The following is a 72,089-nucleotide window of genomic DNA, read 5'->3' as shown; positions in this document are numbered from 1 at the left end:
TCTGCCTGTGTGCACTGAAAGCAAAACCACAAACCTGGAAGCCCATCGCACCTGACGGGACAGCTCTACACAACTTAAATGCCCTCGGCCAAGTGGAACAAGGGGGACTTGGCTCCAGGAGACCCCAAGTCACTTCTCTAGGATGCTGGGTTGCGTACTGAGACGCAGAGAGTGGTCAGCTGAGGGCAGCGAACGGAAAGAGAAAATGGAAGTGAAAGGAAGCAGCGGCAGCTTCCGGGCGCCAACGTAGATGCCATGAAAGAAACCACCAGATACGGGAGGACGGGATGCAGACCAGCGGGCGTCGGCTTTAGATTCCGACCAGGCTGAGTGAGTCTCAGTTTGTCGGTTTATGAACCTCACCTCTCTCTGGACTGTACCCACCACACTCCTCACAATTCACTACACTGTTGTTCTAGTAAGCACACATCCGACTTGGAACGAGGACTGGATATTAATTGTCTCCCATTCTTCGCAACCCCCCCCCACTCATCCCCTCCTCAACTCATTCAATAATTTGTAGAAAAATAGAAGACATTAGATAAGGCCTTCCTCAAAGCCCACGTCTTCCCAGAGCCACCCTCTCCCCCTCTCACTGTGATGGAAGAGGTGTGTCTAACACTGGGTCTGATTCCCCAGAGGGACTCCTGCTTCTGTCCCCTGCCGTCTCCTTGGGCGTATTTTCCAGAAATGTTGGCAGGATCCTCTTCATCCACTGAGAATCCCCATGGTTCTAAGCAGCGTTGGCAAGGTGATGCTGTACGAGTGTATGCTGTGATGGTCTGTCGCATCTCTGGGCTCTAAACTCATGTCAAATATCAGACTTAGTATCTCAGCTTGGGTGTCTGATGGACACAACTTAACACAACTGCACACTTGCTTTCTGCTCTGCTCTCTGGCTTCCCCACCTCTTTCATCTGCAGAGCTGTTGCTCAGGCAATTAATGAGGGTCACTTGTGACCCTGATGTCTCTCGTAGCCACCTCCTTAACCAGTAGTGCCCTTACTGGGCCCTATACAAACACTTAGATTGATTTATCTGCTATATTGGCAAGTGGAAGCTGGGAAAAAGAAAGAACAGGAAATATGACTCAAAAAATTTGTGAAATGATACCCAATATATATATATATATTTTAATTATGTAGAAATACATGGAAAAATTATGAATGCCTGTATGCTACCCATGTCACATAATAAAATAGCAAAAGTGAATGCTTCTTAAGCCCCTGTCTTCAAAATGGAATGCTTGCCCCTTCCCATGAGAATTAACCCTATTCTGAATTTGCTTTTTTATCATTCCTGTGCATTCCTCTGAACTTTTATTACAAATTAGTATATTACTAATTAGTAATAGAGATTTTTACATGTTGTCAAAGGGTTTATCAATGATACCCTACGTGCTCTTGGGCAATTTGCTTTTTTGGTTTTTCAGCATTTTATTTCTGAGATGCAGTCATGTAACTTCCTCTGACTCTGGTTAATTTTCATGGATGAAAGTACCCTCATCTTTGAACACATCCCATTCTTTCTCATTTTAATCTGCTGCTTGATGTGACATGGTTTTCAAGTTCATGATTTTCTAAGCAATGCTTTTCTGGACATTCGTTTTCATGTTGTCTGGTATATGTGTGTAAGAGTTTCTATAGGATATACGCTGAGGAATGAAATTGCTAGGTGATAAAATACAGGCATCTTTAATTTTACTAGATATTCATCAGTCACTTTTCAAATAGCTTTAATCAAATATCAGCAGCAATGGGTAAGAGTTTCTTCATTTCATATCCTTACCAACACTTGCTATTGTCACACTTAATATTTTCCAATCTGGTGGGGGTAAAGATGTATCTCATAAATTATTTCATTTTATTTCCCTGATTATTAACATGCTTGAAGCTAGTTTCATATATTTATTGTCCATTCATGTTTCCTCCGCTGTGAATTACTTGTTCAAATCTGCTGCCCAATGTATAGAAGGTTTTTGTTTTCTTCCTTAGAATATTTTTCCCAGAGACTGTTCCCAAAGAAGATAGTGGGAAAGATGTCTCTTCCATGAAGAGAACAGAATACATCATGTTAACTTGAACTTGGCCACTAGATATGCTTTTATGCTTTGAAAAGATAAAAACAAAAAAACAAAAAGAAGGTAAACTTCATCACTGGACCATAATGGTATTTGAAATCTCATTCAGTGACAGGTTGGGCACTGAGAATGACCTCTCTTCTGGCAATAATTGTACAGGCGGGGTCGCGTTGACCGTGGTTGTCTTCTGGTCTGGACTGCGCCCCCATATAGTGATGGGGAGTGCCTGCGATATGTCCAGACAATGCACCGTGAAGGGGCTGAGTCCGCCCCCCACTGATGTGGACTCATCTCACTGAGTATAGACTGAGGTTGTGCTCCAGACCCTACTGGCTCTTCCAAGCAGATGTGCGCAGGTGGCCGGCAATTTCAAATGCTTCTCTATAAATAAAGTTTATTAGGGGATTAGGTGATCACTTGTCAGTCCTGAAGGGAGCAGATAGGACCCCTGAGCCTGAGCACGCCAAGATCTGAGGGGTGCCTCTGGCATTTCCTTCTCCAGGGGTGCTCTCTTTTCTGGTTCTGTGTCCTGGACCTCTAGAGATTTCTGACTTTTTATTTATTTTTTTACAAAATACGCAGCCCATAAGCAATGTAATGTATTAGATTATACAGAGCATAATAAAGCATTCATGTTTTCCTCCCTCAACAGATAGAAAACAGATGTGTTTCTGAAGCAGCTCAGAAAGTGAAGGTGTAAGGAAGGAAAAATCCTATTTTGTAGCCAAGAAAATGAAAGAACTATATTTTCAGAGTAGGGTCATGATGTGCATACAGGCTCACCTCCACACCTGGGGAAGGCCATTTTTCAACATAAAAAGTAGAAAAAGTGAGTGATGCGTGTGAGTGTAGTTTAGCGGTGCCTGATTTTCCCAGTTACATTGAGATGAACATACACATTAATGATAATTAGAACGAGACCAAACCTTCTTCAGTAGATTGAAGGTCCGTCCTGTTACGTGAAGCTTAGATGACGGAATTCTCTTCTGTGGATTTTACAGATCACATTACAGTGGGAAACTGAATGAATATATTTGAGTCTCAATTTCCTGCTGTGTCACATGGGGAGTTGACCATACCGTTTTGAGCTCAAATACTAGCCTTAGAACTAAAGGAAAGAAAAAGTATAATTTTATAGCATCACTGTAACAATAAAAATTGTTACTAAGAGCCAGGGTGTTTTTCTTGCCTTTCCCATGGTTATAGAGCCGGTAAGTGAAGTTAGATTTAACTTAGATCCTAAATCCAGTGTTATTTCTGTTAATATACTTTGCCTCTCTTCTTGGTACAGCGAAGTTCAATGGTCAAATTGAGTCAAAGTTTATGAAAGTGTTTTGAAAAACTGAGCATGCATTCAATCGTATGACTTATGGTATTAATTCTTGAGAGAGAGAGGGTGGGAGGGGGAGAGAGAGAGAGAGAGAGAGAGAGAGAGAGAGAGAGAGAGAGAGAGAGTATGGTTCAGCCTCTGTCAATCAATTGAAAATAATTTGCACAGTCAATCATTGTGCTGGGTGTGCAGGGTACAGGACGGGGTTTCCTGGCCTCGCCAGTGTTAACATTTTGAGTTGCACAAATCTCTATTGGGGTTGCCCAATGCATTGCAGGATGTTTACCAACCTCCCTGGCATCTCTGTTTCTCTGAGTTTGTTTCATTAAAGATTCCACACATAAATTAAATCATATGGTATTTGTCTTTCTCTGTCTGACTTTCACTCAGCATAATGCCCTCAAGTTGTAGCCATGTTGCTGCAAATGGCAGGAATTCCTTTTTTTATGGCTGGGTAGTTCTATTATATATGAACATAGCACGATTTCTTTACTCATTCATTCATTGATGGATACTTAGGTTGTTTCCATGTGATGGGTATTATAAATAAAACTGCTGTGAACATGGGGGTACAGATATCTCTTCAAGAGAGTGATATTATTTCTTCTGAATATATACCCATAACTGGAATTGCTGGGTCACCCGGTAGCTCTATGTTTAATTTTTGAGGAACCTCCATATTGTTTTCTGTAGTGGCTGCACCAATTTACAAGCCCACCAACAGTGTATGAGGGTTCCCTTTTCTCCACATCCTCGCCAGCACTGTTATCTCTTGTCTTTCTGATGATAGTAAGTACAGCCTTTAAAAAAAATAATAATAATTCCGTTCAAATGCACTGACAAAATTTTTATCATTCCAAAGTGTAACCTGAACAAGAATAACAACAACTAAACTAAGAACAAATTCAGGTGGTCACTTAAGATTAGTGCTGAGAGGAGTTTCCGACCCATCTGGTCTGACCACCTCTTCTCAATAGACAAGAAACCCAGGCCCACAAAGCAGGAAGGACGAGCTCAAACCAGCCTTCCGAGCTGGGTGTTGTTGAGGGAGATACAATCTTACCAGAGGAAGCCCCTTCTTGGGTAATTTAACATTTTGCCAAATACTGACAATGCTGTTGGACCACAACTCAAGCCGTGGTACGTTACAGGATTCCGTTTTGTTTGCCTGAGTTGACAAAGTTTCTCAGTGAGGAGTGGAAATCAATGTCGCTTCCCCGGTAGGAGGCCTTCTGTCAGAGGGAGGGTGGCAGCCAGGAGCCGCTGGTTATTAGCCTTCAGGTGGTCACTGCCTCCTAAACACAGCCCTGGGGGAGCTGCCATTTTCTGGAAGGGCTGCCAAAAGATTTCCGTACAAATATGGAAGTTTGAGCCTTTTGGAAGAAGCTTGGAGGTTCTGCTGCGGCAAATGCAGCCCACCGCTGTGAAGATACCCACTGTGCCTCGGAATAGATGCAGACAGTTCAGTCAAGGAAGAAAATGTCTGAGGAATCTTCATTCCAGTGGAGAAGTCACCTGTCCCACTACCGCTAGGCCTACTGAGAAACCAAGTCGGGAAAAGCAAGTAGCTGCCTTTCCCTGTGTGTGTGTGTGTGTGTGTAAATGCACATTCAACACACAATTACATTTTTAAAAAATACTCATTTCCTTGATTTAGGAAGGAAAAATCTAAGTGGAATTAGCTTGTCAACGTGAAAGCATTACTGGTTATGATTTATTTCCGAATGTTGAAAGTATTGGGGGTAGGGAGGCACCCTTGGCCGATAATGTGCAGAATTCCGTACCCAGCTAATGACCTTTTACATATGGATTTGAGCACACTCAGTGGGTACAATACAGTCCCAGTGTCCCGGCGGGTCGGGTCTAATTGATATCATTAGAGCTCCGTCCTTTCGCACGTGGCCTTGGAGATGTCGGTGTAACCAAGAAAGCTGCTTTTGATTTATTTTGCTTTTCTTCTTCATTCTTTACCTCTTTTCTTTCTTCCTTTCTCAAGTTCTGCTCAAAGGCCAAACTTGTGAAGGTTAAAAACCCACAATCCAACTGCCGGGTTGGAACATTCTGGCTTGCAAATCTGTCTCTAAAGTTGGGACATCTAACGAGATGCCCTTGGCATGTCTAATGGGTAGTGAGGGAGTCTTTTTTTTTTTTTTTTTTAAGGGGCTAGTCTATGTGTAAGACACTGAAACATTTCAGTCACTTCTCAGATGTTTCTTGTTCTCGTTAGAAGAAAAGTATCTACTAGCCCCAGCTGCAGGGGGAAAAAAAAAGAAAGAAAGAAAAAAAATCCTCGAGGTCTCTAAATGATCTTATAAAACTTTTCTTTGTTCAGGTTCAAGTTCTGTGTTCCCTTAGCTCTGATACAAATTTTCACCTCAGCCTTAAATTCACAATGAAACTTTTATAGTGATTGACTCTTGTAAAATGTCCTTAGGTTTGACTTCTCTTTATTTAAGCTAAAACAATCCAATAAATATGTTGAAATTGATTGTAGTAAGTAAAGCTTATGTGTTTTAGATTATTTTGAAATCTCTCCATCTGTCAAGAAAAGAGATTCTGAAAGCCATCAGCCAGAGATCAGGAATTCCAGTAGATTCTGGCAGGAACCAACGTTCGAGTGTGTCGTCCAATCTCACAGATTCAATTCTGTAGTGTATTTATGTCTATCAATGGGATTGGGTTAAAAATATTAAACGCATTATTCTTTGACGTTTCATTAAAATGAAAATGTGAAAAGAATACCATTCAGGGAATTTTATTCTTGAGATTTTTTTTTTAATTAAATTTATTGGGGTGACAATTGTTAGTAAAATTACATAGATTTCAGGTGTACAATTCTGTTATTACATCATCTATAAATCCCATTGTGTGTTCATCACCCAGAGTCAGTTCTCCTTCCATCACCATATATTCGATCCCCCTTACCCTCATCTCCCACCCCCCACCCCCCACCCCCCTTACCGTCTGGCAACCACCAAACCATTGTCTGTGTCTATGAGTTTCTGTTTCTCATTTGTTTGTCTTGTTCTTTTGTTGCTTTTGGTTTATATACCACATATCAGTGAAATCACATGGTTCTCTGCTTTTTCTGTCTGACTTATTTCGCTCAGCATTACACTCTCAAGATCCATCCATGTTGTCACAAATGTTCCTATATCATCTTTTCTTACCGCCGAATAGTATTCCATTGCAGAGGACTTGAAGAGACATTTCTCCAAAGAGGACATACAAATGGCAAATAGACATATGAAAAAATGCTCAACATCACTAATCATCAGAGAAATGCAAATCAAAACCACAATGAGATATCACCTCACCCCAGTCAGAATGGCGATCATCAACAAGACAAATAGTAACAAATGTTGGAGAGGCTGTGGAGCAAAAGGAACCCTCATACACTGTTGGTGGGAATGCAGACTGGTGCAGCCATGATGGAAGGCAGTGTGGAGGTTCCTCAAAAAATTACGAATAGAATTGCCATATGACCCAGCAATCCCTCTCCTGGGTATCTACCCAAAAATCTGAAAACATTTAGAGATAAAGACACGTGTGCTCCAATGTTCATTGCAGCTGTGTTTACGGTGGCCAAGACATGGAAACAACCAAAATGTCCTTCGGTATTCTTGAGATTTTTGTGTGTGTGTTGGTAGCTTCTCATATTTATTGAGTTCAGGGTAGATTAGGGAACACTTTCACAAGCTCTTGCTTAGTTGATGTTCAAAAACCATGTAAGGTATGTAGAGATAGGTGTAAAGACTGATAAATAGTTTGCTGATGTCCATATAGTTGAGGTCGAACGCAGACAAGTGCCCAGCCCCTATTTTCTAGTTCACGGCTATGTCCAGTAGCAATAGCTGTCTGTTTTTGGAGATGTACCAAACTCTTGGCGCGACTTGCAAAGCTTTGCAAAGTTTGCGTTACTAAGTCAGCTTCTTCTGCCCAGGCTTTATGTCATTTCATGTTCTGTTTAAATCAAACTTACTATGTCAAGTTTTATTTGTTTGTTTGTTGCCATAGACCTTCTCTAATATTTTCCTTCTGTTTGGAATATTCTTCTTAGAATATTGACATTTGTGCTAGGGGGGGAAAGTTACATTCCCCAAATGGTAAACAGTGTTCTCATATTGTTGGATTTCTCAGGGCCTTGGATATGCTAGGCAGTGCGGCCAGTTTCCCAGAGGCAGACAGACTAATAGAATCTGCCTAACTAAATAATCGTGGGCCGTTAAGTGATTTGCCCAAGCTCATGGAACGTCCTACGCACTCCACTGTCTGGGCCTCCGGGTTCTCAGCCAGGGCCCAGGCCCTCATGCCACACTGACTCTGCTTTCTGTAGCAGGCATTCATCTGTTCGCTCTGGTCCCAATATAGAACTGGTGGGGACCAAGGAAGTCATCAAAAGAAGCTGACATTGCAAAGGAACTGAGGATGTATAAAGAAATACAGTCTCTTCCCAGCATGCTTTTCCAGCTGGTAATTGAAAGAGAGAGCCTTCCAAAGCAGAGAGAGTTTAAGGACATATCTTCAACATGGTAGAAACTTCCTCAGATGCAGGGTTCCTCCAAATCAGTAGCAATGACCAGCATTAACTTTACCAATGGATGGTTCCACACAAACTACCCAGGTGCCAAAAAAATGTATACACACGACTTGTAGTCATCTTTTGTTATTGGTATATATTGAGTATTACAATTTTAATACAGTTTTTTTTTCTTTCTTAAAACGTATATACATTTTTTTGGCACCTTCTGTACTATAGTCAATAAGATTAAAATAGAAATAGATAAGCCCACACAAACATCCTGCTTGAGCCAACTGTTAGGGAACGTTTTCCCTCTATGACACACATTTTAAAGAACATTAGTACCTCCTAAGTCTTATAAATAGACAGAGTCTGACCATTGCTGAATTTCAGGCAGAGAAAATAAACGGGAAAAAAATCAGACACAGCAAGAGATCACAGGGAAGAGAAACTGTATCTTCAAACCCAATATTCTTGACACTTCTGGGCTCCTTGCCTGCAGACAGGGCAGACCTTAGTCCACACTACACCTTTATGCAAATTAGAAAAAGTTGCACCCCCACCCCCACCCCCCCGTTGGGCAGAAACAGCCCCATAGCGAAGGCACCCCTTCTTCCAGGAAAGCCCAGCCCTCTCCAGGGCTCACAGCTTGGTGAGCAGAAGTCAGACTGCCTTGCGGCCCCCACCTGCCCCCTTAGCTGGTGTCCTAGTGCAGTGAACCCTCTAACAAGTGCTCAGGATGCAGAGAAGCCCGTACTTCCCTTCTCTCTCCTGCCTCCATCAAAATATGATGTGTCGTGCTCAGGTAGAGAGAGAACACAGCGCTTCAGGGACCATTACCACCTAATCCATTCTTAGGGGCAAGATGTGTTCTTCTACAGACGTCCCCCTGGGGTGCAGCTCATATGACTATAAATTTCCCCAGGAGCTTCCAATTTCCTTGTGAGGGTGCTACATCCCCTCTCCACCCCATCGATCCCATTCTGTGGAATTCTCTTCCCTATTCATCCGGCTTCCCTCTACCCTACCTCTCTTTCGGCACATGCCGTCTGACCTTCACAACCCTGCACATATGTAAGGTACAAAGACTTCCTCAGCCCCATCCACGATAAATCAATCCCAGAGGCTGCATTGAATTACAACCGTCTTATTTCCACCGCCATGCTCCCCTGCCTTTACCCTTCCCTACCCCAGTGGAAAGAACCTTCATTTTCTGGGGAAACCGGATAAATGGGTTCAGTTAGCAGACACAGAAGCCTCGTGCTGTTTCTTTGGGAAATCGGGGGGCTAAAGTGCAAAGGAGCCCGTCTTGTAGGTCAAGGAGGGGCAATTCGCTTTAAAAAGGTATAGTTGAGAATAGATCAAAATGAAACACAGGTTTTCATATTCTTGGGCAAAGGACAGATTGTGCAGTGAGGTCGACCTGAGACTAAATCTTGGTTTGGTTAGAACTCAGGCTGTAGATAATTCCTGAGGCGCACAATGGGATGGACAGCGCCCCCTACTGGCCTTGCTGTGGGAAAAGAAATGGACACGTTTGTTCTGAGGATGCTAGACGCGGCCCCTGCTCTGCCCCCGGCGCCTAGCCATTCTCTGTTCCTATTTCTTCCCCTCTGCCTCCCGTCTTTCGCAATGGCGCCTCTCTTCCTTCCTTCTCTTCCTCTTCTCCCAAAAGAAAGGGGTACCTTTTTTCCACCTTGCTCTTAAGAGCATTTTCTTTGGCTGGATGATGTGACAGCCCTTCCCCTCCTGTGAAGAGAACTATTTTGATCAAGACAAAACCATCATGGGCCCCGACAGGAGGTCACATGGAGCCGCTGTGTGTAGAACCAGCCCCACAAAGAGATTGCCCTTCGTGAAGAACTTCTGAATTGAAAAGACTATTTCTATTCACCACGATATCTTTCCAACTTAACAAGGGGAAGTTAAAAGACTTGCACCTGAACTCAAGGAGCATCAAACTTTACATATTTTGCTTCATGGTAACCCTAAAACAGTGACCTATTCCTGGGAAAAAAGTCTTTCATGGCCATTTCAAGAGAAATATCCTGCAACTGATTAAGGACTTGACCCAGCCATAAAGCACGGGAGGGACCTTTTTTGGGTGATTTTCCCCCCCTCTGAGGTTATCATCTTTGGGTCAGTAAGAAGGCATTTATGTCTAATAGATTTATACTGATGAAAAGAAAATAGAATTCTACCTCTCTACAGGGTCTCCATTCAGGACCCTTTTGGGGGCCAACTCAAACCTTGCAGGTGAACAAATTTAGTACTTTTCACAGCATTTTAAAGAAGTACTCTTTTGCTTGCAATTAAGGAAATATATATATATATATATATATATACACACACATATATATATATATATATATGTATATACATATATATATATGTATATATATATTTGGTATCTGAACATTTTTATGGAGGTCTCCATGAGAAATGAGATTGCGCCAGGGTTCAGCTGGGAGTGAACATTTATCATGTCTGTTTCTCCGTCTCCTGGTTTCTTTTCTTTTTCTGCCCCCACTCCTCTTTGGCCTTACTAGATACTCTGAACTGTGGAAAGCACTTCTGACAAAACTCCAGCAAAACACAACTGCCTATCCATGAACCAACCCCTTCCTACGCACTGACATGGCAATCCAGTTAACTTGTTAAGTTCCCACCACTTTCCTGAAAAGCCATTTGTTCAAATGGAGTATAAAGTGGAAACCTCAACAGCCTGTGCTGACCTGACAGTGGGCGTGGCTGCCATATTTTCCATTTTTCGAAATGCAATGATTAGTGCCTGTTAAAAGGGGAAAAAACATCACTACCTTGCAACCAATTACTGGAACCAGTATGTCCAATTTTTCAAGACTCGGTGCCGAAAGGAAGTCCCTGCTTTGAGTGAATATGACGTGACTATCACGATGACACTTGCCAACGCTAGGATATCATCAAGAAATGGTTTTTAGTCTTTGTATAACAGGGAGACCTCTTCATTGAAATTCCTGGAGGGAGGAGAGCTCAGAAGTTTTTGATTTTAATCAATTACATCCTAGGTTTTGAGCTTTGCATTTTCTATTCTAGTTGAATTTACTTGTTTGTTTTTAATGTTGAATGCAGGTAAAAATGCACTCATCTGTCAGGATTAAGCCACCTTCTTTCTCCTTCTGTGTGGTTGTTCATCTCTGTCCATCTCTGTCGACTGTGCAAATTTTAATTCTGTAACATGTCCACTGTGATGTAAGTATCATACTCTCATTTTCACTTGGAGGAAACAGCATTCAAAGTGGGTGACATTTCCAAATACAGACAATGATTTAACGGACAGGGCAGGCTTGGTTCCCTGGCCTCCACTTAAATTCTCCCTTTGGGTTCACCATGTGGTTTTATAAAAATACAACTGTATTAAAATAATATACTCTAAGCAGAAAGTGAACCCAATCCTGGAGTCCTAGCTACGCAATTTAGATTGATAGCAGTGGGAATTCTTTATACACAAGAGTCAATTAAAATTACGAAATTGGGCCCAGGGTAGGATCAGGGACATTAACGTTCAGAAAACACTGACATTTGCAGCAGAAACGGGCCAGGCACTCCCTTTAGGAAAGACATCTTACTACATCTAAACGTGCCTCTCTTCTCTCCTGATTTCAAAGTAAGGAGCTCAGTGCCTTCGTTTCTCCTCACAGGGTTGACTGATGGCTAATGGACCATCTTTCCACGGTTTCCGTTTTCTCATATTTCATTAAACGCACAAGACTCTTGCATCGCCAGTCACTCTTCAGGGAACACCTGTTTCTGAGTTTTTTTTCTTTTTTCTTTTGAAAACACAAAATTTATGTCTCTTCTCCGTTTTCCAGAAGTTGCACGATGCCTGTAGTCCCCTAGATGGACAAGTGTCTCGTCCACCAACACTGATCCTGCACTTTGCCTGTGTCCTCAGCCGGCACGAAGTTCAGTGTCACAGGCCAGTGGGACATCATGTCCCCGAAGCCACAGGTCTCCCTGGTCCCAGCCTCGGTGTCTGCTTCCTTGCCAAGGAAAGGGGCGTCGTCTAACCTTCTGAAGGGAAACCTTCCCCTGGTGCTGCTGTCAGTCTCCTCAGAGCTTTGCAGCTGGTTTCTCAGTCATTCCACCATGGACTGCGTCTTGGAAGCAAGGAGCAGGAGAGACACAGCAGCTTCCTTTCTCTTGATACTCCTGGAGCTAACTGATTTAATTGTGATGTTTCACACATGGGGAATTGGAGTGTTTTGAGTTGTCAGAAAGTTGGTAAAAATAAAAACGTTAAGACCAATCGAAAACCGGTGTGCGCACGCGTGTGTGGTTTCCTCAGCAGCAGCTACTTACGGAGCATGAATGATTTTGCTCAGGCGCCCTGGTAAGGATCATTTATTTAAAAACATGTAAAGCATGGCCCTTGACCTCCAGGACTTCAGAATTAGTTTGCAGTTAGGAATCCCACCTACAAGGGGCTATTTTTCTGGTTGCCAGGCAATGAGTAATCTATCGTCTAAATTTAGCAAAACTTGGTTTCATTATAAATAAAAAAGAATGTATGGCTATTCCTTGGAAAATGACTCACGGCCCTCTCAAGGGCCAAAATTGGAAAAAAGGATGGAGAAAAAATAACTCCACTCTTTTTAAAGGCATCGAAATTGTGTGACGGTTACTGAGTCAGTACAGATTTTAATCCCTTCCTGCCATTTGAGGAGTTACATGTATTCCAGTGAGGAACAGAGGAGTGTCTCTCTCTCTCTCTCTCTCTCTCTCTCTCTCTCGACATATATATATGTAAATTTATGTGTAAATTATGTAGTTATAATGTATAATTATAAAATTATCTATACATTAGTTATAATACATAATTATATATAACATCTAATTATAAGAGTAATACCTATTAGTAGAAATTTTGATTGCTAAAAATACCTATGAAGAAAACTACCAAATGACCTAGTCTTTTCACTACATATTGTTAAACAAAGAAACCAACTAAGTGGCCCTGGCAAGTAGTAGCTAACAGCTAGACTGTCATGTACCCTCCTGAACATAAACGTTCCACAGAATACCAATAATAAAGTAGACAAGGGCACTATGAGACTGGGGTGAAATTTCACAAAAACAAGGCCATCCTGTAACCACGCTTCGCTATACAACAAAAACAAGGACATCACACAGCCGCCAATAACCACAGTCTTTTGTGGTTGGCTAATATCGGTGAGGAGGGCAGCGACGACCGTTTTAGCTCTGCTTCATTTCTTCCATCTCCTACTATAAAACATTGAAATATCCACTCCCCAATGTCCCTGTTTCCAGACAGAGCCCAAGATCAGAAGCAGCGTCTCACTTCCTCATGCCCTCCCCAAACTACCCAGCAGGAGCCCAAACCTTATCCCAACACCTAAGCCCCTCCCAGCACCTTCTTATAAAGAAATACGTTATGCACCCTTGCCCATGTTACAGCAAGTCCATAAACCTAAACATTTGACTGTGGGTATATTCCTGGTATCGTTGGCTGGAGCCTTCCAAAACAATACACGGTGTATGTAACTTTTTTATAGAAAATGAGGATCAGACGTAAGCTTTATTTTTTTTTTTAGCTTAACAACTCTTACTTTATTCATCTTTGTAAAGATGATTTTTAATGTCTACTTGGTATGCTATTTTATGGCTGCAATTCTCTTTTAAAATATATCAAATGTAAGAATGAAACAAAAATCTTATGTTTGACAAAGTATGCCATGAAATGCTTCTCAGCTTCATTGAGATATTGTTGATACACAATATGTAATTTTAAAGCATACAGTGTGGTGATTTGATACACACACACACACACACACACACACAGTGAAATGATTATGAAAATAACACGTCCCTCACATAATTACCTTTTTGTGTGTGTCGTGATAACATTTAAGGTCTATTGTCTCAATAATTTTCAAGTATATAAGACAGTACCGTGAATTAGTCACCCTACTGAACTTTCGATTTCCAAAACTTACTCATCTTATAGCTGGAAGGTTGTTTCCTTTGACCAACATCTCTCCATGTGCCCCAGCCCGAGACCCTGGCAGCCACCGTTTTACTCTCTATTTCTACAAGTTCAGCTTTTTCAGATTCCATATGTAAGTGAGAACCGACAGTATCACCACATTTTTAAATTATGATTTTTATCCACGCAAGAACTCTGTCAAGTAAGCTATATATAGTATTTGCTCAGTTTAAAGATGAGCGAATTCAAATTCAGTAAGAAATGACAATGCAGCAGTAGTTGACAAGACATGGACTTCATTCTGTGTGATTTAGTATTGGTTATGTTCTAATGTCACACATGCTAATCTCTTCTAACTTTAAACCTTTTCAGGTTCTAGCTTGCCCTTTTTGTGCATCGTATGGTATTAAGACCCAGTTTTTATATTATTATGATTTTGCTGATGGATTTATCTATGCTTCATAAATCTGATATCAGGTTTAAAATTCCTTTAAAACAGTTTATGACCTCCAGTGTGGCGAGATAATTGATTGCATTACGTGAACAGTCTAGAAGTTAAGAAACTAGACTTGGATGCCAAACAGCTGGGTGAAAATCCTGCCTCCAGCACTTACTTACTGGGCTGGTCTTGGGCATTTTCAATAATGTATTTGTGCCTCAGTTTCTCAGATATAACAATAAAGATAGCAGTATTTTTCACAAAATTCTTGATAGTCATTTTTACAAATTCACACCTGCTTTATAGCTAAAACTTCCCAGTTTTAAAGACAATGCAAATTGTTTCATGTGTAATGGACAGTCCAGCGTAATTGTTCAAACACTGTAACTGGGCTGACACGTCCAGCCGATATTATCCATGACCTTTAGCCAGTGGGCTACCCCTCAGGGTCATTTCTCCATCCACAGAAGGACAATAAATGTCCACTTGCCACGGGACAGGAATTACACTGTTTTGGGGACCTCAGATCTTATACAGCCACTGAATGGAACTATCTAAATAAGGGACTCCAAGGTGAGTCCCAGAGTTCTTCCACTATGGGGACAGTACAGGGATACACGCACAACTCTGGATAAATACAGAAAGGTAATGACAGTGAATAGTTGCATAGGCTCAGGTAGTATTCCAGTGCTTGCTGGAAAATTACATGGGTGCAAACATCAGGCTTCCTCTTGATTTCAGAATTTATTTTTTTTTAACTCAATGAATTTTAAACATATAAGAACAATTGCTAAGGCCCAGCTAATGCATACCCTACCTTCAATGTCACATTAAAAGAAGTATATGAGGAATGTGAGCCTTGGGGAATAATAACAGAGTAACACCTATGTGTTTACCTAATAGCAAATCCTCCCGCAGAGATAGATAGGCCCATTAAACACAGTTCAGGGAACTAAAGAAAATTCAGTGTTATCTGTGCCATGTAAAACTGACCTCGATTTGAGTGGAGCAAGAGAGTTGGGGTTTTTACATTTGTTACTCCCTGTAAAACACCCTTTGTGGGATTTTGAAATAATCTATTAAAGGGAAAGTCAAGGAAAAATGTAAAGATAAGTTCATTTAAGTTGACAGTGACACTGTACAATTGTGATGGTACAATTAGTTGATTTTGTTACCAACAAGATTTTGCCTCTGGCCCCCAAAGCCTACAAAACCCCCACCTCCAATCTCCATTCCAGGACTGAGAGTCTGTGAGTTATGTGCACCCCCAGGTCTGATGGGGGGGTGCACAGGACACTGTAGATGCTATTGTGGCATTTCTATCATCAACATGCCCACACTCCAAATACATTATAGTCATATGATATACATATATATGTACACATACACATACATAAAGGGAAATGATTATGTATACATAATCACCACGTCATACTCTAAATATAATCTATAATGTATGATATATATATACATATATATACATACATATATAAAGGCAGATAATTATGCATATATATATAAATCAGCATACCCATACTGATATATATACATATATGCATACATACACATATATAAATGGAACCGATTATATATATATAAAAACACCATGTCCACACTCTAAATGCAGTATAGTACAATATATATAACATAGATATACATATACATATATACCTATATAAAAGGAAATGATTATGTATATATAATTGCCATGCCCACATTCTAAATATATAACATATATGATATATATACATATACACACATACATATGTAAAGGGAGATAATTATGCATATATATGCATGTGTATGTGTATATACACATATATATGTATGTAAAATCACCATGCCCATACCCTAAATATATATTATAATAAAATGATACATATATAAAGGGTAATAATTCCAGTGAGTAAACTATTTCAATAAATCCTTCTCTATTTAAAAATGTTTTTCCTTTATCAGGTCTCTGTAAGGAAGCCACTGTATTAAAAGTGAGTATTTCAAAAGCTACGAAGTACAAGAATTGTTCAAAATGAAGGGTGCTGATCACCTCTGCATCCTGTTTCCCTGGAAACATGAGACATGCGTGTGAAGCTCCAAGGCAGATATGCGAGCATACCCAGGAGTGGCCGGGACAGTCTCTCCCAGAGCCTCCAGAAGGAACCAGCCCTGCCCACACCTCATCTCCCACTTCCAGCCTTCCAAACTGTGAGAGAATAAATTTCTGTCACCATGTACCAAAATTAACTCAAAATGGATCAAAGACCTAAACATAAGACCTGACACAATAAACTGCATAGAAGAAAACAGGCACTAAACTTATGGACCTTGGGTTGAAAGAGGATTTTATGAATTTGACTTCAAAGGCAAGGGAAGTAAAAGCTAAAATAAATGAATGGGACTATATCAAACTAAAAAGCTTCTGCACAGCAAAAGAAACCATCGACAAAATAAAGATGCAACCAACCGAATGGGAGAAGATCTTTGTAAACTACACCTCCGAAAAGGGGCTACAGCAATATCAAAATATATAAGGAACTCATACAACTCAGCAACAAGAAAACAAACCATCTGATTAAAAAATGGGCAGAGGACCTGAACAGACATATCTTCAAAGAGGACATACAAATGGCCAACAGACATGAAAAAATGCTCAACATCACTAATCATCAGAGAAATGCAAATAAAAACCACAATGAGATATCACCTCACCCCAGTCAGAATGGCTATATCGACAAGACAAATAGTAACAAGTGTTGGGGAGGCTGTGGAGAAAAAGGAGCCCTCATACACTGTTGGTGGGAACGCAGACTGGTGCAGCTGTTATGGAAGGCAGTGTGGAGGTTTCTCAAAAAATTAAGAATAGAATTACCATATGACCCAGCAATCCCTCTCCTGGGTATCTACCCCAAAAATCTGAAAATATTTATCTATAAAGACATATGTGCTCCAATGTTCATTCCAGCTTTATTTACAGTAGGCAAGACATAGAAACTAAAGTGTCCTTCGATAGATGATTGGATAAAGAAGATGTGGTATATATGCAATGGAAAACTATTCTGCCATAAGAAAAGATGAAATAGTGCCATTTATGACAACATGGATGGACCTGGAGATTATTATGCTGAGCGAAATAAGTCAGACAGAAAAAGTCGAGAAACATATGATTTCACTGATATGTGAGATAGAAAACTGAAAACAACAAAGGAATATGACAAACAAATGAAGAAACAAAAACTCATAGACACAGACAATAGTTTAGTGGTTACCAGAGGGTAAGGGGGGGTGCAGGGGTGGTAGATGAAGGTAAAAGGGATCAAATATATGGTGATAGAAGGAGAACTGACTCTGGGTGGTGAACACACAATGGGATTTATAGAAGATGTATTACAGAATTGTACAACTGAAACCTATGTAACTTTACTAACAATTGTCACCCCAATGCATTTTAATTAAGAAAAAAAAATTTGTTGTTTGAAGCCACCAAGTTTGGAGTCCTTGGTTACAGCAGCCCTAGGAGACTAATACACTAAATAATCTCAATTAAGATATTATATTTTTTTCTTATTTGCTATTAAAAAAACCCCTGAAAACAAAAATGTTAGTGGCTCCACAATTTCTTTTTGTTTATCTCTACTAAATAAAACCCAATGAACCACATTATATGTTGTCATATAAAAGAATGTGTTTGATTCAACATATTTTCTAAAATATATTTAAAGAGTAATTTGTGCATTTAGACAAGACACACTTTCATTTTTCTAAGTCTAGATGTCTCTTAGGGATTTGGAAATTCTCAGGAAATCAATTAAAGCATAGGGCTATAAATTTGGAATGACAACTCATAGAGCAATGGGATTTAAAACAAAAGCTCCAATGCTACAAATCTAACACTCTATCTTGAAGCGGGTGAAGCAATTCAGCTGAGATTTCCACACTGCGTAGCTGTTAAGATTAGGGAACTCTGGGGGATCCAGAACCCTTCTATCTGAATTGAAATCTGCACTCTCCAATTTTAGCCATGAGAACTTGAACAAGTCAATTAACCTCTGGATGCTTCAATTGCCATTTTCATAAATATGGGAATAAATGGTACCTGTCTTATTGGGCTATGGTGAGGATTAAATGAGTAAGTACATATAAAATACTTAAGAACAGAGTCCAGCATGAATGAAACTCTGAACAAATGTTTACTACGAAGGTGACTATATAATGCATCTTGCACATCTGGAGAATTACAAAAGTAAATGAGGCTCTATTATAATTAGCCTAGACAACAGTGTAATCTAAAAGTGTCTGGGGCAAACTGAAGCATATGATAACCAAAGCTTTAATAGTCCTACGGACTGAAAAAGTTCATCTGGAAGGACCTAATATAATTTTGGATAAAATTTTAACTTCCTTAGAAAGTCCTTACAGATTTCCAAGTCCACCATCTTTTCTCTGTAATTCTAAAATCCAATCCACTCTGAACCCCAAAAGTTGTAAAAGCTTTTGTTCCTTTTTTTGTTTTTCTTTTGTGTTTCATAAAACTGTGAAACTGTGAACTTAAGCGGAGCCACTTTCGGTCTTTATTTATTCCACTTACTAAGAATATTATTATATGCTCCATGGTCTGAAATAGTAATGTACCAGAGATGTATACAAAAAAAGTATGCACGTGACTTGTATTCATCTTTTGTTATTGGTATATATTGAGTATTACAATTTTAACACAGTTTTTTCCTTTCTTAAAATGTGTATACATTTTTTGGTATCCTCTGTATTTAATCTAGGGGACAACCCTAAGCCTAGCTGGGTGCACCCTATTACCTTTCTAAAATCAGAAACATTCCAAATCCAAAATACACCTGCTATAAAGGTTTCTGTAAAGGAAATGTGGACCTTGTACTTGTGTTTATTTAAAATAAAAACTTTTGTTAAAATTCCACTCTATAAATTGGCCAATTTATTAGGCATTATCATATTCAATTAAAAATAAGTTAGGTACAGTCTGTGTCAAAAAAAACAACAACACTCAATTATATTTAAATTACCAGAGGATGTAGGTACATAAGCTTTTGCCTGTGATACAAAGCACATCGCCTGGCTACTTAATGGAAATGCAAACACTGAGTGTTAGACGTGGGAACTTATCAGGGAGGGCTGCAAGGAAGAGGAGACACTCAATCTGAGTTTTGAAAAGTGATTAGGATTTTATTAACCAAAAAAGAGGAAGGTGTGTTTTATCTCAAGGACCTAAGAACATTTGCTACATTGAAGGCATGGCAAGTAGTAAAGCAAAGACTGATTAGAGGAGGTAGTAAAATCTACCAGAAAGATTCATTTCTGATGCCTGAGAAGAAAAATAACATTATTTTAACTCTCTTGGGAGAGAATTCTTTCTCCTGTTATTGAGAGAAGAAAAACAAAGTTTTGGGTAGATAGTTTGTATAAAAGATTTCTTTTCTAATAAAACCACGTATTTTGAATGGCAGAATGTGGCATCTGTGATTTGAGCCTCTGGGGTCATGGACAGAGGCTACCAACATATAAAAACTTCAAGCCCTGTGGGCAGTACTTTTTACTGGAAGATACAGGACACTGAATATATAGCTTTGGCAAGACTGTAATGTACTCGTAACCAACTCATCTGCTACAGGGGCCAGGGGAAGCCAGTCTTTGGGGGCCAGGAAGGGGGGGGGGCAGAGAAAGAGAAGAAGGGAGAAGAGAATATGGCCCAGTAGCAGTCTAACCAGTGTTTTCTGTTTGCTTTGCACCCCTGGACTCAGGGCCAGGCCAAACGATCAGGTCCCAGAGTGAATTTTCTAGTTACCGTGGATGATGCATTCAGCCGGCCGTGGTGACGGATTGTTGGTATTAGCGGTCTTGAGTGTGATTAATAAGCCTGCTCTGGGGGAATGGCACCACTAAAATTGAATGGAGGCGATCCTACTAAAATCTGTTAGGGGCGTTCCTTGGGGAAACACAATAGTACAAAGGACAGACCAGGAGTAGAAGCATCAGTTCACCAGCTGTAGCCACACAGATCCAAGCAAGATGGCAAGGTCCCACGAAATAGGTTGGTTCTCAACCACGAAGAAGCCTGCATTCTCCCTGCAGAGGCCTGTGTATAATAAGCACCACCATGGATGTTCAAGTGTGTGCATTTGCGTGAACTGTTACTTATATGGATAAAAGAAAATCAAAACAATATCACATTTGCCATTGAGTGTATTTTTGTTTCAAAATTTGTTAACTGCCAGGTTTGGAAAAAAAAAAAAAAAAAAAAGGAGAGGCAGAGAGAAAGGGTCAATCTTTGGTCTATTAACAGATGTGTTTAACATTTAGATACTAGAGCCAGGGTTTTAGACGACACAAAATGAAAATCTATTTCCTTACGACAGTATATCTCTCATCACCATTAAAAAACAATAAAACTGTACAATGGAAAAGAGGAAACATTTAAAAAGTTGGGTGAGGCTGTGTCACATATTAAGAGTTAGTATCTGAGAGTTATGTTTCTGGTTACGCAGGTATCAGGAGACTCAAAAAGGGTAAACCATCTCTTTGTCTACTTCTTGGAGCTACAGAAATTATAGCGTGTGCTTCTAAAATCAAAGACACACTGACAGCCCATCCGAAGGACTGACGGCACAGACGTGGGGAGTGGGCAGAGCAGCAGGGGCGGGCAAGGTGAAATCACTGATCAATGACCTTGTATAATCAATAGGGACTTTTCGATACTCTAGTGAGGAATGTCAATACCACCTCAACACCACTGCCGCTCAGGGGAGTCTTGGAGAACAAAACCTTTAGTGATAATAGTAGCACCATATGAGGGTCTACCAGATGCCAGGCCAGCACCTTCATTCTACATCAGATTCTCTGCCTACTGTGAATACAATCCTAGCAGTCCAGACCTTTACTTCTAAGCAGACACTGTGGAATCTCTTCCTTTTACAAATGATTATTATTTTACCATGCATACTTAACGTCCATTTCTTCCTGGTTGCATTTAGGATAATTTTGCCATGGAAATAATCTATACCTTGACGACACGCTACAGTTTGCAAAGTACTTTGTATATGTGATTTCAGTGGAGCATGCCAACTTTTTGAAATACATTAGGTGAGTCCAAAAATTTCCACCCCTGCTCTTTTTCCCCCCACAGGTTACTGAAGTCTGGGAGATGGAAAGGGGAAAAGGTGAGGATTCTCATGCCCAACAGATGAAGAGACCATCTGAGACCTGGAACTTGTTTATGGGTAGGTTAAAGAATGGGGCAAGTAAGGTGTCAATTCTCTGTCCCAACTGATTATTCCAGCACTTTGTAGACGAAACTCATATTTTGCTCAAATGACAGAGATGTGATGCTCGTTCTTTGTACCTGGGTAAAATCTGTTGTCTTGCAGACCTGAAGTGCATTTAATAAAATTCTTGCAGACCTTATTCATTTGTTTGTGCATTTCATTGTCAACACAATTACAAACCTCATCCTGTCAGATACAGCTCTCCTACCTTTAAAATCTGGTCAAACCCACGAGAGAGTAACATGCAGGTAGCTTTTATTAAATACTAGTTCCTGAAGGTATAAGCAGATTCTGCCAAAGAGCTGTCCCCAATGCCAAGTCAGGTATGCACTCAATTCTTACAAACCCATCTCTGCATTTTACTGAGTTCAAAATAGTTGATATATATTTACTGTTTCAAGTGACAGAAACATAAAGATGCACTTCGAAATTTTAAAATAAATACAGGTTCACGGATGCATGTGACTACAGAAGACCAGTAACTACCTACAACACGGTGATAACCCATCAGTATCTCTATTTATAAATTAAATTTCTCAGTTTCCACGCGATCCCTGGACGCTGCTGCATTCTCGTGCTAACAATTGTCGTGAAAGCACCTCGCCCCTGCCAACCCTTGGGGAAGCATACTAAGGGGTTCAATACACACAGAAGCAGAAGAGAGAAGGGGGTCTGCAGGGCGCACCAGACCATGTCACTAGGACCCCATTCCAAGCACCCAACATGGCGGCCCAGGCATGGCAAGGTGGGCACACAGCAGGTGGAGGGGACGTAGGCTGCGTGCCTGGGTGGCATGTCCACTTCTAGGTAGGTCTGTCTGGAGGGTCAAGGTGGTCGTAGCACTGGCCATCTATTTCTCTGGCATCTCTTTTGGACAAAGGACTAATCCTCAAATGAGGAGAAAGACTACAGGGTTTGGATCAGCAGGGAGGTGAGGCAGACAGTAGGAAACAAGCTCTTAGCCATCCCTTATGCAACGTGGGCTCGCACTGCCTCAGAGTCTGCCCCCTCTAAGCAACTTGTACCCTACATGAATCACCTCCAGCATGGGAAATATGCCACAGCCCAAACCTTCCACGTCACCACGTTTAACTCGGGTTCTCCAAAAGCAAGACATGGGAGCAGAGGGTAATGTTGGAGGTCTCCCCTTCCTCTCCCCTCTGGTTCAGACAGCAAGAGTCCGTGTGACCTAATTCAGGGGCTGGTCACCCATCAGCTTTCTTTGAAGTTCTCCCCCTGATGGAGTCATCTTGGGCAAGTCGCCTAACACTTTAAACCTCAGTTGCCTCATCTGTAAATAAAACAGGGTTCATCATAATAATAATACATATGTTATTTTATCAGAGGAAATAACTACAGTCTTTCAACACGAGAAAACTCGCAATAAATGGTATGTATTAACATTTGAGGTTAGCGTTCGCATGGATCTATAAAGTATTTTTATGCATTGCTCCAAAGGTTAGTCTGCAGCTTTTTGCGACTGGCTGCCTGCTGTTTTCTGAATGGGGTTACCACTTCATAAACATGCATTAATAAATGTTGGAAATGCAAAGAAAACCATCTCTAACTGAATCAAAGGAATATTAAATAAAAAGAGCCCATTCAAATAAATTTTTATTGATTATAATTCATTCAGCCCCCCACCATTCAGAAAGAGTTCTATATTAGGCAACAAGTGGTAGAATTGATCATTATTTTCACTGACTCTTTTACCAAGATTTATTTCGTTTTATTGAATCACACGATTCTATTATGCCTGATATTATTTAGCATAGAGCTGCCATTGGTTGGCTCTCTGAAGGTTTTGCTTTGCCATTGGGGTCATGAGAACCTCTCTGTATGATACAAAAGGCTCTGTGTGTAAGGTGTTATTTTTATCACACCTAGAAAGGAATAACTCTTTGCTGCTTTGAAAGGACAGAGAAATCCTGTTGACACAGTACGTGCAGTTCTGTATGTGCAGTTCAGCGGTGAAATTACTGGCCTCACCTTTTTATTCTGTCCAGCCTGGGGCAGAATCAGGAGTAGGAAGAGAAAGTCTGAGCTTTCCAGTCCCTTATACCTATGTAGCTATTTTTTTATTTAATTAAAGTTTATTGGGGTGATAATGGTTAGTAAAGTTACATAGGTGTCAGGTGTACAATTCTGTAATACGTCATCCATATATCACATTGTGTGTTCACCACCCAGAGTCAGTTCTCCTTCCATCACCATATATTTGATCCCTTTTACCCTCATCTACCACCACCCTCCCCCTTACCCTCTGGTAACCACTAAACTATTGTCTGTGTCTATGAGTTTTTGTTTCTTAATTTTTTTGGTCTATGTAGCTATTTTAACCATAATAGTTAAAGGGTTTTTCGTATGAGTCATATTGAGGCCACAGTAACTCATTTCAAATTTCATATATGGTTACATGGGACATATCACAAAATTGATTGTCTTCTATAAGAGTTACCCTTGATTTTCCTCTTTGCAAACTCAAGCCTGGTTAAGTTTGATCTGAAGTGGTAAATAGTGCTCGTCTCAAAGTCTCATTGGAAAGGAATGTTTATAATCTACACTACACTGCCTCATTTCTAGGCCTGTGGACTGTATTTGTGGAGTTTCCACAAAGGTTCACTTTGTTCAAAGAAAAGAGATCACTTCTAACCTTCTCTGAGAAAATCAGGTCACCTCTCACTGTGAACCAACTCTGTGTATTGTTCACTTCTTGATGTTACCCAGTATCAGGAATTTTCAGCCAAAGGTTAAAAACAAACAAACAAACAAACAAAAAACTGACCAAAAAAAATCTGTCAAAATGTACGCGAATCATTTCTGAAGATTTAAGTAGGGTGAGCCCTGGGCCAAAAGCACCTGAGTGAAAAAGGAAGGAGGGATTCCTCAATGGTCCACACTTACTTAAGACAAAGATGTATAGGAAAAGAGGAGAAAAATCTGCTGTGTTTATGAGCTGTAGGCAGTCAACTTAAGCAAGAAGAGAGTGTGACTATTAAGCTTTCTCAGGTATGATCGCAGATTGTCAAAAAACTTTTCTAGATTAATTCACTGGGCAGATGAACACCAAAATACATTTCGGAAAATCTGACATCATGCAAGCTTCTCTTACCAAGGGTGGTGCTAACTTGCCAAAAATTGTATGTAAAACGATTGCTTAACTGGAGATACTGGACATACTAGTAGGAGCTAAATACTTGTGCCTGTCCCGAGTGTAAATATGGAAGGCAACAGACCTTAGAATTTTTATCATGTGTGCCTGAGAACACTGATTTCAAGTACAAGCATTTAAAACTAAATAAATATATAGAAAGGCTTATAGACAAAGGGAAGAAAAAGTTCCTCTTCCGAGAAAGGGACCAGTTTCCACAGGGAAGGTGAGGGATAGTTAGGCTAGCGCACTGGTCCCAAATCCAGCGGCTGTGCTAAACTGGGCTGACAGCTGGGTTAGACACAAATTTTCACATCCCAGCAGAGTTAAAAAGGTCCGTGAAACGGAGAGCAGAGAAAGGAATGTCAGAAACAAGGAGTGGAGGTTGAAGTTAGAGAATGAAGGGAACGAGGGAGAGAAGGCAGGTGGAGAGTCAAGTGGAAAGGAGGGCGCAGTCCTGAGCAGTGGCCGAGGGAAATGCTCTGTTACCAGTGCATTTGAGAGAAAAAATAAAGAAAAAAACGAAAAAGGTGGATCCGAGTCAAACGGGGCCTACTTTCTGGGTGACACCGGTCCTTTAACTCAAACTGGTCTTCAAACGTAGATTAAGGCATTCAATGAAGATGGTTTCCCTACAGCTCTTGAATCGTTCCGTTTCACTCGCACTGAAATACAACGTGTAGGCACAAGATAATACGATAATGAATCCTGGTGGATTCATTGTGGCTTTTTATATCTTCTGGACATCTCAACAGAACTTGGCATTAATGGAGGTGTGTGGAGTGGACGTAAGATAACATTTTATTAAGGTGTCAATAGATTCTATGACCCACAAAATCAGCAGTGGACATTTTTTTTCTCAAATAATGGTGCTAAAGAATAACAGGACTGTGTCCAACCAGCATTTGACACCGTGAATTTTCTAAAATGAAATCTAAAAAATTGTGTCTTCTAGGAACACATTCTGTTAAGTATGAATTCTTTATGCAGATGTGAGTATATGTGTTTGTTCGTACAATAAAACTTTATGATTCTGAAAAATAAATAAATAAAGTAAATCTTAAAGTTAAAAAAACAAAAAACAAAACAAAACAAAACACAAAGCAAATAAAACAGAATCCCTAAAAAAAAATAAAAAATTGTGTCTTCCGGTGCCTGTTTTGGAAGAGGGGTTATGTGTCCAAGAGTTTATTGATAAGTAAGAACCCAGGCATTCATGCATTTTAACATTTACGTTTTAATTTCTAGGAAAGAAATTATTTTCTAATTGTTGAGATGTTATGTCAGAACTTTCAGGATTGACAGTCTGCTTTTATCACATGCTGTATCTACAGTGTGACAACAGTGAGTTTTATGCAAGTGGGAGTTGATAAATTTCCACCTCCTTTCTTTCAGGAAGTGCTGTTTTTTGCTGCTGTTGTTGTTGTTTGTTTTTTTGTTTTGTTTTTGTTTTTGTTTTTTAACAATGTAATCAAATGCCAAATCTTGAGCAGTGCCAAAGGCACTTATTAGAAATACTTTGCTGCTAGGGGACTCTGTTTTCAATGCCACTTGAGTATTTATGAATTTTTCACAAATAAATTTTAGTGAATTTTATGTACTGCATAGCTTAGAAGCAACAGGCTATACCGCCCAGCCTCGGGTGTGGCAGTTTGTGTATGTTCACTCTGTGATGTTCCCACCGCGATGGAATCACCTCAGGACACCGTTGTCAGAACATATCCCGTTATTAAGTGGAGCAGGACTGTAATGGTTGTGGGTTACGTACAAAATGTCTGCAGATGTTTTCCTTTGGATAATCTATTTTCCAAGACAGAAATAACTCGTTCCTAATGTTTTCACAAATAAGAGAAGAACATATAGGACATACACCCGAAACATAGTCAGGAAGATAAATATATTACACCAAGTTCAAGATAGACTCAGTATTTCCTCTGTAAACAAGTCAACCCAAAGTGATAACGTGGAGATATCAGCCAAGTCAAGTTCACATACAATTAGATTAAATTGTGAAGTCAAACGATCTTTCTGCACCCACTCCCCCATTCCTGGAAAAATAATGCTTTCTCCTTTCTCATCACAGTTTTGTTGTGCCTAGGAAAGAGCATCACATGGAATAAGCTCTCACCGAGTAATTCATTTCTTGATTGTTTCTATGCTAGTACAGTTACTATGCTAAGCCAACTCTCCGAATCATGGAAACAGAAGGCAGAGGCAAAGTCTGCTAAGCCTGGTCAGTACCCAGCTGCCCATCCTTATTTCCACCTTCAGATTAGGACTACCGAAGAGCGTCACAGAGTATCGGTTTGCAAAGTTATTGGTAAATATTCAATCTGTCCAAGCTAACTTGGATGCGAGTAAATGAGGTGCAGTCTGTGTAAATTGGTGAAAAATAATCCAAAATGACAGACTAATGGATTTTTGTCCTTGCTGTTCACTGCTTCCCAAATGCAGAGCTTGGCTAAAGCTTGTGCGTACATGTGACCATCGGATGCCCACACGGAAATGAAACCAATTTCTAGTATGAGCACTCACACAGTAGCATCTGTCATCAGAGGAACGCACATCGGCGGAGGGAGCAAGGACAGTGCAGCCACCCCGGAGGGGAGGGGACCTTTCACCCAGGGTCCCATGCCTGTGTCATCATGCTCTCTCCACTTCTCACTCTCTCTCTTACTCACTGTCTCTGGGGATCAAGACCAATTCACAGAGTGGTACTGGCTTTGTGGGGGGTGGAAATCGATGACCTAATCTCTTGGTCAGAGCAAGAAGTGTTGTGAGGGCAGTTAGCAGAGCAGGAGATGGAGAGGAAAATGAAATAAAGGACATGCTATCAAGGGATGGGGGTCTCATTACGCTTGCCGAAAAGTATGTTCAATATGCAGATTGCTGGGCAGTGGCAGAGTGGAGCTTTGCACAAATATGAAATTGGAACGGGGCTGGAAACTGAGGACACTGGAGCTCTTTCTGGGAGAAAGGAAGGCAGGATAATAGAGGGCATTTCCATCTCCATTGCTACCTGTCATTTGTCCATCACCGAAGTCCACCTGGTAGAGGAGGTTACAGCCAAAGTTCTTCATCGTGATGAAAGCTTCCGTGAGGCAGGGGCCATTTGCTTTGTTTTTGGAAGCCAAACTGTTTTCAGGGAACCGAGGAAGAAAGGGAAAGGAAAGAAAGGAGGGAGGGAGGGAAGGAGGAAGGGAGAAAGAAGAGATGGAGGAAGGGCAAGGAGAAGGGACAGACAGGAGGAATTGAGGGAAGGAAAGAAGGACACGGAGGAGAAAGAATAGAGACAGGGAGAGACCAGACAGACTGTTCACGCCTGGAGGAAGGGGCATCTCTGGGTCAGTCTCAGCTTTGGGCACCCGGCCACTCCCTGTTAGTCATTACAGAACGAGACCTGCCAAGATGAGAAATGACCAGAGGAGGGGCTGGCTATTAGGATTAATTGCGTGGAATCGGAGCAGTGGAGCAGGTCTGCGAGGCATATTGGGGTGGAGATAACGATGCCAGTAAGCACTCCTGACTGTTTGTGGTGGGTTTTTATTTTTTGTAGAAAGTCGAAATTTAAACAATGGTACCCACATTTTCATCCCAGTGTAACACATTTCAGAAATATTAAGTAAGACCTGATAATGCCTTTTCAGTGTGTTAAAGATTTGCATAAAGGAAGATGCATCCTTGAGCATTTTATTGTAGGCCACCTTCCCTGTTCCTTTCCCCGTTGTCCCTTAAGAAATTGGTTTTATTTTTTGATATTTATATTGACCAAGACTAACTCCTTTACAAATTTAGGTTCCTTTAAATTATTCTAACCAATAATTTCAGGAAATTAATTATGAAGTGATATTTTAGCATCATCTATGCTAAGATGAGCCTGGATGTGCTTGTCTCTGAAATGTCACTTGGTTGAAAATCAACACTTTAAAAATGATATAATGGTCCCTTGTAAGTCAACTGAAAAAAAAAAGGGGGTTTCAGGCGATGCATGTATTTTGTTGTGGTGTCTATGAAGAATTATTACAAAATTCTATCTGGCCGTTGTATTAAAGTGTGGCCGCGCCCCAAAATCCCTTTGCAGGTTTTCCTTGTCTGGAGTCCAGAGTTCTGGTCAAGATGATCCAGTCATTATGCCATTTTCCATGTAACTTTTTCACATTATTTGTGGATAACCTACATACTTCAAATTCAGATGCCCCATAGACTTTCTTCTGCGTATGAATTATCAGCAGCATTTTCCCATTCAGTGCACACTGACCCTTCCCTCCAGGCAGTCTACTGGAAATTAAATATTTGTTGATGAAACTCTTCGTACACCTGCAGTAGTTTCCTACTGCCGCTGTAAGAAATCACCACATTTACTGGCTCACAGCAAACCAAGTTCATTAGCATACAACTCTGAAGATCAGAGGTCTAAATAACATCAGTTGGCCGGGCTGGATCTTCCTAAAAGTTCTAGGGGAGAATCCAGTCCTGGCCTTTTTCAGCTTCTAGAAGCTTCCCTCATTGCTTGGCTCATGGTCCCATAACCCTGGAAACCTCTGCTTTTGTCATCACACTGCCTTCCCTCTGAACTTGACCCTCCTGCCTCCGTCCATAAGGACCCTTTGATTGCAGTGGGTCCTCCCAGATAATACAGGGTAATCTCATCCTCAAAAAAAAGACTGAATATAATCATATTAGCAAAATTCCTTTTCCATGTCATTCAGTCAGGGACTTGGGGAGGTGACTGTTCTGCCTTGCGTAGCGCTCAACATTCAAATAACTGAATTCATTTTCTCATTTTAGCACATTTAGTTAAAAAATAAAAAGGAAGGAGATTCTGTTTCCTTTTGAGTGCACGTAAAAACATACTTTAGCTTAATTTTGGTTGAGTGTGTTAAAAATAGGAACGTGCTTTTCTGAAGACATAACTTTCAATTTACCAGAAGCTGTTTATTCAGTGCCTCGAATGTACCCCAAGGAGCTCAGGATTGGGGCTAGGCCTGGTTCACCCCCAGGTGTCTGTGGAAGTCCAGGGCTTTGATTTTTTAAAAAAGTTATTCTAGGGCTTATTAATAATGAAATACATGTAAGGGAAAAATACCATCTATTTTATTCTAGGGTCTCTCTGAGGAACTGACCATCTATTGCTGTTTTTCCTGCATTTACTGCAATATCTGTCATGTAGATTTGCAGCCAGTGTTTTCATTAATATGTTACTGGTTAAATGGTTGGTCAGTACTTTGGCTCAGTTCCCTTTATAATCACCCCAAATTCCATTTTAATGATGGGGTGGAGAGAACGATGGCAAGGCCTCAGCATTCCTGGTGGATCCCTGGTGAGAAAGAGACCAGTCTCTATCAAAAGGCAACTCTGGTGAGTGGCAACCCCCAAAGGCAGGTGGCCGTTACTGGTCGGGTCTACTCACAAGAGAAACTCAGCTCATCCCAGGGATTAGAACCCAAGAGGACGGGGCCACCCAAATTAGGGTGACAACCAAACAGGACTGAGCTCTGGCTTTAGTGTGGAGCTAACTGCTGAAAGGGACGATAACGCTGGAGCTCAGCAGAGATGAGAGAAGAAATCGTGATGGGGAAAGGACAGATGGTATCTCAGCGAGCAGCTTGTGGCAAGAGGGATCTGCAGCCTCCCTGGACGGACTGGAGGTCAAGGCAGCATTGAATTTGTAGATGGGATCATGGCTAAGACTCAGATCTGCGGGGGGGAGGCAGACGTTGCCCCCGGTCTTTTAAGAAGTATTTGCAAATCACGGCCATGACCTTCAACGACATTAGGCCTGCATCTCTTTGGAAAAGGTAACTTAGAAATAGAATAACCTGAAAACAGTGGATGCGACTTGCTGGCGAAGTCATGTCATTGTCAAGGGACTGACAGTCAGAATGTCAACACCACACTAACTGCACACGCAGTTCTCCCAAAGCCTTTGCTTCCCGAGGCAGGGAGGAGGTGGGATGCTGGAAAAGTGATTTGTTCCTCTCCTCAAAGTCTGTGTCCTGGATCTTAATGAAAGTCACTGTTCCTTTAAACGGGCCACGTGGGTGTGGGCTGAGCCCGACAGAGAGCAGAGCCCTTGTCTAATTTAGAAGAGTGCGGGCGTCCTTGTCAAAGCCAGAAGCTCCAACTGGAGCTGCCTTTGGAGCCTGACCCCATCAATCAGCGTGGCCCGTGGTCACGATTTTCTAGGAAATGTGGAAAATCATCATCTACAGGAAATCTGCTGCCGGAAATGTCTTCATTTAGTCCCCATTTTAGTTAGAAATCTGGTGCACGTCTTCTGTGGCTCGTGTGTCTTTAAACTTAGGTGTGAACAATATTTAGTCCAAGAGTAGCCTAGTGGACGGTAGCTGAAAATCCCTATAAAGGATCATTTGTTCTTTTTAAGTTTTCATTTGTATTTGCTTTGAATAAAAATGCTGGGGGTAAATCAACATCTCATAATTACCGAAAGACCCCACGTGTGCAAGGAACTTTTGAAACCCTGGCAGGCATGGAGACACAATCCTGGCCTCCAGGGTCTCTCGATCTTGCTAAAGACGATCTTGTTCTTGAAAACACGTCTAAGGTTTGACAAGATGAGAGATTCTGAGCACCAAGGGAGGAGAGGACATTTTCCAGGCATAGGTCACGCATAGGCAGAGCGGTGGAACTTCGAGGGGATAGGACCCTTTTTATGTGGCCGAGTACCCGGGTGTGCTTACACCCTGGGATGCCAGTGAGCAGAAACAGCCCGTGGGACAGGAATGCAGGTTGGGATCAGACTGTGTGGGGCCTAGATTGACGTCATCATGGAGGGGACAGTGCTCGTGGACACGTGGACCTGGGGGTACTTAGAGAATGAGGAGGGGATGACGTCCCATGGCTACTACCGCACTGGACTTGCTAGAACTCTCTCTCTTGAAAATGAAAACACAGCCACCGTGTTAAGTTATGTAACACACGTGTCATTAACACACATTCTTAGGATCACACCGCTCCGTAGATCTCAAACAATCCAATTCCTTTACTATTATTCAGTCCATATCTCGCGAGTGTCCCCAGCCAGCCTCTGTCTGAACAGATGGACTTCACAGCCCCCCGGGTCTGGCAGCTAGGTTATCACTAGGCCCTTCCTTATGTGGAGCCAAAGCTGTCTGCTCTCAGTCTTGCTCTCTAGGACCACATGAATCGTTCTAAATTCTCTCATACGTTAGAGACCTGCAATTATTTTAGAAAACTGCCTGTCCCTTTGATGCATTCTTTCCTCCATGCTGTTGCTCACAGGACATAATTTAGATTTCCTACACTCTTCTGGGACATTTGCTCATCCATCAAGCGCCTTTTCTTAACAAAGTGGGCTCTGGAAATGGCAAAAAAAAAAAAAAAGAAAAAACTAGGTGTGATCTGATGAAAGAGACTAGAATGTAACCAATTCTCCACCCCCTGCCCCCCAGAGATCTATAGATCTGTAAGAGCTCTTCAACTATAAATTATTGCGCGGACACCCCAGGACAGGCATAGAACACATCATTTACACATATGAATATCTCTGTTTTCCCACTGAGGCCACCGAGCACCACAGATGCCATACAACCGACCTAAGCGCATCCACACATCAAGTGATGGAGCAAAACTGGACGTCTAAGCAGCCTCGCTTTAAGGTCCACCTCGTGTCATTAGGCTGTGATGTCTTTCATTTACTTGCCAAGTTACATCAGCAAGTCTCTGTGAAATGAATGAGGACACAGTGTTCTAAAGAGCACACCATTCGACTAGGGATACATAAGAATGATCAAAGCCTCTCAGTCCTGTTCAACCTCCAACTACAGCTTGAATTTGTAAATAACCATAGGATGCATATAAGTCATCACAGCAAATGGAAATCACACGGTGGTTTTCAGGGTGTGATGACGGCAAGGAATGCCCTGGGCCTAGGAAGGCTGAGTTGAGAGGCTGCAAGAGGAAATGGGACACTAGAAGGTAAGCTCTTGCCAATTCAGCAACTAAAGTGTTTTTATTTTTATTTCCAGAAATATCTAGAAAATGTGGGCGCCTGTTGTGCCAGGCTATTTTCCTCGTGCTACAGGGGTCCCAGGGTGACCTTTGACAAATGACCTTGGGATTCTTCAGCATCCCGTTGGCCATGTTGCATTTTGTTCTTGTAAATTTGACCTATGACATGATTTTTAACAAATAAGGAGAAGACGACAGACACTCTTGTTATTCAATAGTGACGTAAGACAAACCTATTTCCTAATATGCTAAGAAAAAATTTAAAATAGGATATGTTTTAGCATTGGCATGAGGAAGCTGAGACATCACCCGTGTTTGGAGCAAATTATGTAAATATTTTAAGGAATGTGTTTACTTAAGGCATTTTGGAGACTAATCTTGACATGTGACCTATCCAACTATTTAAGGTAATAAAGTTGTGCTGTGATGCATTCTACTCTAACTGTAAGCATTTGTCTTAGCGACTTGGTATATAAAGGTCAATACAAACTAGTAAGTTTGTTTTTTTCAACTTCTATTACAATTTCAGAACACAATATTTCCCACATCCTCAGTATTGCATGTATTTGTTGTGGTAGCCTATATTTGGTGAATATCTGTGGGAAAAAAGAAATTATTTCCACTGACTCATTTGACCTAAGAACACTAATGATTGACTAGAGCAGGACAAAATCGAGTCATTGGATAACGTGACCCTGTACTGTGTCTGAGATTCTGATATTTCTGCCAATGATACAAAACTCAATTTCAAGTGAATCTTAGAAAATTCAAGAATTAGCATATGATTTCTATAGTCATTTCACCTGCCACTTTGAAAAACAATGCGTAGGAAATATGGGGAGTATTTGGGTTAAGTTATCATGGGGACAATCGAGGGTTAGAACTTTTTGCTAAGTTGAGCATGACTCTTTCCCTTTCTTTTCAGCCTGAGTACGCAAAAAAGAAAATATGATTCTAAGATAGGCTTTTTTAATTTTATATTTTAAATATAGATATATAATTCTAGTAAGCACAAGCATAGATTATTTAATAAAGGGCCGCTTCATGGGGAGGTGTTTCATTTCTGCTTTTAATTGATAGTGGACTGATAATTGCTGGCATCTTAATGAAAATATGATTGGTCAAGGGAGGGACCAAGTGCTGGTTCCTCTGTGAACAAGGTGGCTTTGCAAATGGTGAGGCCCTTTGGAATCTCTATCTCCTCATGCATTTAAACAGGATCTGAATTTAATATTTATTCTTGTGAGAGGTATGTTTTGTGTGTTTCAAACAGTTACTGACGGTGCCGTGAAAGAATAATGAGGTGTACGCTTAGCTCCTTCTGGTGAGATGAACTTGCAGGACATGTGACTGCAGGTCGGTCACCATGGGACATTGTCAACTTTGGGAAAATGTACCGTGTGTGACAGCTGGGTGACTTCTTGGGAAGGCTCTAATGTGGGGAAAGGCATAAGCAAAACCATGTACCCTGGATACAGACCGAGAGCAGCTAATGCTTGTGCTACACGTAGGAGCCATCTCAAAAAAAAGCCACAGGCAGATCCTGGCCCTTGCTTCTAAATAACCACATGTCTGGGCGCCCCCACCCAGGGTGTGTGGGTCCTGGAAATACGATAAGGACAAGGCTACTACCAAACTGTTAGTGATATCATCCCTGAGGAGAAGCATGTTCAAAAGTGGATGTTTCAGACAACGGCAAAATCAGGCTTGGTACCGATGCTATCTACTTTTACTTAGTTCACCAAAGTGGCCTGGCACTCACATACCCGTACGCATGAGGAGCTGTTAGGAGAGTGTTGACCTTGAAAACCTTGACCTTGAAAAGTATGCCCACCAAAACCCTCTGACACCCATTTTTAAAGAAGGTTAACTCGTTTCTAGAAACAGCTCTAGCATGCATGTCTCATGATTCTCCCCAGAAGACACTGCATTGCATGTCCACCTTCTTGAACTACTGGTTTTCTGAATTCCTCATGCTATTTTTTTTTTTTTTTCTGTATCTTCACATACAGTCTTCTCCAGAATATCTTTTCCCTAATTTCGGATGGGCCAACTTTTAATGGTCCTTCAAGATTTTGTTCAGATGTCGCCTCTTGTATGGTCCTTTCCCAGAATTCCTGAAATAAGAAACACCTTCTTCTGTGCTTTTCCCATATCACCTGTGCCATCTCTTACCTAACTGTACAGTTGACCTTTGAACAACACAGGTTTGAATGGCATGGGCCCACTTATATGCAGAGTTTTTCCAATAAATATACAGTTGGCCCTCTGTATTCCTAGGTTTCATATCCACAGATTCAACTGACTGTTTTCGATCCACAGCTGCAAATTCATGGCTGCAAAGGGCCAACTGTATGCATTGTTCTATGTTATTTTATATAAGGGAATCGAGCATCCTCAGATTTTGGTATCTGTGGGGGTTCCTGAAACTAATCTCCCACAGATACAGAGTGATGAGTAGAATTAAGTTTTGGGGGAGTCAAATGTTATATCTGGAGTTTTGGCTTTCTGGGGCTCAGCACTCACAACCCCTACGTTGCTCAAGGGTCAAACTGTAATTATTTCCTTATATGCATAGTCTCTCCTGATATAATGAGTATATAAATCCTATGGTAATAACCGTTGCATCCTTAGAGCCTATGTGTAGAGTTTCCATCGCCATTCAGTAGATGTTTATGAATAAATAAATACACACATCTCTAAATGGAAGAGCTTTTGCTGTATAGGAAGAACATATGGGATGGCAGATAATGAAGTGGTCATCTTCTTGGAACAAATAATCTGCCCCACATTTAAATTTGTTAAAGTGATACTCACAAACTTCCTTCCATTCTTCTTTCTAATCATTTGTTTTCCAGATCTTCATCGAATAGTTATTCTGTGTCAGGCACTATGTCAGAGTTAGAATAAAAAGAGGATTTCTACAATCTCTTGGAGCCACCACAATTTAGCGGGATTGACCTTCAGATACAGAGACGATTATAAAATATTATGAGGAAACAGTATTGAAGAACATAGAGGACGGCACCTGGCAAGGGACACTGTGGAGGTGAAAGGTCATCAGAAAATACTTTCATGAGGTGACAGTAGATTTTGGTGGTTCTATAATCAAGTCCAGAAAAGAAGGAAGGGCCAATGTGGTGAAGGTGGTATGTTAAGTTTGAGAAGGCTGAATTTGAGTGCCTGTGGTCTAGGTGGAAAAATCTAGAAGCCAGGAGAAAATAGGTCTCATCATCAGGGGAAAAGTTTAGACTCAAGTGATAGATTTGGGAGAAATCAGCATATCGATGGTAAGTGAACCTTAGAGAGTGGACACAATTAGCTGGGAAAGTGCATGAGTGAGAAGAACAGTGGAATCAACTCAGGACTCTAGAGAAGACTAACATTTCAGGCTAATACACAAGGAGAGGATGGAAAGGTTTGCCAAAGTGATACAAATAGTACAAGGAGAAATTCAAGAGGTCCAGAAAGTTCATTCAAATCAACATTCATTACATTTGACAATTTACTGTAACGGAAGATCCACACCATCCATGACACATTAGTCTCTGCTTAACTGTTTGTTCATTGCTGTATCCTAAGTACCCAGAACAATGCCAGGAACATAGTAAGCTCTCAGTATGTATTAGGAATTCACTGAAGACTCTAAGAATGGGGATTTCCATGCAGCATGAGGTCAAATGCCAGATGCGTCCCAGAGAAAATATATGGCGAGCGGTAAAGATTCTAGCAGTATAGACACTTCGTTCAAATGTTTTAGATGGTAATTGGAAGAGAGGTACTGAAAGGGCATGAAATAAAGTAAGCATTATTTATTTTGGGGAGGGAGAGACTCAGAATTATTTATAGACTGAGATAAATCAGAGATTCTGGGGTGAAAGAGTATGCCTACGGGAACAGAGTCCTAGGGGTGGGAAACAAGGCAGAGAACCAAGTCAAGAGCGTGGATGAGTGGATAGTTAACAGGAAGGGAAGAACATGGTATTATTTGAGAAGAAAAAAGGGGAACACGTGGCAGAGGGCAAATCTGTTGGTGGAAGACGGCAGTGAAGCAGCTGAGAACAAGGGGAAAAGAGTCAAGGGCAACACTTGACATGAGTGAGAGGCTTCGGGTAGACACTAAGGGGGTCGGCCAAGAATTAAGAATATTAGTGAGTCCGGCTGACATCAGAGGCCATGTATTTATAGGGTTCTGAGCTGAGAAGTGGATGATTTGTTTTAATAAGCTACTGCTGCCAGGCAAAGTGCATCGAGGCATATTTTAAGAGCACTCCTTATTTGAGGTTTGGCTGGGTGCACTGGACATAAAGGAGGATGGAAAGAGATAGATATTCCTTAAGACAAGGAAGCTTAGCAATAGAGAAAACCATGCTGAGGCTAATGACTAAGTTCAGTGGAAGTGAAGGTCTGACAAAAATGATGGCCATCTTATCAGAGAATCGGCCACTGAAATTTACAGGTTCTACATGAACCTGCCGTAGGAGATGACAGCATTTACAATGTGGCCTGGAGTGGGGGGGTGGATGTGAAGTAAAATGGCAGCAGAGGTATCTGACGTTAGGAAGCTCCCCAAATCAAACAAATCACTAGGCAAAGGGTAAATGCACCGACATAGTGATGCTTTGCTAATTTCGTGCGTTACTATGATACCTCAAGCAATTTTGAAAGACTACAGCTAAGAGGGTGGCTAGAGGGCTAAACTGAAAGAAAGGACTAAATAACTGGCTTTTTCCAGCAGACGCCAAGTGAGTTTCTAGCTCTTTGTATCCACACACGGGGATAAAAATATTTACTGACTGTGTCTGAGTATCGTATGCCGTCATCTGGAGAGCACTTGCCTCCAGGTGGCTCTGTACCCCAAAAAGGGATCACATAACCTCATTTGTAACTCTCATATCCCTTTGGTCCTACACATGCACATGTGGATTTAAGAAAATGGTGCGTCTTTTATATGAAGATATTACCTAACCTCTAGAGTCCTTAAAACTTTCGCACAGTGACAGACGCCTTAGTGGTTTCTTTCAGTTTTATTTTTCCGAGGCAATTTATCTGGAATAATCTCTTAGGATTAGGAATCCTTCCCAGTTTCTTCTTTAGGATCTGGGGTCTATGATGCATTCAAAATGAGCCTGTGATGGGAGCTAGTTTAGCTTCGTAAGATATGCCCTCAGATTATACTCAACATTTTCTCCCCTTTAAAAAACACTGGTCGTAAAAATATATAGCTGGTCAGAAGTCTCTCTGGAGGCATGGCATTTCATTAACTCAAGGAGACACCAGAGACATTTCAGAGCTAAATCTGACCCAACAAAGACTAACATTTTGTAAGATTAGAAGCCTAGACGCTTAAAGCGCACTGCCAGGCCACACATTTGTAGCTTTTTCTTGATGGACTACTGTCTCCTTCTTTTATAGTTTCATTCCTCTCCTCCTCTCTTTTGGGTAATGTGAAAAATGTAAATAATTAGGGTTTCAGAGAGATCCCATCCCATGTTTTTCTGAAACCAGTTGAAGGAGTTTTGTGCTGCATTTGCCATGTTATCCCGAGGATGCCCTGAAATTGAATGCAATTTTTAATGTCAGCTGCATGTGTGGGGCTCTGTGGAAAGAAAGGTGATCAAAAGACTCTCCTGGCTCAGGTGCCCTTTGTCTCAGAGGAAGGTGAGTCACAGCATCTGGACATGATGGAACGAATGATTAACATTACCAGTGAGAATGATTAATATCTTCTCAAAGCACCTACTTCCAGATTATCCATCATTTCATTAGAGTGAAAAAAAGTTCCCTGTGAAAAGGGGCTGGCCCTTTGAACCATGAATAACTCGCCCACCCCTTGACATGTTTACTAATTGAGTAGCAGAGCAGGCTTAATACTTTAATATATTTATACTAAGCAAATTATGACTTTTTTTCCAACGCGCAGGGTGAGTTCGGGATTGTAGTAAAATAACAAAGTGCTTTTGTTTGGCAATTAAAGGTCATTTTATGATTAATACTAAACTTAACCCTTATTCTTGACAGAAAACATTAATTTTTTTTGTCATAAACCATTGACCAGATTTCTTGTGAAGGGTTTTTGCTATGCAATATTGGTTAATTTGCACTGTAGATGTGACATTTAAAAGATTCCTCATTAACCGGGGCCTTTGAAAGCATCTAGTTTGAGCGCAGGTCCTACGACCATGGATTTATTTAGTATTTTAGTTAAAGAGAGATTATGTATTCAGGAAGCGAAAGTTCAGGGATGATATCAGACGTTCTGTATTTTCTTCATCCCCCACATAGAATTAAATAGAACCTTAACTCCAAAACTGAGCTCGTCTCCCAGGGTCCTAGGAATAGCATATGAAAACTATACTGAAAGCCATTTCGATTCATATGGCTTTTTTAGATGGGGAATCAGGAAAATGATTTGTACAAGTCAAATAATGGATCCCTTTTCTATTACCTGAACTCAAACTATTTATTTCTATTAGGTTGGTGCAAAAGTAATTGCAGTTTAAAAGGTTTAAAATAATTGCAAAAAACCGCAATTATTTTTGCACCAACCTAATAGTTCTATTTCAATAGCTTGGGTAATACCATGTTTCCCCGAAAATAAGACCTAGCCAGAAAATTAGCACTAATGCGTCTTTTGGAGCAAAAATTAACATAAGACCTGGCCTTATTTTACTATAATACAAGACCCAGTCTTACATAAGATAAGACCAGGTCTTATATTAATATTTGCTCCAAAAGATGCATTAGAGCTGAGTGTCCGGCTGGGTCTCACTTTCAGGGAAACAAGGCAGGCTTCTTTATTTCATTTTGTTTATGGACAAATTCTAGAAAAACGTCAAATTCATATTCATCTTCAGGAGACATCTCATCTCCATCCTGCTCCATTCCCAACTCCATGGATTGTTTTAAGAGTTTACTTTTCAGCCAGCACTTCTGGGTTATAAAAACACATCGAACCATATGGGAAAGGTCCTTAGTAAGATGGTTTTGAGATGGTTACTTCAGCGCTGTTAAGTGTAGACAGCACTGTGTTCCTGGTACCTAAAGGGAAGGCATTTTTGGGGTAAACACACCAAAAGTAAGGGTTTAGGCCAACGTTGCTCCGCTCACCAGCCGTGGGGCTTTGGGGAGGTGTCACTTCTAGTGTCTTCATACACCGCTAAGCTGAAAGCTTATTAGGCTAAACAATCACTTGATTCATGACACAGAGTCACTGAACAATTTTTTACCTAAATTTTCCTATATTAAATCTTGTGTCATAATCAGTAAATTCTTCTTACATCTCCCCAAATGATAACCCATTTTGGTATCGTGCTAAATAAATATTGCACATTCTGTGGTCTGGGGTCGTGGATGCAAACATATCATAAAGCCTCAATCCCCAGAAACTAAATTGCCTTAGTTAAAGTATCTCTTAAACATTTTGTATATTGTTATGAATGGAACCAACTGATTTGAAACACATTTATTTCAGGGGAGGCCCAAAAAAGAAACTGCTAGAGAACACAATTTATCTCTCACGTCTACAAATGTTTTGTTGCTGCAGTGACCGAAAAAATTACGGATTATTAAAACCAAATATAGGTGTGTCCACCATACTATGTCATGGAAATACACCCAATGACATAAGACCCATTTCCTAAGCAATGGTCTACAGGACACTATTCTGTGAGTCTTTCAGAACCATGAATTAAAAACAAACTCAGAATCTTGTTAGAAATACCAAGCTAAATGAAGTTAAATAAATTTCTTTGCAATAGTTTTCAGATCCTTGTGAAGTTTCAAGAAGACAATTGGGTTTATAATACTTCCCAAATAAAATTAGCAATAAAATCTATCTGTCTATCTATCTTTCAAATTAATACTAAGTAGAAATAATTGTACGTACACAAATATGTATAAATGTGTATCTCTATATATTACTATATATTTGCTTCTCTCTCTATAGTACATAGTAATAGATAATGACGGACAATATTTAAAAATTGAGGATACTGTCAGGAAATATTTGTTGTTAGTGGGAAAAAATAAATGACCCCAATGTTAGATGTAAAATCCAACAAGAATGGCTGTGAACAAAATGTAAAAATGTAGAAATAACTTAGGATTGGTAGAATAATTCATTATTTATGGCTACATCTTTTGACTATTTACTGTACACAGACATGTATGGCTGAGTCTAGGCTAAGAAAATGAGGTGGGAGTCTGGCCATTGGCTATATCTTTAGTGAGCGTAGACCAATGACTTGGGTGGAGTAGTGGCTTCGAGACACGTCAACGAAAACCTCTTTTCATGCTTTGGCAAAGCATTAGAAGATAGGAAAGCGACTTTAGAAGGTGGCAGTAAGGACAGCTCTACTGTGACCTGATTGGGTGAGCTTGACACAATCCCCTAGATTGTGCCAGTAAATACTTTCAGTTGAAACATCCGTGCCTGTGGCCAGGAGGAAACCACCCCGATGTTTAGGAAGTTGGTCCTACCTGGCTGCTTCTATCTATAACCAAGGTATTTCATTTAGACAAATTATATCGATGGATGCTTCAAGGATTTCTTCCTTCCATCCTACTATGGTCCAACATCTCCAGAGAGGCACAGAGTTTCATTAACTCAGAGGCATTAAAGACCTTAGAAGAGATCAATCTGCTCTGAGATGTAGCTTGTCACTTCACAAACTTAATTTCCTGTGTTGTAGTTGCTACTTCTGCAACCAACGCCGCAGCTCTTTTGGGACTGCCAGGCAAGTACTCAGGTGACAGGCACTGAGGTACAGAGGACATACGGATATTGTGGCCATGCATCCTGAGTTTAAGGGCTCAAATGCTGGCTCTGCCACCTACTACCTGTGTATTGGGTCAATTTCAACACCTAAGACATAGGCTTGAGCCCCGATACCCAAAATGTGGCATCGATGAGAGTAAATTTGGACTTTAGATATTTTAAATATTTAACATTTTTCCTTCACTTGTTTTCAGCTCTGGAATATCAATGTTAAGTCCTGTTTTACAAAAATTGGCTTTCAGTTCACCATGTTTAAAATTAATATCCAGTGAAGCCACAGCTCTAGGCTTGGATAGAATTCCTTCTGACGTCCCTTTGCCTAGCTACGTGCCAGTGCTGTGCCACGCCAGGGAGACTTTTTGGTTGGCCTTATGGACATGACCGTATCTTGACCGTGAAGGAAGAAATCATGATAAAGAAAATATGATAGAATACGAGTATTTGTCCAATGGCAGAAAGTTCCCCTGCCTTCCACCAGTGACATAGGACACATTAGAACATATCAATTTGCTTTTCACTATAGACAGCCAGTGTGTGCGTGTGTGTGTGTGTGTGTGTGTGTGTGTGTGTGTGTCACAGCATTACAGTTGGGAATATTTGAAAATCCTCTGTTGATATCCTCGTACATAAGGAAAGAGAAAATCAGGGGGAAAAATCTGGCAAAAACCTTTGGAAAAAGGGGGCAAACTGACGTGAAGTGGAAACCAGAGCAAATAACCAAAGACCAACTCTTATCAAAAGTTTCTTTTCTTCCCCTTTTCTTAAATCTCTCAGGAATCAGTTTAGTTAAGTGAGAAGAATGGAAACTCGTGGACCTCTGTCCCATTGGCTGTGTAACTTGGAGCAAGTTACTTAACATCTCTGGACCTGCGTCTTCCCACCCGCAGAAGAAATCACCCCCATGACCCCATCCTGATCTGTGAGAATTAAATAAACCTCAGAAGGCAGTGTGTTAGTCAGACAGAGGTCATGTCACAAATACCACAAATCTTCAGGACCGCTCGCTGTTTCTGGAGTGGCATGGACGGAGTATTCCCCCACGATTCAGCCTCAGCTTGTCTTTTGCCCTCAAGGTCATGACCTCTGGGACTCAGGTGCAGGCATCCTGAAGACTCTAAGCGTTAGTTACCAAGCTGCGCTTTCAGAAGGGCTCTGCGGCTCCAGCCCTCCCCACGCCGACTCTGGTGGCTTTCTATCCCCCTTTGCCCTCTCTGCTCCACTGCCATCGTCCTGGCTTTTCCCTCTATGCAACTGCTGTCCAGAGCAGCTGCACCCACTACCTCTTCAGCAGTGGACCGAGGAGCGTATTAATCATATTTCTGAGGAGGACACTCCGCTATTTATCTCCCTGACACCTGCAGCGATGGGCCGCCCCGGCTGCCCACAGCCCATTGACTGGTGAGATTACACACCAGCCTGCTCCACTGCCTTTCCCTGCCCTCTCCATTGACTGGCTGCTCAACAGTGGAGTCGTGTTTGTTCAATCAGACATCACTGATGCCATTTTTGTTCTTTCTGGAGAGGGCGTGTGGATTTTTAGTTGAAGTGCTGCATCTGTGGTCTGATTGCAAGTTAAATAAAACCGAGACGAAGGATGCTAGAAAAGATTCTCCCATCATGCCTCCCCTACTGCCACCAGCTACCAGGGGAGTTACGGGGACGTGTGGGCCTCCGCCAGCAGCTGCCTTCACTGAATGTATGACCGGGTTTCCAAGCCCCGTGTTTTGTTGTAAATAGTGTACAGATGTGCGTTTATACGTAGCCTTCACTGCACAGTTTAGAAGTTCTTTGCCCAGGCACTGGCTCAGCCTCCGCTCACTTCCACGGCACCCCTTTCTCCCTTCTTGTGTAATCTCGCACTACAAGTCCTGGTTTGTTTGCCTTCTGCATCTCATAGCTTAACTGGCCCCTTAGCGCCTCACTTTTTAGCCCTCTTATTTTATTTCAAAATGCAAAGGAAGGGGGAGGGTAGCAGGGCTGCGTAATGACTGGAGTCATCCAAAAATGGAAACAGCATTAATAATTAAATTAATTGCCGATTAGCTAATCAGTAAACTCCATAATACACTGGCGGCAGAGGGACAAATGTCTCTGCCATTACACACCAAAGTGTTTTCAAAAGCACTGTGCTCTTGAACGCATTTCCATTTCCGACATTAAAAATTGGCTCAAAATCTGCCTGATTGTGCTGAAGAGGCAAGTTCAAGGGAAAGAAACATTCAATCGAGAATTGTCTGAATGCTTTTTTTTCAGCAAGTACTTACGATGTCCCTACTATGTGCCAAGTGCTGTACAGGTAGCTGAATTTCTTCTGGTTTGCACACACGCACACACACACACACAATTTTATTTGCTTATTAACAACAGCACTAAGATTTTTAATCTTCATGTAAAACTACAATGCAAACCTTGCAAACTGACTCATTACATTGCATGTGTGGCTTATATGTCCTTCATTAGAAGGTGGAAACTTCCATCATCTGCCTTGTGTTTAGGATTGCTGAAAATGGTTGGGGGAACAGCAATCAAGGCCATTAGATTGGGGGTCAGGTGAGAGTCCTGACTATGCATAACAGGTATGGTTTTTTGTTGTTGTTGTTCCCCTGAGCCCTCTGAAACTCAGTTTTCACTTCTAAAAAAATGGGGATAATACCGACAACTTAGTGGATTGTAATGAGAGTAAATAAAGATACACACTTACAGAGTTTTACTGCACCTTTAAATTCCAACTTCCAAGAAAGAAAATCGGATTGACATCACTCATCACCATTCGTAAAGAACCCTATGCCCTGGGCCTTTTACCACTGTATCACTGAGTTTCCTCTGGGGACAGGTGATGCAATCAGTGGCCATCCCCTGGCAGGGACCAGCCCAGAAGACCCTCTGTCCAGGGGGAAGTGTGGCAGTTTAAACGAGAAGCGAAAGCTGGGCTCCACAGACAAATTGACACATACAGCTCACTGCAGCTATTTGCATATTTTTTAACAAATGAAATAAATTGGTCTTTGCTCTGTGTTAGTACATTTGGAAACTCTCACAGTTGGGATCAAGGTAAATAGAGAGTTGAGAGAGAAAAAGAGAGAGAGAGAATTTAAAAAGAATACCCTAATGGAAGCCCAAAGAAAATCTTTTGACAGTATCCCATAATTTTCTCTAGGACATCAGCAGATTCTCTGCCAATTAACTTTAGTTTAGAGGGAAAAAAAAAATTCCAGGCTATGTTGTAGAAAATTTCTCTGCTGGCAGAGATAACATCTACATAACCCAGTGAGGCTTTTCCACTCTAATTGTAATCAGGTTTTGAACTCGACAAAAAAGCTTGACAGAGGTGAGAAGACACCCTCGGCAAGCAGACTCGCGTGACCGTGTAGCCACTGCAATCTCCGAGAGGTTGCAATGTCAGTGCCACCCTCATTATGGACCTTCAGCAACTGAAACAAGGTCTGGGCCACAGAGTCTCCACGGAGGGGAAGGGACCTTTCAAAGAATGCAATGCAATGGCGGAGAGGACCCACGAAGGCGGAAGGGACACTGAAAGAATGGAGTAAGAATTAAACGCCCCGGCGAAGTCAGGAGATGAAAAATGTTTACCTTCTGGCCCAGTTCACAATAGGGATTTCAGAGCCTAATCTCCCCGATTCAACAGGTAGTTCCAAACGTAAGACCTCTTAGGTACTCTGAATGACCTGCAGCACGACAAAAATACCCTTGTCTAAGGAAGCTCTTTCTCACCAACGCTATTCTGGATAGATTTCGCTTTTCTCGGGACTTCACGATTGGGAGTTCCAAATAAACTGGTACAAATAGCCCTTTAAGTTACGGTTTTGAGGTTTTCAGCAGGTAACAAAAAGGGAACAAGATAACATTTTCATTGATATGATGAGAATTTTGCCTGATAATTCAAACAGTGACTAATGTCAGGCTCACTCAGCGTGTGTAACAGCCGTGAGAAGGGGTTCCCTCTAACAGGCCCTCATCAGTGTTTGTCCAGAATGCCTCTTACATAGAGGGGATTTCTTTTCATCTGTTTGCAAGTTTGGAGATCAGAGATTACCTAGCTCAGGTGAGCATAAAGTCACCTGCAGATAAACGGCCTGAAAATGTTTCTAACACATAATTTTGTAAGATCCTTTCTCTTGCAAGTCTTTCTGGTTGAAAATTATGCACTATGGCTGTTGCCCAACTGTTTGGGTGTTGAATTTCTAGACCAGGCCAGATAAGAAAATAGCTGTGCCTTGATGACGCTCTCCTGGTTTGACAGTGTCTGTATCTATGATTAAAATCTTACGGCAGATCCAATGTTTCTACTTGCCCGGGGCCTTGATTTCACTGTTTGCAAACAGGCAGTAGAGAGATAGAAAGATTGGAGCAGAGTCCCTTCCACAATCCACTTGATTTGGAACATTTTATGGAAGAAATTGGGATGAACCTACTCTCCTAAGAGTCACTGTGTCGTCCTGAGGAAGACAGAACACGTGACGGAGTGTGGGACGGGATTTTAAAAGCAGTGCCTGAAATTTCATTTGAGCAAAGCACACATAAAACTGATGAACATAATTTGTGGGGCCTGGTACAAATGAAAAGACAGAGCACCTTGTTCCAAAAGGTGGTAAGCATTTCAAGATGGCGGCAGCAAAGCATTAGGCCAGGCAGAGTATCGATGTGAACAGGCGGCCCTGTGTTATTACCCTGCTTCTAACAAATCCATGATGTGATTAAATGTAGCTATTTCTCTTCAGTGTTTTCTAAAGGATCAGCAAAGACTGATTATGAGACTAATTAATAAAAAGAACTAGCAAAGTGATTCTTAGCCTCTAGTCCACTTTCAAATTTCAGAATCCACTCAATATTAGACCCCAGCTGGCTGTTTGTAAACCCCCTAGACTTTCCATAAAGGCCTTAGTTGTGTTGAGGGAAATGCAGAGAGCATTATGAGTGTTTCCCTTTATGAATGAAACTATGCGCATTCGCGTTGTAGGGGCATTGTCCCACTGGGGACAGTGTGCAATGTCACAATGTCCTACAGCCTATGCCAGGTAGCCCAGTGGAGGCACCGGTTGAATAGCCTTTTAGTCATTCGAATTAGGGCATTCAGTTCAAGAAAAGCATGATGAGCTCTATATGCACAGAGCTGAATTAAAGCCGGACGATCCCAGGGCCAATCACATCACAGATACAATTGCAAATGGTGTTGTCACAAAGAGGCAATAAGAGCAGCTACTGCGCATGTTTTTGCAGGGCTCTCAGAAGCTAGCCCATGGGAAGAATTTAGCACACCGGCACCATATAGAGTCTCAGTGACTATGGTCTCATTATTATTCTAAAATAAGAGTCCTGCATTCATTTCCATTTCCATTAAAAATGTAGAGGAGAATGTTAAAACTGCCTCAGTGACTGGTGGCTGTTGTCTGGACCTTTCTGGTGAATCTGAAGAGTCCTCGAACTCTTGAGGTATCATTTGCCCATTTGGGGGTTTGGCCATTCTGGGGTCCGTAGAAGTTGAGATAATGTCATGACCAGGACTTTGGGGCAGAGGGGAATGATAAAAACTGAACTTTTAAATTGCAAAAGGTTCAGATTTGCAGAAAAATGGCAAAGATAGTACAGGGCGTTCCCATATATCCCACACCTCGTTTCCTCTATTATTAAAATCTTACATTAGTGGAGCCACATTGTTAAAATTGGAAAATCAATACGGACACATTATTATTATTAACTGATTACACTAAAAAAGTCTACAGTTTATCCCGATTTCCTTAGTGTTTACCTACTTTCCTTTTTCTCTTTTTTGTATCACATTTAGGCTTCCACGTTGCATTTAGCTGTCATATCTCCTTAGGTCCCTCTTGACTGTGACAGTCCCTCAGACTTTCCTTGTTTTTGGTGACCTTGACCGTGTTGAAGCGCACCGGTGAGTTAATTTGTGCAGTGTCCCCCGAGTAGGATTTGTCTGACGATTCTCTCATGAGCAGACTGGGGCTAAGGGCTTCAGGAAGTTGAGCAGAAAGGACAAGTGCCTTTCTTATTACATCACATCAGGAAAGCTGCTATCAATGTGACTTAGCACCAATGATGTCAACCTTGGTCACCGAGCGGAGGCGGGATTTGTCAGGCTTCTCCACTGTAAAATTACTCTTTTCTTTTTTGAAAGGGAGCATTTTAAGAGCTAAGAGTTCCTGATTCCAGCAGAAGAGCATGACATAACCGGCCTGAGTGTAACGCCCCTGCTCGTCTGTAGGCAGCCATATGGCGTTCGTCTATCATGGAAACTAGAATTTAGAAGGCACATAACTATTTGATGGGCCCACAGGGGAGAAGTGGCCCAAGAACGTCAGTATCTGGACATTCTGTCACTAATGTTTATATTCATTTGACACAGTAATCATACTATGTTCACAGAGGTTAAATACATCACCCAGGCTGCACAGCTAACAAGAGGTCAGGATTCAAACCCAGCTTCTTAGACACTGAGCCTCTCCACTGATCTTGTTGAAGGTATGAACGTCTAGCATGAATGGATCTCTTTAGGAAAGACTCCAAATTTTAAATCATATTAAGAGCAGCCCTTTTATAGGAGTGTGTTCTCTGCTGCACAAAGACATGAAAACAATTAAAATCTGAATTTTTTTGTAAGTGCTAATATTCTCTCAATTGCCAAATAATCATGTGGACATTTCATTTCAAAGGACTTAGCAAGGGGCTCCTCACTGAAGCCTTGGCTTGGATCTACTTTTAAAGCTCATTCCCTCCAATGGACCAGACTGGAATTTGACAAAAAATGGGATCAAGGAAGCCTCAAAAAAAGGGCGGGGGGTAGAGATTCACTTGTAAGAGCATTATTTAAGAAATACAATTTCAAACTCTTGTCGCGCCATCAATAGCATCAGTCTGAGCAGGCCTCTGTTCTCAAGTCATTTCCGGACTTGGCCGCGGGAGCTGCAGTTGCCTCCACCTGGTGGCAGAGGTGGCGGCGCGCATGCGTGCTCCCGCCAAGCCAGTCTCACCTTTGCCTCGTAGCTCGCGTGGACCCTGCTCCTGGGCTAAGTCGGCGACAGGAGCGCAACAACTTGGATGGGCAGGGCGACTGTGATGAGCAGTTGAGAATGCAAGAATTGTAGAGACACCAAGGACGGAGACACCCAGAAATCTATTCTTTCCGGCAGCAGCCAAAAGACACCCCCTACGAGTGAGACCTGGACGAGGAGTCTTGGTTCTCCAAGATAGCTGAAGATTTCATTGCTATATACCAGGCCAATCACGGTTTTTCTAATGATGGTGCGTCTAGCTCTACTGCAAATGTCAGCGCCAGGCTTGCAGAGGCACCCACTTATCCCAAAAAGGGGAGAACAGAGAAAGGCTGAAACAGGATGGTTTCATGCTGAACGAGACAGAAATACGAATGTATATGTGTCTGATTTGCCTCCAGACATTACAGTGGATGCATTTATACAGCTCATGTCCAAGTGTGGCTTATTATGAGAGATCCTCAAACAGAAGAATTCAAGGTCAAGCTCTACAAAGACGATCAAGGAAATCTTAAAGGAGATGGGCTTTGCTGTTATTTGAAGAGGGAATCTGTGGATTTCGCATTAAAACTTTTGGATGAAGATGAAATTAGAGGCCACAAATGTCGAGGTGGCAAAGTTTCGACTGAAGGGGGAATATGATTCCTCAAAGAAGTGCAAGGACTACAAGAAGAAGCTGCCTCTGCAACAAATGCAGTTGGATGAGAGACCCAAGAGGAGAGCTGGGCCATCCCAAACCTGCCACAAGTGATTCATCATCAGCAAAAATAGGTTTCAGCCGATGGATTTTTGGGCTGATCCGTTGGTGCTGAATGAGATCAGGGAAGACTTTGGAGTAGCGTGTTCCAAGTTTGGACAAATTAGGAAGTTCCTTCTCTTTGCCAGACAGCTTCCGGGATCCAGAGGAAGCTGACTAGTGTATTCAAACCCTCCAGGGATGGTGGTTTGGTGGCTGTCAAATCTCTGCCCAAGTGTGGGATGGGACGACAGATAATCAGGTGGAGGAGACCACCAGAGAAAGGGAGGAAAGGCTGAAAGGATGGGAGGCTTTCCTCAATTCTCCAAAGGCCAATGAAGGTCTTCAGCGTTCAAATTCCATCTGTGCTCCAAAGGCCAGGCCTTCTCCAGTAAGGTATTTTTCAGGGCATCCTAGCACATCTGAAACGAATGCTCAAGAAGCCGCAGCTGAAATTGCATTTGAAGAACCCATCGATGAGAAGAAGTTTGAAAAAAAAGAAGACGGGGGAGAATTTGAAAAAGATGCTTCTGACAAAGACGCTGAAGAAAGTGGCCCTGAAAAAGAGGCTGAAGAAGGCTGCCTTGAAAGAAAGCCTGAGGAAGGCTGCCCCAAAGAGACCGTGAAGACGACGACTCTGAAAGAAAGTCTGGAGAAGCCAGTCCCGAAAAAGAGTTTGAAGAGTGTAGTCCTAAAAAAGAGTCCGAAGAGAATAGCCCCAAAAGAGAATCCAAAAAGAATAAACTCACAAATGGTTGTGAAGAGAATGGCCTTGAAAAGAAGTCTGAAGAGGAAGATGGTCCCCCAAAGAAATATGAAGCCTGCTCTGAAAAGCAGTTGAAAGATGGCTCCCCAAAAAAATTTGAAGAAAATAGCCTCAAAAAAGAGTTTGATGACGATGGCTCTGACAAAGAGTTTAATGAAAACGTTCTCGACAAAGAGAAGAAAATTACTCAGAAAAATCAGAACTTGAAGACAACAGCTCAGAAAAAAGTTTTTCATGAGGAAGGTTCTGACAGAGAGCTTGACGAAGAGTCAGATGAAAAGGAAGGAGAGGACGATGCATACGAATAAGTTTGTGACATGAGTCTGATGAAAAAGAGCATGAAGGAGACGCAGAGGCAAAGATGTTTGAAGAGTCAGAGGAAAAAGTAGATGCAAAGGAGGAAGAAGATACAGATGAAAAGATGTTCCAAGATGAGGAGTCCAAGGAGAAGTTATTCGATGCGAATTCCAGTGAGAAGTTGTTTAATGATTCTGACACGAGGAGGACTGTGGGTAGCTTGAGGAACGTTCAGGAAAAAGGGCTGTGTCCACTGGCAGCAGAGTTGTTCTCAGTAGTGAAGATGATGAGCATGGTGATGATATTTAATCCCTTAAACTTGGCTTTTGAGGGCACCTCCTCCATCTACATTTTGCCTCTGCTCCAGGGTAATTACTAGTAGGTCACATGAATGTGTTCATGGTGGTGGGATGCCATCAGATTCATGCACGGTCATCTTCATTGTCACCTCTGCTGACTGGTTTTAAATCTAAAATTGGCTGTCCAGTTAACACTTCAGAGTGTAATGCAAATAAACTGGAGACTCGTCCTTTGTCAGATTTGTTCAGTGCACGCAGAATACTATTTTTTCAAGTATTCTGGTTGAAATGTGCAATATTCAATAATAAAAATAAGTTGTTAAGATGCAGAAACTGAAAATTGGACTTGAGTTAAACAGCATTTTAAACTCTTGCTATTGCTTTATTCATACTTAGGTTCAGTTTTTTAAGGATTTGGAGAATCCCGTAGGAGTCTCGTTGCTTCCAGCTTATGTTACCACTTAGGTCCCTATTTCTGCTCTAAACCGGAACAAGTTAGTGAACTTGTCAACAGCACTTAGGAGTTTTTCCCTGCCCAGTGCTTGTAACTTCTGTTTTCCTTGACTCCCTTCTTTCCATGAAAACTGACTATTAGAAGTGCAAGAGCAAACGTCCTGAAGTCCACTGCTTCCATTACTGAAAATATAGAGAGGAGACTAGAATTCTGTGCACTGTTTGGACCCCTCTAGAAAGTTGATTAGAGCTGTGGGACCTCTCCCCAAGATAAGTGTGCACACTACACAACTTTTTGTGTACAGTTTTGGGAGGTTCATAGATCCTTTGGAGTTTAAAAATGTTTTTCATCATGAATACTTTCTGTTTTGTGTTTTTTCTAGAATCATTGTGCCTAGTACTGTGCTAAATTGCTTAGTTCCAATAAAATTTTGAGTCTTTCTTGCTTATGCTTTAAAAAAAAAAAAAAGAAATATGATTGCAAGACACAGACATATTTTGTTACACCTTTGGCCACAAACTTATTATTGTAAATGATAATTGTTCAGAACAATGGAAATTTAAATGATTGCACATAATAGTATTTCCTAGGCGGTCTTTTTTTGTATTCTACAAATAATCTAGGCATGAAACACATCTTGAGTACATGCCAGACCACCTCCACCACACACACACACACACACACACACACACACACACACACACTCACTCACACACACTCATACACACATTAAAGATATCACATATATGACGGCAACACTCAGTGATAAGCTCTGAGTCGTCTTAGCCCCAGGTAATATGTGGTGTTGGCAGGGTCTGTATACATTAACACATTTTGACATCTTCTTTCTTTAGCTGTGAGTCAATCACGTTGTATAAAATCCTAATCAGAAATTGCTTTTCTTTTTCAAGCTCATGAAGCTCAAACATAAGTACTGGTTCTTACCTACCCTAGTTGAAGAACAAATTTTGCTTTCAAAGATGGACTTGAAGTTATCATTTAGGGACACACTGATTTGCAAGAACAAATACGATTTACACACCTGTAGCATGAGTCGTATGAAATCTCATACAAACCTCAACCTTCCTTCTTTTTCATTGATTTATATACTGTTAATAAAAATTGCATCTATTTAATATGTACAATATGATGATGATATAAATGGTAAAATAATTACCAGAGTCAAGCAATTAACATATGAGCCCCCCTCACATAATTACTATTTATTGTGTGTCATGAGTGCCCCTAAAATCTACTCCCTTAGCATATTAACCGTGAACAATACAGTATTACTAAGTATAGTCTTCATGCCTGTATGTTATACCTCTCGGCTTATTCATTCTATGTAACTTTGTTCCCTTTGACCTACATCTCATTTATCCCTCCCCTCTCACACCCCTGCCAGCCCATAGTAACCATCATTCTACTCTCTGCTTCTATGACTTTGTCTTTCTTTGGTTAGATTCCAGATATAAGTGAGATTATACAACATTTGTCTATCTCTGTCTGGCTTATATCAGGTAGCATAATACATTTCCTTTATTCTCATGTCTGAAATATTTTGTTAGAACATTATGTATGTGTATATAATGTATATGTATAAGTATATATGTAAGTTTATATATATATATATATATATATATATATATATATATATATATATATATACACATGTATATATATAATACATATATACGGTTTTGATTTGCATTATCCTGACGATTAGTGATGTTGAGAATCTTTTCATGAACTTGTTGGCCATTTGTATGTCTTCTTTTGAGAAATCTCTATTCAGGTCCTTTGCTCATTTTTTAATTGAATTATTTGTTTTCTTGCTATTGAGTTGTTTGAGTTTTTTATATATTTTGGATATTAACCTCTTACTGTTCATATGGCTTGCAAATATTTTCTCCCATTGCATAGAATGTCTCTTCACTTTATTGATTGTTTCTCTTGCTCTCAAAAGTTTTTTTGTTTGTTTGTTTGATATAATCCCATTTGTCTGTTTTTGCTTTTATTGCCTGAGCTTTGGGTTCATATCCAAAATTCACTGCCAAGAGCAATGTCAAAAACTTTTTCTGTGTTTTCTTCTAATAGCTTTATTCAAATCTTATATTTAAGTCTTTAATACATTTTGACTAAATTTTGTATATGAAATGATTTAAGAGTTCTATTTTGTTAGGGACTAGGAAAACAAAAGATGAATGAAACTAAGATTTGGCTTTTTGAAAAGATAAACAAAACTGACAACCATTTAGCTGACTACCATGTTTCCCCAAATTTAAGACTTACTTGGACAATCAGGTCTAATGCGTCTTTTGGAGCAAAAATTAATATAAGACCCGATATGATATGATATGATATTTATTGTATTATATTATATTAAAGACCCAGTCTTATTTTACTATATTTACTATATTATATGAATTTTTGCTTCAGAAGGAGCAGTAGAGCTGATTGTCTGGCTAGGTCTTATTTTCGGGGAAAGACAGTAATTAAGAAAAAAAGAAAAATGAGAGACAACTTAAATAAATTATAAATGAAAGAGGAGACATTATAACTGATACCACAGAAATGCAAAGGTCACAAGACTACTGTGAACAATTACATGCCAACAAATTGAACAACCTAGAAGAAAAGGATAAATTCCTAGAAACATACAACCTACCAAGACTGAATCATAAAGAAACAGAAAATATGAACTGACCAATGATAAGTAAAAAGATTGAATCAGAAATCAAAAACCTCCCAACAAATAAAAACTTAGGCCTGATTGCTTTAATGGTAAATTCTCACAAACATTTAAAGAATAATTAATATATCTAATTTTCTCAATAATTTGAAGGGGCTTATTTTACGGGGTTGGCATTACTCTTATACTCTTACCCTTACTACAAGAAAGGAAAATTACCAATACCCCGTATGATGAACACAGATGAAAATATCCTCAACAAAATGCTAGCAAACAGAATTTAATAGCACATTAAAAGGATCATACAACCTGACCAAGTTGGATTTATCCTTGAGACGCAAGGTTGGTTCAACATACACAAATCAATAACTGTGATACACTACATTAAGCTGAATTCAATATAATACTGGAAGTGATAGCCAGAGCAATTAAACAAGAAAAAGATATAAAAGACATCCAAATGAGAAAGGAAGAAGTAAAATTTGTGGATGATATAATCTTATATATAGAAAATTCTACTCCACCAAGAAAACTATTACTATGCATAAGCTAATTTAGTAAAGTTTCAAAACATTGATGAAAGAAATTGAAGAAGACATAAACAAATGGAAAGACATCCTGTGTTCATGGATGGGGAGAATTAATATTTATTAAGTGTCCATACAACCTAAAACAATCTACAGGTTCAATGCAATTCCTATAAAAAATACAATGGCACTTTACACAGAAATACAAAAAACAATCCTAAAATTCATATGGACCACAGAAAACTGACTGGACTAAGCAATCTTGAGCAAAAGGAACAAAGCTTGGAGGCGTCATATCACCTGATTTCAAAATTTACTGCAAAGCTATAATAATCACAGTACTGACATCAAAATAGGCAGAGACCAACGGAACAGAGTAGAGAGCCCAGAAGCAAGTCCAGCATTAGCGATCAACTGATCTTAGACGAACGTGTAAAGAACACACAATGAGGAAAGAAGGGTCTTCAAAAAATGGTGCTGGGAAAACGTGCAAACCTCTACCTTTCACACATGGGTGAGACAAGAAATGTCAGTGTTCAGATGCCACCCCACATTTTCTGCTCAACCATCCCAAAATTACTCCCTGGGAAAAAAAAAAAAAAAAAAAAAAGACCAATCCGGTGAACTCAATCACCTTGCTTCAGTGAAATTTAGACCAAACAATAGGTAGCAGTGACCTGCAGTCCCACGTTCTAAAGGCAAATCTTTCTGGTTCCTTTCTACACAAAATCCAGTATGTTTTCTTTACTCTTGGTCAGCATTTAGTGTTTGTCTTCGATCACGTTGGTAGTAATGCTTTGCATATGGAAGCCAACATTTGGTGCATCGACTGTAAAAACAATCTATCTGGAGCAGGAAACACTCGGTCCCTGATAATAAATAATATGTGACTTGGTATAGAACATGGCAGCAAATGGAATGGTGCTTTGTCACTATGTCCGAGTTTGCTGAAAATATGCCAACATGATAACGTCATTTCAGTGTGATTTAAAAAGTAGCCCTCGATACTGGAGAGAGCTGGGTCAAATCCTGACTGTTAATGGCCACGTTCTCCACGATAAATTGCTCAACCTCTCCTGGTTTCACTTTCCTCATTTGTAGGATCTTTTAAGGATCTGGTAAGAGTATGTAGGTAAGTACTTAGTAAAATAACTAAAGGGTGCAAGCACCTAACAACTGGTAGTAAGGAGATTATGAATTATCATTACAATGGCAGGCTCATCAGGTAATCAGAAGTTTCTTCGAGTGTATTCTGTACAAAGCTCCTGATAAAACACATAAAGGAGTTATTGGCTGTGATCATTTGCGGAGAAGCTGGACTTGTTGCCTGGAGATTTTCAATACCACACTATCTGTACTACAGAAAACCACTTAAAGTTGCTGAACCCAAAGTTTCCCAAATATAGCTCACCAAGGCACTCTTTCTCAAATGACCTCCATCAAAGATCCAAATGATTTACGTGTTCTTCGTACCACGCTTTACAAAATCCTGAGATAGTATAATTTTAACGATCTGTTGATATTTAAGAAGAGAAAAGCCATGGTTTGAATACAGGAAAAAATGAATCAAAGGTTATGCTTTTTCAAATTCTAATTTTAAACTCAACTATTTTTATTAATGAGATATCAGACGTCTTTGACAATCCTGAAAGTTGAATTTATAATGCCAAAAGAACATCCAGACTGAATCGCCCCCCTCCCCAACACACACACATAAGTTATACACAAAACAAGATTTTGCTGGAGCAAGGTGGGACGGAGGGGAGATGGCTGGGTTCTGAGAGGCTGGGGGGCCCGATCTGTGGGGCAGGGACCGTATCTTACTTTAGCACCCTTCCCCTCCAGTGCAATGGGACTAAACTGGCACATCCTTCAAATATTAGAGGATTAAAGTAAAATCACACAGGACTTGATTACTAAACAGACATCTTAAAACCTAGAAAATGTCATGATAGGGAAGAATAATGCAGTGCTTCCGCACGTACAGTTCATCGGTATATACAGATCCCACCACTTTGTCTAATGACTCCCCTTATGTAGCTCAGCATATTTCCATCGACTATGTATACACTCACACGTTTCCTATGTACCAGCGAATGTATGCATACATATCTAGAGTGTGTATACATATACATGTACTACAGTATGTTACTGTGTTCTCAGATCCCCGCCATCATTCAATGTCGTGCCAAATAGCACTACAGGCAAAACGCCAGATCTTTTCACTTCCCCATGAAGTCATTTGGAACATAGCTGAACGTGGCAAAATACATTTGCCAAGTTATGTGCATAAAAACAGCCTTTGATCTTTCAGAGTCATAAATATGTAATAAACTACGATTGCCCTTCGATCCCTCCAACATCAATCTTACCTTCCCTTTTTATGGGTTCATCAAAGTAAGATATGATCAAGGTACAAAAGAGTTAAAGAACCTATTTATTTTAATGTTTCCTTGGAGAGCAGGCTTGTTATTGTGAGTACAAATTATATATATAATATTTCATGAATGATGTTGAAGCATTCAAAATCACCTCTGCTCTTGAAGTTAACACAAAACTCTGGCTCCCTGCCAATTTTCCCCTCATCCCCTCACCACCTCCTACAAGATAGTGTCATTTTTCTAGGCTAATACTGGAGGGCTTCTCAAAATTCTATTTTTTAAGTCACAGACTGGATTCTTAACAAAATCCTTTTTTCTTTTTCATGTCCAGGAAATGGCACCCTGAGTAGCTGTTTTGCTTAAAGCATGCTAACCAAAATTAGGGATTATTCAAATTTTAAAATGTCAAGGAAGGTTTATGGAGAGGAGAATAAAGAGAGCAGGGAAACCAGGAAGGGATTATGTTAGCAAAAGACAAGACATTTTGTTGTTACTGTTTAATCTTTTAAAGTACATATCACTGGCTTTTATGCCCACTTGTGGTTTATTGAGTGTTTTTAACATCAAGCTGAAAACATAGGTTATATCAGGTGATGAGATCTTTAAATTGACTGCTGTGAAATATTGTAGGAAAGCAGAAAAATTATGCAAGCCATAAATTGAGTGAGTGAGGGAGTGGGTACTAAAATCTACATTTTTTTCACAAGGGACAAATAAGATTGAACTAAGTGTTCCAGTCGTTAGAAGGATGTAAGTTTTACCTCACAGCAGAACAAAATAATTATGAGTTCATTCTGATGTATTTAGAGCAGTGAAAAAAGAATGATTTATGTAACGACACATTTTCACAAGTGAGAGTTGTACGCTTTCTTCATAGTAGCATAAAATAGACTGGGTGTTAGTATATGATTGGTAATACACCAGAGAATTTTCTCTAATGCACGTAATTATTCTATCAGGGAAGGAAGAAAAGCCTCTAAAATAGTTCGATGGAATTCAATAATGTGGAAATAATAGACCACAAGATTTTAATCTATCAGTTGTGTAAATGATTCATGATATGAATTTGGTTATAAAAAGAGAATGAGCACGTTTACCATACCAATACGTCACCTGAGGCAGATAAAAAAAATGAGAACCTTTTTTCCTGAAATAGGAGTATTTTCCTATCGGCAAAAAAAGAACACTAGGTCATACTAGGTCTATCGGTGAAGTTGCACCAAAAACGATCAGGAATGAATTCTATCACCTATAAATCTATGGTTGAGAGTGGTCTTCTTTTAACTTTTTGCTTGGATGAAAAACAAAAGCCGAACAACAACAACAAAAACCCAAAACAGGTCTGTGCTTTTCCAGAGGAACTTCTGTTGTGCTTGAGCGTGGGGAGGAGACAGCTTTCTGGAATGCTTCATGCAGACTCCCCATGGTCCTGACCAGCTCAAAGCGGGTGCCAGCTCTCAGTGGGGAACAGCACCTGACTTCCCAGCGTCCATGTGAGGCCAAAGCTTCCTCTTGATAAGCGCATACAGATGAAGGGAACTCACGCTTTGGGGTTGGACTAGAGACGTCTCTAGGCTACTGGAGACTCACTCCATTCCCGGTTACTTAGGGTCTGCCCAGGGCACGTTTAAGGGCATCTCTCACGGGATGCTGATCTCTCATTTATCTCTCACCCAAATCTTGTTTTCCCCCATCCTTGGCTGATAGGAATATCTTTAATCTTTAGGCTCTACACCCTCCCTTTCCACGCTCACGTAGAACTCATGAAGTCGCCACTTTGAGAAGGAAATCAAGAACACACATCTTGAATGTTTTTCAGCATTTCTCTTGTTCTAACAGACCCAGTGTGACTGTGTTATTTTCAATTAAAAAAAAAATACATTCTTTTTCATGACTTGTTTCATGAAACAAATATTCAGTGATGCTTTTCCTAGTCAAGGATCTGAATGAGACCCACTTGGGGAGAAGATGTGTAATGCATAGCTCCTGTCCTCAGGAGATGCTATCTTAACGTGGGGAATTACACTCTGTATAGATGTGGCTAATATTAGTTAATAGAGAAATCTATAAGGAATTTCACTATGGTGTGATAGAGAGCTGTCTAGATTCAGAGGAGAAAAAGAAGGTTTCTGGAGAGAAAAGGGAAATGTTGAGTATGTCGTCAATCACGCCAGCCTCAAGATTTAAAAAAAAAAGAAGGGAAAAAAAAAAGGTTTTAAAGGCAGACTAGAGACAGAGAGGTGAGCCATGAACTTGAGTCAGGGAGTCTCGACTTAATTTGGCAAGCAATGGAGAGATGTTGTCCAGGAATCTGTTAAAAGTCTTTACGTTGTGTTGTATTTTTAAGATTTGTCTTTTCACATTCAAACTTCAATAGGGCAGTGAGAAAGAAGGCCAACAGATCCTACCTCGAAAAACAACAATATATCTGGATGAGACAGTCAAAATGAACCTTCTCAGTAATCTGGAATTCAACCAGAGACATAGAACAGAGAAGTGTTTATTCATGAAAACTACCCAACTTCTGGTAAGAAGAGTGGGACTCTGGGATATCTGGAGCTGAGACTCGCCCATCCTCCCTCCCACCTGCCAGCACGGCCACTGCTGGAGTTTATCCAGGGCGAGTGTGTTGTGACAGTAGTAACTTTCCCACCACTGGTTAAGGGGCCTCACTTGACGTGGAATGTGGTCATTAAATAACCTTGGGGGTGAGCAAACAAGAAGCATCAGAGACTCCATTTGTCTGAAAACGTAGGGCTATTTGTGTTAAGCAACAGAATAAAAAGCACATCTAGGATGCAACAGGTAGTTCTGGAAGAGAGCTGAATGGCTCCTGGAAAGGTATCCAGACAACTCAGGTTGACCCAGGGCTTGTGCATGTAAAACAGGTCACACACACCACACATATTTGGCCAATGGCCTGGGAACAGGGGATTTAGGACAGAACCTTGTGGAAACTATGTCTGGGCACACCAGAAAATGAATACTGACTTAGCAGGTACAGTGAAGGCCAGAGGCCAAAAAAAAAAGGTCAACCAGGTATTTATCCCATTTCCAGCAAACTGGTTATTTAAAAATGAAGGCAAAATAAATACATTGCCAGATAGATAAAAAACGATGTAATTTGTTGTTAGCTGACCTCCCTAAAAATAAACACTGAAGGAAATCCTTTTTTTGGAATGGAAGTGACATCAGGGTCACTCAGATCCACATTAAGAATCCAGAAATGATAAATATGTGGGTTAATATAAAAGACTCTATAAACATACACTTTCTCATTTCTTATGTTTTTAAAAACTACATAGGTTGATATAAAATTATAAGTGCTATTTTATTGGATTTATTATATACAATAACAAGAAGAAAAAGGAAGAAAAGTAGGTATGGTAGAGCAAAGTTGCATGTTTTATTGGATTAAATTAATATTATTCCAAAGTAGATTGTAATACATACCATCATCCTTAGAGCAATCATTAAAAATATAACTCAAAATAATATATAAAATATAACAGAAGTGAAAAAATATTTATTTAATCTACAAGAAGGCAATAAAGGAGGAACGAGAGGATAAAAATGATAATATCCCAATGGAAAAGTGGCATGTAAAAATTCAACCATATAAAAAAATGATAATAAATGTGAATGGACTCTTTATTTAAAAAGCAGGGATTGCCCGATTGGATTCTTAAGAAGTAAAAAAAGAATTATAATCCCTCCACCATACACTTTAAATTCAAAGACAAAAACTGGGTGAAAAATGTAAAAGTTGTTTGAAGATAAAGATACACTTAAGTACATCAGGAATATGTAACAGTGATAAATGTATCTACACATCTAGCAATAGAACTCCAAACATATGAACTAAACTAATGGAAAGGAAATAGCATTCAAAAATAATTGCTAGAGCTATCTATCAATTGCTCACCCTCAATTATTGATAGGACAAAGAGAAATTCGGGAAGTTTCTAGAAGAGTTGGGCAAGACTATCAAACAACTGGACCTAACTGATATACGAGCATACAAGCATTTCACTCAACTACTGTCAAACAGACATTCTTTCCAAGCATACACAGAGCACCATCTATAATAGGCCAATGCTGGGCCACAACGTAAGTCTCAATAAATTCAAAAAAATATATTGATATCATACAAATATGTTCTCTGACTACAGTGGAATTAGAGAACATCAGCAGAAATCTTGGAAGTCCCTCCCTTTACCCCCACAATGTTTGGAAATCAACACACTTCTAAACAATCCAAGTAGATACTGTGCAAACTTCAGAATTTAGATACAAGTTTAAAGAAGAAAGCGAAGAACTGTATCGTTCTGTATAGAATTCCACTGAAACTTTAAAAAATTATTTTAATTGACAAATACTTCTCCCCGCCCCTTCTCACTGTTAGTAACCATCAGTGTCACAATTTTTCTGATACATATCTGATTATTATTCTTAGAGTAGAGTCCCTGAAATGGGATTGTCAGGACAAAAGATAAACATTTTAAGATCTGTGTGCATATTGTGAAACTGCTTTTCAACGAGGAGTTTCTGTTACTTGTAAAGCCTATTATTCCCATGTTGTGACTCTCATTGCCTCTTATCTTTTAAACCATCACTATGCCTCATTCAACGGGAGAGAAACAATAGCTCCTGGTTGAATTTGCATGCTTTCAACAACTATTTGTTGCATCCCTACCAGGTCTCAGGCATTGTGCTAGATAGACTCACGTTAGAAAGTTAACAAAGATGCTGCTATTATAAAGAAAAGCACCAACCCGTGAAATCAGACAAGGGAGACCAGGAATAAGTGATTCTTCAAGTAAAATAGAAAACCTGGGATTTTAAATGTTAACGAAGAGGCCTGTTCATGTTATTTAAAAAAATTTTGAATGTCATACATTGGCCAAATGAACTTGGATCCCTGAACACATTACTGAAATGCATGTGCACCAAATGCCCCACAAAATAACTGGATATTATACCGTAGTTATTGTACCTTTACTGGTACTAAGACACTTAACATGTTAGCTGGGAGAATTATAAAAAAAAAAAAAATGTGCCTTTACAGTTTTCCTATCGTATTGGCTTCCTATTGCTGTAGTAACAAAGTACCATTAACAGAGTGCCTTAAAATGACACACATCTCTTATCCTACAATTCTGGAGGTCAGAAAAAATGAAATGTGTTTCACTAGGTCAAAATCAAGGTGTCTGTAAGGCTGTGTTCCCTGTGAAGGCTTCTGGGAAGAATTCACTCCCTGCCTTTTCCAGCTTCTGGAAGCCACTTCCTTTCCTTGGCCACTCCCTCCGTCTCCAAAGCCAGCAGCTTCTTCCAACACTCTGTCTGACTCTGCTTCCAGTGGCACATATTCTGTGACTCTTCTAAGGACCTTTGTGATGACACTGGGCCACCCAGGCAGCCCAGGACAATCTCCCAATTTCAATGGCCTTAACTTAATCACATCTGCCAAACCCCTTTGGCCATGTGAGGTAATATGTTCATAGGTTGCATGAATTAGGCCCTGGACATCTTTTGGGGGCGGGGGGCGGGGCACTCCTCTGCTTACGTCAACATATTCCATGACAACATAAGATTCTGTTACACATTGTAGTTAACATGTGATAAATGCCAGGGTACTCACTTTGCAGACATCCGTTGAAATTTGTCATGCTTTGTGATACACTCCCAAAATACTGCATCTTTTTGATGAACTGTGGGAGAATAATAGTTTTTCCTTTCCTTAATCACTTGCTACTCTCATTTTTCTCATTTCAGACTGAGGTTAGTGGTTATATAAAAACACACCTAACGAGAATAATAAGGTCAGGCTATTTTGTGTATTAATAACTTTGCATTATACATAATATATTTTATTCTATGGGACAAAAGGGCCTTCCCAAGTGAAAAAACTAAGTACCAGTGTTCAATACTCAGTCAAGAAATTAGATGGCTAGGATTTGCTCTGCACAAGAAAACACACGTTTTCATTCTCTCATTTCCCCCTTTTACTATGTGACTTTAGGAAAATGTCATCATGGAAGTAGTGAAGGGCTTGGGAGTCAGACCAACCAGAGACCAAATTCTGGCCTTTCTACCTGCCAGATATTTGCACTTAGGTCATTTATTTAATATTTCTGAGCTTTTATACAATGGACATTGTAATACTTACCACACAGGGATACTATAAAGATTGGATAAAATGAGGTATGAAAATGATTAGCATGTCACTTGTCCTAAAAAAAAAATCAGCTTCCATTGCTCTACTGTCCTGGCTTTTTAAATGATGGCATTCCATCTACTTATATAGACTCATCTTTATGTGAATAGCTAAACAATTTGAAATTATGTTTTTCTAATGATTGAAAAGAAAATTAAGACAACTGGTTTTTCCTTCCACTAAAGTCTGCTTTTCCTGTTGGGAAAATAAAGGTGGCACTGTGTTTGTTTGCAGGTAGGAAAAATATATCCTTTGAATGTTAATATATATCCGTCTATATCCTATTTGTCCTCAGGTACTTTTGAGGTAGTGTGATATGTCTCAGATTATTTATATTCTGCATAAGTGATGGGATTTATGGACTCTCGTTCATACTTGTTCAGCAGTGAAGAGCTTATTGGGGAAACAGAGCTAGACATCATTAATAAATGATGGACATTCTACACACAATTTTGTGTTCTATGTATACAGGCAACAGATGACCCTACTTTGGGATGCCATTAGAACTTTCTGAGGCAAGAAAAGCTACTTGCTAGAAGAAATCTTCCTGGAAAAGACAAACTGTGTCTTTAAGTCAGCTTGCAGAAAATGTTCTCCCAGAACTTCCAGGAGATAGCTATGATACTAATTGAATTGCTACATACTTATTAAAAGTTTAAAGTACGTGTTCACATTTTCTTTTATTTGTTTTTATGACATAAGGTGGGTTTCCAGGAATATAACCCTGGCTCATAACACTGCATCTTTTGTGTAACAAGATCTGATGGATATGAGTAAATCTATAAGTGGCATTCAGGTGGCAAGTAGAAAAAAAGCCATAAGTCACCTAAACTTTAGGAATTCATATAATATGTAATTCATTCTAGTTCGTGAACTGGAATGCACAGCAGGATACTTGAGTAGAAACTAAACTAGTCATATAATTACAGTATTGGGAATTTTTGAAAAAGCTGCTGGGGAACCTCATTCTAAACATGAGAAGCAGGAATGTTACAAAATGGAAAAACCATTTAAAAACTGAGGAACTGAAAAGGCAACACACTGACACATCGAAGTTTTCCATCATTCCATTTTGAGTTTTTGGCAGATGTCCGAATGAATATTTTTCCTCATTTGAATGTATGTTTTCATCATTTAAATGAACCATACTTAGGAATCAATTGTCTATATTCCTGAATCTTTCAATTTCATTTCATCTGTTTTATTTTTTAAGTTTTGTTGAAAGAGTAAAAAGAAATAGACAGAAATCAATGACAAAGAAAATCATCCTCTTACTATCATCAGCCATTCTTAAAATCAACAGAGGATAACCTCTGGTGCCAAACAGATGACCAAGCTTTAGAGAGTCTGCTGAGAGAAAAAGATAATTGTAGATTTATACCCAATCCTTCATTTGATGTTTTGTAATATTTAGCTAGCCAAATGTTCTTACATAACTTCAAAATATTTGCACTGCAAGTCATTCTGGCAGTTTGTCATCAAGAGGAAAGGACCGCACATAATTGTGGAGAAAAACTTGAACAATCCAACTTCAGTACACTCAAGAGCCAGAGTAAATTCAGAAACCGCAGTGACAGGACGTTACTTTTTTCCAGGGACATCTGGGTGATACTCACATCCCTGACACTGCAGGGACCTGGTTGGCTCAGACGAAGTTAGTTGTCTAACCCTGGACCAGTTCACAAGGAATCAAGGTCTTGCAACAGCCACTGGTCTCCAAAAACCCACTTTGTTGGTGCAACTTGGGACATCAGAGAAATTAGGTAGGAAAGCCAACCCATTAGATGTCTTCTAATTGGTACTATTTGGCGTGGAGGTAATAGAACTCTTTTCAGATATCCTAAATTATTGCTGCAGCCATATGTGTATTTTCCACATTTTGAGTTACTAAGAGAATTATTTTCCACAGGTTTTAATAAATTGATGGCTGATTATAGTAACTGCAGTAGTAATGAGAGGTAACTACTTTAGATCCCACATGATAATAGAGAAATCTTCCTAAAAGAAACACAGAAAGAAAAAGAAAGAAGAAAAAAGGGGAGAGGGAGGGTGGGGAGGGAGAGAAGGGGAAGAGAGGAAAGGAGAGAAAAAATTTTCCAAAAAAAGAAATGGGATGGTTTTAAAATATTGAGAATTCGAAGACTGAAAGATTATTGTGTCAGTTCCAATGAAAGTTATTTCTACACTGGGCTAGAACTGAAAAAAAAAAAAAATCAATACATAATAGTTGTCTTTTTGTTGCATGTGAAGGGCCCTCCTTAAATATCAGGAAGGACTTGAATACTCACATTTGGTGTACGAAAATTCAGGTCATAGTTTCACTTACATGTTTAAAACAAGGTCATTAATGAGTTTCATGCGAAGGACCGTATGGGGTCCTTACTGTATTAGAACTTCCTAACCTTTATTAGAACCAACAAAGGCTGGAAATTGTACATTAAGGAAGAAATGTTTGAAACTGTACAAAACTTCCGTATGTCAAAACCTTTTGGTTTCTTCTGTCGCAGTGAGCTAGCTGAAAATATCTTTAATGGAACGGAACCTCCCAAAGTTAGAGGGTTGGCTTCGGCGCCCCACGCAGACTTCAGAGAACATGTCTGGGAAGCACTAATTGGGGGAGACAGTGTAGCCAGTATTTGTGCCCAGAGCGTTGGAAAGCCCAAAAGTAGAACATTCGTCACCATGATTCCACCCGACACTTGACTGAAAGCATTTAGCACTAATTGGCTTTGTGCCTGTCCAGACAATCTAAAAAGAAAAGAAGAGGGGGCAATAGGTATCTGTTAAACAGAATAAAGAGCTTTTGTCAAATGAATACACTTTGCACTATTGTGGCTTTTGGAGGGATGGGTGAGGGGTGAAGGGAAAGGAAATGGAGGAAGGGTAAAGGATCCGTGTTTTTTCCAACAGCTAGAAAGCTCTCTCTCTGTCTCAGCTCACACAGGTCTGGACGGCCCACACCACGCGGCCTGACCGTGCCTAGTCATGGAACAGAAAGATTTTATGTGCTTACTACTAGTAATTCTTATTCTGAACCAGTATAAAACCTCCTGGGCAAGTAGGGAGCAGATCTGAGTCTCTTTTCCCAGATTATATCTTAGAATTTCACCTCTACATAAAATAAGCTTTCTGGGTTGCTTTCGCCTCTGCTTGTGGTTCAGTTGAAAACAAAACAAGACAGAAGACCCGAGCCTGTTGTCACAGTTGTCTGACTGTGCAAGTGACGAGGCTGAAGGAACGAAAACACTCTGGGCTCTGCGCTTGGCTCCTGTTTGAACTGAAGTCGGAAGAAAGCAAAGCAGCAAGAAGATGTTCTAACAAAAAACACACAGTCTTCTGAAAGCTAAACACAGCTGGGGCTCAAACTGTGCTCTCGTCATCGTCCTGCGGCCTTTCCAGCGTTGCTATTGTTGTTTATCATGATCTGTTTGGATTATCACTAGGAAATGGGGATATTGGAGGCAGAATAGATGTGAATCCAATTTCCAGGGCTGTGGTTAATCAGAAAAGTTAGTCATATTTTTCAAAGACCAACACGATGGATTTTATGAATAATCCCTGGTTTCTAAGTCATTGGATATTTGCTAAGCTGCCTGCAGTCTGACCTTTACCCATTTGACTTTCTAAATAAATAATATGTGACTCAAAGATTCGTTAGGCCTCATGGAAAAGGGGCAAGACTCTAATAGAGGTTATTCAACTAGTAGCCCATCCTCCGGCCTCTGCATTGACAAAGGAACGTGGGATTTGGGGACCACCACTGGGCATCCATGTTTGTAAACCATTTCCTTATTTACTGTGTAGCATTCTTCACTCCTTTGGATGGGCTCGTAACACAAGTGTGTTCTAGGACGTATAACAGAGTAGGACATTAGATTAGATATTTGGCAGAAATATCTTAGTAAATGACCACAGGACAGCTCAACAGACAAGCATAGTTGTCCTTGGGAATGTGTGGGGAACAATAAGGTGCATTGGCCAGGTGGGAGTCCTACACTATTGGATTTTTCTAAAATCGCTACCATTCCTGTGTTCAGAATCATAAGAAAAAGAATGCATACCGGAGAGATGGGTTTTGTCAGCTTCACAATTCTACCTAAGCCAAGTAAGTCTACTGCATTTGGTTTTACAATTCTTTGGCTTTCTCTAGTTCAGGATTCTGTTTATTGATGTTATGAGAGCTCTTTCAGAATTTTTATATTTTCACTTATATAATCTAAATGTACTTAGGACTTATGAATAATGTGTTAGCTCCTATTTTTGTTTGAATAATGATTTGACATGTTCATTATTTTAACAAAAGCAATAAGAAACATAAAACAAAGAAGAGAAAGAAAACAAAAATTTTATAAATCTGCCTGCATAGAAACAACTATTGTTGACATTAGGGGAATGTTACTCCAAACATTTTATTTCATATGTATGCATCTAAATCTAGATATAAATATAAATTCTAAATATGAATATAAACAGGGAGAGAGGCTAAATTTGTGGAAAAGTGGATAGATATGTGTGTCTGGATTATATAAATAATATCGTAAGTTACATCTGTGCAATTTTTGAGATTGAGAACTTTTAATTTTATTGAAGTTTGTAGAATAAATAGAAATTGTGATGGAACTGAGTCACTCAACTTCAGATAAATATTTTATCACCGTGAGAACTATCAGTTCCTAAAAGACATTAAAGATTACAGAAATAGATAAAGAGTAAAATACACTAGAGTCATTCTGTTTTACTGAAGCAAAATATTTCAATTTTAAGCAATATCTATTGACCCAAACCATGAAAATTAGAAAATGAGCACACTTTCTTCCACATCTAATCCCCCCATTTCAACATCTATATGTATGTTGAAGATTGATGATATTTTTATATTATGCTCAAAACTCTATTCTGTTTGTTTCAGTAACTGCCTCAAAGGCTCTCACTAGCTATTTTTATAGTATTTTTATTATAGCTAATCTATTTTTGACTTTAAGTGTTTTTTTTTGGTGTTTTTTTTTTTCCATATTTCTGTTGGTTCTTGACTGGCTAAGACCTGTTGTTCTTATTTTTCTTTTCTTTAATTCTCCTTTTTTTTTTTTTTTTTAGTATTTATTTTTATTTTGTTTCCTGGACAAGGTAGCTTCTAAAAGTTTGCATGTTTGAGAACGGGTGGTGCCCATCTGCTAACACAGTAACTAGAGTTTAAAATGTGTGTCACCTGCATTTCCTTCCCCTCAGTGCTCTGTAGCTACGACCCGGCTCTCTTATGGCGTTAAATGCTGCGCACACTTTTTACTAGGACTTCTTTATTCTTCTTTTGAAAGATTAAATTTCATTAAGGTATGTCTGAGCGTGTGTTGGGGGCAAAGGGGGTCCCAGGAAGTTCTGCAGGGTTTTAGTCTGTCAGTTCCATCATGAAGTAGGCTATTGGTGTGTCATCCTCGCGGCTGAAGGATGGCTTGGTGAAGGGGTCATAGTACTGAGGTTAGTTATTGTTATTGCCTTCTGGCACTGCAAGTTGTGGAAAATTTTCATGTTCATCACTTCGGATTAATTTATCACCTTGTCTCTGAAATGTTTACATAATTTATACCCTCATTAGTAATTTGTGTGGTATAAGGCACTGCTTCTATTTTTATTTCATAACTGCATTCTTCCAAGTTTTGTTTTATGGGTTTTTCCTTCTGTGTGTGTGTGTGTGTGTGTGTGTGTGTGTGTGGTATATGAGTGTGTGTACATACACACACCTTGCTTACACAGACAATTCATTTTTCCTCATCTTATTCATACTTAATATAAATGTCCCCATTACTCAGACTTTCTGTATACTCTAATTGAGTTGGTAAAACTTTCATGTCACTATCCATCTCATCTCAGAATGATTTTCTTTGTTTGGGAAAACTCGATGCCCCACTTTCATCTAGGACAAGCGTGGCCTATGGTCTCTGTTCCAACTAATCAACTCTGCTCTTGGAGAATGAAAGTGGTCACAGACAATACATTAACAAATGAGCATAGCTGTATTCTAATAAAACTTTATTCATAAAATCAGGGGGCAGCCCCACAGGCCAAAGTTTGGCGGACCTTTCCTTGTATCTAAGAGATGGTTGAATGTCTTCTATCAGGGTCCGCTCCAACCTGTGTGGCTGCTACCTGTTTAGTGAAGGAATGGCTGCAGAAATCAGATGGATGCCCTAATTTGCGACAGATCCAGAAAAACAGTGATTCCTTGCCTCCACCAACATTTCATGGGAACAGGTGGACCTTCCATCATAACTAGAAACATTTCTTGCTGTTACCTAGGACTCAATGCTCATCCTTTATTTGACTGTCTCCAAATTGTGAGATGTTAATAAGAACTCTCAGAATTTTGTGGACTCATTTATCTCTAGTCCCACTTCTTAGGAAGGGGGATATAATTAAGGTCTTTACTGAGATTTTATTATTCCTCTTGGCCGAATCTTTTTGCAGTTTATGACAGAAGGCAACCCCCTTTTCTTAATGAGTTCTTGCTGGCAAACTCTTTCCTAATTTGTTTTATTATTTTTGTGGTATTCAGGCAGAGAGATTCAGGGAATTGGTTTGGCTGTGCAATTTTTACCTGGAAATATTCACGTTTATTTGATCACGCTCCTCCTCCGATGTTTCCCAGCCACTTGGGAGAGCTCCCAGCTCCCTAGAGGATTGTCAAGTACAGGTGCCCAGGATGCACCCAGCTGCAGCTTCTGCAGATGGCCGTTTACATGCCATCCTGCGGCTCACACTGCGGCTGCCAAGATTCGCTCCACTGAGCAGAGCTCTCCACACCTTTCCACTGTCGCCACCAATCTGGTGGGCAGGTGGTGGGTAGACAGCCCTGCTGGCATAGAACTCTGTGGCCCACACTTCTCCCAGGGATAAGACTATCACAAGATAGAAATAGCCAACACATATTCTACTGGAAGTACCAGAACAATCCCAGCTGTCATCTGAGGCAAGGCCCTGCTCACCCACCACCACCATGACGTCTCTGAGAATCTCGGCAGCTCAGAGGACAGCACCACACTCTGAATTTGCGGAGACAGGAGAATTAGTTTCCCTCTAAAACCTAACTAACATCTATGGATCAAATCCCGAATGGTTAACACTGAGGTTCTCACAACCTTCAGAGAAAACAGGTGTGATCTTGCCAGGGGGAGCCCGTAGGAATACATCCCATAACACCAGGTAGCCAGCCCCTCCTAACTGACTTCTTTGTCTGTCTCTACTGAAGCTCCAGCCACACCCATTCAAGTAACACAACTCTCAACACGCACATATCCCTTAACTCTCAAAGGGAAACTGCAACATGTGATTGAAAATCATAGTTAGAAACCCTATTTCCACCAGAAACAATCAGCAGAAACTCAGGTCTGCTAAAGGATGCACCCAATTCACCTGACTCTACAGAACACTTCACCTTCATTCCAACCACAAGCATTCCAATTTTCTCTGGGGAAAAAAAAAAAAAAAATCACAGGTATATTCAAGTGTGAAAGTCAGAAAATGTTAGTGGAGGGGTGAGGGGTTTAATACGTCCATGGACTAAGTCAGTGGTCAGTATTTGCCAGCCTCTGCTTAGACATAGTTCTTTCTCAACATCACCATTCAAGTTCATGGTTGTAAATCAAAAAAGTCATCAGTGCGTTCATCCACTTCTGTTTTACCAAGAAGCAGAAGTTGCCAGTGACTTTGTTCTGGAGAAGAAAATGCTCAACCAGAACTGTGGGGTTGTCAGTGTGGAAGAAAAAGGACTTACGCCGCATTTGTGCAAATGAAGTTACAAACATTCAAACTGTCTTCGGCTAAAGGGAAGGGTTGGCTTCATTGCACATTTTCCTCTTTTAATTTTTAAGGTAAATATACCACATATTTTACTTTTTCCTCTCTAGCTATGGCAAGAAATTATTTTAATACATTTTCATCTCTTTCATTAGCCATTTCTGGCTAGAAGTAGAAAGAGTTATTTGCAATTTTTGGACCTTAATCTGTGTCTTATATCTACATTGGATTGAATAGATGCATCCTTGATTACCTGTCTTTCAATTAGTTGCATCGAGTTCTAATCTCCATTAATTAATGGGGAATGAAGAAAAACCCAGTGACAGCCATGACTGCTTACTAAGCAAAGGAATTAAGCTCCACGTATGTACTAGGACCAGATATAGCAAAATTATTTTTATCTTTCAAGCATGGTGGCAGACTAGCCAAGTTCTACATGAAAGGCTCGCCCTCATGCTCCCCCAATCCTGTCAGAAAATGGAGCTGAAATAGCTAATGCAGCTATTAAGAAGGCTGCAGCATTGAGAGGTGGGCAGAGGGGACTTCAAAAGCTAGAGCAGCTGTGGTCCTCGAAGCATTTGCTATGAAACCTGGGCGCCAAGTCTCATTTTCTCTCCTTTGAAGAGTTCTAATTGGGGAAGAAAAAAATCAAGCATTTTTGACAAGACCTCTGCCAAAGAAAATGATGGGAGGCAAAGATGAAAAAGAATGTCTCCTGATTGTCCTGTTACTTAAAAGTCTCCAAACAGGAAGAGTACCATTGTAATCGCCGATGCTGAAAGGTTCATTGGGGATGGTTCTCATGGGTGACGGAGCGAACGTGAGGCTGGTTTGGAGTAAATGTATGTTCTTCCCCAAGGATAATGGACGAGGCACTTAGGGGAGGTTACACTATAAATTAAAAAAAAAAAAAAAAAAGGTTCAAAAGAACTGAAAATAAATTTGTTGTCACGCCATCTAAACAGTTACTTTTTTTGATACTATGGATTTAATACAGGAGTCCTAGGGTCTGTGAAATCCTTCAAGTTCAACACTTAGGAATGGCGGTGAGTGCCCTCATTTTTCCTGAAGTCATTTTATCATCTCAAATCTCACTTGCTAGATTAGCTTAGAAATGAATGGGTTCAATGCACAAAACAAACACAAAACGAATAATAAATAACAAATGGACAACAGGAAAAACACGACCAACAACCATTACACATCCTGAACCTGGTCCTACACAAAAACAGTATATTTGGAATATCATTACACATGTCATTTGTAAAGAAATTCTGGGATGAAAGCCATTTTTGTAAATATCCATAGTCTTATTTTCTGTTGTATCCAATGATGTACT

General features: G+C 40.2%; 1 pseudogene; it reads left to right on the top strand.

The window, feature by feature from the left end:
• Nucleotides 1–27,637: 27,637 nt before the first annotated feature.
• LOC109444956 (uncharacterized) lies at nucleotides 27,638–50,701 on the top strand (annotated as a pseudogene).
• The last annotated feature ends 21,388 nt before the right edge of the window (nucleotides 50,702–72,089 follow it).

Source organism: Rhinolophus sinicus, linkage group LG13 (assembly GCF_036562045.2).
Source record: "Rhinolophus sinicus isolate RSC01 linkage group LG13, ASM3656204v1, whole genome shotgun sequence".
NCBI classification, from domain to species: Eukaryota; Metazoa; Chordata; class Mammalia; order Chiroptera; family Rhinolophidae; genus Rhinolophus; species Rhinolophus sinicus.
The sequence above is the reverse complement of the archived record's forward strand: the minus strand, read 5'-3'. Positions and strand labels throughout refer to the sequence as shown.